This window comes from Spea bombifrons, chromosome 2 (genome assembly GCF_027358695.1).
Source record: "Spea bombifrons isolate aSpeBom1 chromosome 2, aSpeBom1.2.pri, whole genome shotgun sequence".
In the NCBI taxonomy this organism is placed as follows: Eukaryota; Metazoa; Chordata; class Amphibia; order Anura; family Pelobatidae; genus Spea; species Spea bombifrons.
This window is the reverse complement of record NC_071088.1, coordinates 92776757-92837704: the sequence shown is the minus strand read 5'-3', so window position 1 is coordinate 92837704 and position 60948 is coordinate 92776757. Positions and strand designations below refer to the sequence as shown.

The window sequence follows — 60948 nt, the reverse complement described above, 5'->3', positions numbered from 1 at the left end:
CCGGCACTCTGCATTACAAGCCGGCACCAACACCGAACAGGGAGACTCGCCGCAGAGGAGAGAGAGGGCCGCCGAGCGGGTAAGCGAAAACCACTCGGTGCCCCTCTCTCTCCTCCGCTTCAAAAAACAAAAAAAAAGCGCTTGGGGCGGCAAAGTGCCGCCCCTTCTAAAGTGCCGCCTGGGGCAATTGCCCCAGTCGGCTCCATTGTAGGGCCGGCCCTGGGTATAGGGGGTATAAGGCATTTCTGGGAGCAGAGTGGCAAGCCTGGGGGCAGGTGTGCATAACTAGGGGGGCAGGCTGGCAAATAAAAGGAAATAAAAACAAAAAATTCTCAATCATAGCTTTTATTAAATATGAAAAAATAGTTTACATGAATCAATAAAGAAATAAAAGTTTCTTACAAGAATATCATGAAGAATAATGTAATCACTGTTTTGTTCCAATGAATAAAATATAACTTTTTCATCTAAAAATGTTTGCAGTAGCAAATGTTTTGATTCCATTGATGTCTAATGTATTTCATTTATTAGGGCCTTTTAACACTTGCTTTCTGGCATTTAAATACAAGTAATGTGATAAAAACAATGTTTTATAGTTATTTGTACGGTAAATAGTGTGACTTGGGTATGTATAAGTGGTGCGTGTGGGTATAAGAGCTCGACCGCAAGATAAACTATATGGGGCTGGTCTCCAAATGTTTCTGCTCTTCATTCCCAATCCGGCCCTGACCATGGGAAAATATGGATGCAAAATTTAAATGTAGCAATATGTGCAATATCCTCACAGCCAACTAGCTCCATCACTGGAGTTTCAAGTGTTTCCATGAGACCCCAATACCATACTATCTCCCTTTCACCATTCACTGTGCTGTACAGCTGCAATATTGTTGCTTTTATCTGTTTTAACTTTTTAATTTTTTTCCCCTCAATGTATTACTTTATATTTCACAATCAAAAGCTTGCAAGCAGGGCCTTCCTTACCTAATGCGTCCACGTGCCCCAGTATGCCAATTCTAGTTTTGTGTGCTTAATAATGTTGTAAAACTACAACAAAAATACATGGATTCATGAATTTATAAATAATAATGATAATCACAAGACGTTAGAATAAAGTCACGTGTAAGTCCTCTTGCGGGGGTGTGTGCAGTGGGCGGGGCCCAATCTCCACGGCGTGCTGTGCGTGTAGTGATCGGTGGGATCCTTGCCGTTCTAATCGGAATGGTTCTGCAGGGTGGATTCTGCGCATTGGAGATTGGAAGGAAGAAGAATCATAGTGTGTGTGCGTGTGTTGCGCAATAACCCCCCCCCCCTCCCTAGCAAGCCGGTGTGGGACTCCCCTGCACAGTGTTGCTGGGAAGTGGTTAGGATCCGGCAGCTGGCATAGAAGACTTAGCCCTGTTGTCCCTGCACTGCATTGATCATGCACAGACTCGTCTATCTGCTGATCCCTTGGATCCCCTGGATACATGCTGAAGACAGCGCCATGGAGGAGATCGCCACAGAGAAAGAGGCAGAGGAGAGCCACAGGCAGGACAGCGTGAGCCTGCTGACATTTATCCTACTGCTGACTTTAACCATCCTAACCATCTGGCTATTTAAACACCGCCGGGCACGCTTCCTGCATGAGACTGGGCTGGCTATGATTTATGGTGAGAGAGCAGCGAGGGGTGTCCGTGCAGTGGGCTATAATGTGGTTATTACCCGGGGATCTTGGTGATATTAAGAATAATACACTGTGGGATACACTGGCTGTGATGTAGATATAAAACACACAGAATGCTGCAGGGGGAGTGACATGTTGTGGCATCTTGTGGTGACATGCTGAGCTTGCTATAAGGAGACACAAGAGTGTAATTCTACTCCTATTGTTAGAAGAAGGAAGTGACAGATTTTAGTCTTTTTGCTGGACAAGGTCATTTTCTGGCAGCAAGCTATTGTGTTAAGGAGTCCTAAAGGATGCTGCAGCCAGGACATTCTAGGTGCCATTGGATGATGAAGCACAGCATTGGGATCTAAAAGTTTATGTAGCATTTGGAGGCCTTATCGTATTGACTGGAAGGATTTGGGCTCCATCCTTGCGTGTAGCTGTAGTACTTGCTGAACACAATAGCAGCAATGCAAGCTGTAGGAAGAACTCATTAGCATTTGGTTTTGTCATTAGGAGATGACTTTAAAGGCAGCTCACCAATCATTTTACTTAATCAGACATATGATATCTTAATTCCTACTACTTTGGTTACTACTACAGTCTGTGGTGTAAAATACGCTGAAGGGTGTTTAATGAGGGGCTTGGATAGACTGAGTTCTGCTGTGTGTAAATACATATTTTTGCTTTTTTTCCCCCTTGTTTAAACAAATAACACCGTTATATTTACCCTTGTCATTGTACTCTGTTATTGGAGTGTGCAGAACAGCTGGTTCCACAGGTTATTGATGTGGGTCCATTGTTGTTTGGGAGGTGCAGAAGGTAGTCACTTGACTATGCTAGACGGTCATTTCCATTAGACTTCTGGCACTTAAAATATTCATCAGCTGATCTTATTTCAGATGGATTTTCCGTAGGTGTAGCCTGCCTTGAACTATACTCTCAGCCAGAGACAATAGTCTGGTCTTCCTATGTTCAGCATAATGGTGGTGTGTGTATGTATCTATCTATGTATGTATGTGTGTGTATATTCATATATAGTTGGTGAACTGCCAGGTTATCTTTTCTGGAAAATGACTGATTAATGGGAAATCCTGGCTGCTAACCGCACTCTAGATTTTCTCTTTAGGTGATTGAATGCTGTTCCTAAGATTATAAAAAAAAAACGTAAGAAGTCATCTGGTAGCTGGTAGGTTTTCCATTATTTTATATACAAAATATAATGGGCAAATATGTAGCAGCTGGTGGGTGCAAGTCTAGCACTACTGGTATGAATGGACCATCATTGGGTATGAGTTCTAAAACAGTGATTAAGGAATTCCTAGGACTTGTACAAATGTTCAGCTGTCTGCGTAACAATAATATACAAAAAAACAAAATACTGTCTGCGCTTCTCACCCTAATAAAGTTGGCAACAAATATATAAACATAATATAAATGAGAGGTTTTGGTTATATGAATTGACCAAAGCATAATTAAGCTCACCCGCCACGTCAAGGCACACTCTCAATAGGGGGAGAACCTACTCTCACCTCCTACATAGTGGGCACACAAAGCAGTTTATACTGCTACCAAAACCTTATTAATGTGTTGGGGGAGGTGCAATTAAACCGCCTCCCATTTAACCCCTGGACAGCAAGCTGCAACCAGACTGATGAGGAGCCAACAACCTCAAATATGTTCAAACAGGGAAAAGAAAAAATGTCGGTGCGCTAAGCTAGTCTCAGGCTCAAATAATACAAATGTATAATATGAGGCCTACCAAACAATGTGAGCATGCTGCAAATACAGTATGTTGGGTGTACAATGTATACAAGAAACAAAATACTCTCTGCGCTTCTCACCCTAATAAAGTTGGCAACAAATATATAAACTTAATATAAATGAGAGGTTTTGGTTATATGAATTGGCCAAAGCATAATTAAGCTCACCCGCCACGTCTAGGCACACTCTCAATAGGGTGAGAACCTGTTGAACCTGCATAACAATAGTAGGCAGTCAATGGGAAGTTTATAAGACAAATATTGCTTGTTTTAATAAAACATAGTCCAAAAAAATGGATGGCTTGCTTTGCTGATCTTATAACAAAGCAAGACATAGAGGTCTAGCATATGTTTTTAATATATCTTGTGTTGCACTGCCAATATTCAAATACTTGGGATATTATCCAGAAAAAATGGTGTGGAAACGTATAGAGGGATTCTTACCTAGGGTGGCAGGAATGAGGGAGAGACAGAGGACCTGAGGGGAAAAAAATCCAAACACAAGCTTGGCCCGGCCTAGGACCCTTACGAGTTGTAATACAAAGAGGTAGGAAAGAGGTTTAGTGGGTATGTGGCTTATAGAATGTTTCAGGAGGTTGGCTGGTAGTTAATGGCCTAAGGAATATTGCTTAATCAAAGTGAAGGAATTAATGATTGATTTGCTGGAGCCTTGTCCATGAATCCCCACGGTGACCATACTGTATTCGTGAAGAGAACAACTCCTATAATCCATTAAATGGAAAATCTATATTTTTCTATTACAGAAATGGTTTATTTGTGTCATCTGGAGTCTCAACAGACCACTAATACAACAACTTACCGTCATTTTTTTCTTCTTTCTTTCAGAGCAGGCATGTCTTATCTGTTCCTCACAGGGAGGTCTGTGTCCTGTTTAATGCCAGATTTTATTGTTAGAATCTGTTTTTAGTGACAATATCTTAAAAAATTAAATCTTATGAAATCTAGAATTACACTTCATTTATTAATTGCTATATCTGAAAGGAAATGTAATTTCCAAGCTTAATGAAGGGAACAGAAAGTAGATATGAAATGAGGTAAAAAGTCCCTGCACAGCGATAAGCAGAATTAGTCGCAAATGCACACTTTTATAATCTTTCATGCATAATAAAAATTGGCTCGCTCTCTGTGGCCTCGTAGCGTGTCATGAAATCATGTGTCTCTCCGCAATCTGTGTGAAAATGATAATGCTGAGTATTATCAAGCCTCTGCTCTACCACTGGTTTTATATTGTGCACTTTGTTCTGAATTTACATATAATCACCAAAATAGCCCTTTTCATATTCTCTGTTACATTTTAGCTCTGTGGTGTGATGCATCCGATAAAGCATAGTAATAATTGTCAGCAGCCCAGACTTAAAGGGGCTCTGGTATTAAATGTGTGACACTTGGATGTAAAGTGTATTGGGGTTTTTTTTCGCTCAGCTTGTAACATATCCTGTTGGATGCCTCAGGTCCTGTTGCAAAGTGTCCTGGTTTTTGCAGGACGGTCTCTGGTTTCACAGGACAGTGATGGCTTTTAAGCACTGTCCTGCTTTTGCTGACAGTGGGGATCATGGGACGGTTGTGGAAATTCTCTAACTTCCCAGTGAGCTGTAAAATCAATGTAGTATTGCAACTTCTACATGGCCACCTCATGACATTCCGAGGAGGCCACATAGAAGCTGAGTGCTGCAAGGTGGTTCTTCAGGTATGGTAGGCATGTGGTCCTTCTTGGCTTTAGTCTTGGTCACTCCCTGCTACTAGCTGCTCCCCCTGACACAATTGTTCCAATTCAGATCTATACCACATATGTGTCATAGTTAAACTTGAATAAAATTGAATAGTGCATCTTACACTATCAATGGAACAAAGTATATTTACTAACCCGGGAAAATGCAAGTGAACTGAATTTTCTGATTTCACTGCACTATATGAGCCAGCCCCTGATGGTTTTTCTAGTTAGACAGTGTATATGTACAGTAAAGTAAGGGTGGTGATGTTGGTTTATTAATGAACCGTTATTTTAAAGGAATAGCAATGCTAAAAAAAAAAAATTAAAATGAGCTGACCAAGTCGATTTTAGGTCAGTAGATCTCAATAATGATCCCAGCAAAACACAAGTGGCACGACAGCCTGCTAAACAACCTTTTGGATACTTGTGTGTGTGTAGCGGGCAGGATTGATGAACACTATAAACTTCCGGTAGGGAGGCGTCAAAATATCGTTCTAAAAATGTATTTATTTATTTTTGCAGATAACTGTTCCATTGAGAAACTGAAAAAATGAACTCTGACACCCAGTGGTGGTCATGTAAAGTTTCACTCCCACCCCAATTCTGATGCACTCTCCACTAGAATAAGCCATTTTGTCCAGCATGCTTTTTATTAAATAACAAACTCACACCCTACTTTACACAGAGTGATCAGAAATAATCTGAAAACTGTATGTCCCTGGAAGAAAATGGCTGAGAGTCCTTCCAGTTTATTGAAGCATGTCAGCAGCTTCTAGGAATTGAAATGCTTATTTGATCATACCATTGTGTTTTAGAATATGTTCATCATTTTTATCATTTCTATTATGTCTAGTATAACGTTGCCCAATTGTCGTCGGTTTCTTTTTCCTTTTCTTATGCAGCCGTTTCAGACCAAGGATTTTGTGGGTTATTATTAGAATTGGCTAACAAGGGTCTCCCCGTAAATTCGGATCCAAAATCGATTTTATTTCTTTTGTAGTTCTAGGAGGCTTTTGCTTATTATCCTTTGAAGCGCACTTGGAATGTTATAGCTTAGTGCTCTAGGGTTTTGCTGAACCTATGAACCGAGCAGAATACACGCCATGGGAAAGAGAGATTTAATAATGCTAAGCTGGAAAAACGGCACTGCCTGCAGCTGATTGGTCTGTAGATGTGTTATCTATGAAACAATGCGGCAAAACATGGACATGTAAATATAAATACATGCAATGGATTTATGGAATGGTGGAGAGAGAGGGAGATGTGGAATCCATTGTGCTTAAAGGGACACTCTTGTATCCCCGACAGTCACTAAAGCACCGTAAAGGGAACGTTTACTGTCCCAGGAAGCAAAGCTGGTCTGGCGGATGACATCATCGTGGCCTACAGCTGTATATGCGTGGCCACATGCAACTTTTTGTTGTTTGCCTAGCATGCCTACCCAGCCGCTGTCGGGTGAGTATGAGGTGATGTCTCCCAGATGATTGGGCCTGCCAAGTTGCTATTGCAAGAAACAATTCATGATAAAGTTGCTCCCAGCTTCTTATGTGGTCTGATGATTTGTGCCACTGATTGGCTAATAAAAGCAGCCAATCAGTGGCAGGAAAGCACTCCTATGCAATTCGAACTAAGCACCGCTCCATAGGGTTTTATGTCTGAAGGCTCCATGGTTCTACTAGGGGTCTTCATATGCATTATGACCATTGACGTGTAGTGATCTTAAGTCACGAAAATATACCCAACTACAGATATAACTAAGATATTTATCCAGGGATATATTAATGCATGTTTTTTTATTAGAAGAAGCTTTAATTTTTTTTTCTTTAAATATATTTTGTTTCCTTTGCTGTTATTAATGCACTTCAACTTTTAACACACACATGGAAGTGAACCAAAACCGAATTAAACATGTATAATTAAGATAACCAAACAACTTGGACTGCCGTGGGATAATCCAACCCTGCTTTATACCGTATATCTTTGCTTGCTTGTTTGTATGTGTATAATTATGGAATGTGTGTGTGTATGTAAATGTGTGTGTGTATGTGTAGAGTTTCATGTCTTATTCTCCTCTTCTAGAAAGCAACATTGCTATTATCTTGGTGTTAGCTGAGGGTGATGGAATTACATCGACTGTAGCCACATGATTCAGTTTTAGAGCAACAGCTTATGCGAATAAAAATGTCTACACACAAAAGGATCTGCAAATTGAGATAAACGTGCCAGTTAGCTTAAGTGCTAATACGTAACAAAACCCTTACAATGGCGAGGTAGAAAAAAATGGTGTGGAATGCAGATACTGAGAACAGGAAATTGATGGCTTCCACTTATGGTCTATAGGTGAAACTTGAAAACAATTGGAAACCTCACCAAATGTTTGCTCACCTAAATGCTTGTATTTGATTCTTTTTTACATTTCAATGTTGCGTGCCAGAATTGTTACTGAGTATACCTGTTTCAAAATATCTTCACGAAAACCAGTTGCGCTATCTCTACAGTTTGATGATTGGTCTTTTTTGTTTGTTTGTCAAATAGTAGCAAAGTTTTTGAATTCTTTCACAGGCCAATTTATCAGTGTGTCGCAGTTCTGTCTAGATAACATGAGAGAGCACAGTATTCTTTATTTTTCATGGCTGAGCAATTAACTGTACACAAGAGGTGAATAACTAGACAATATTAGATGTAATCACCATTATACAATATTTCAAACCTTCTTTAGAACTCATTAGTTTCCAGCTTTCTGAAATCTTGTAAAATCTCACACATTTTCATATCTTCATATGTTAGGAATACCGGCTATGTACTAGGCCAGGGGCGTCCAACATGCGGCCCGCGGGCCAAATTTGAGGGAATGAATCTGTGAATAGAGTATATGAGTGAGTATATGAATGAATGTGTGTGTGATAGCATGGATGTGTAAGTGCTGGAACCTAGGCATGATGGCACTGTGATTGCTGTTAGCAATCACACTCCTATCATGCCAAGTCAGCCAGTACATGCTGAAACCTAGCTAGCTGCCCCCTTGTGTATTGATGCTACCAGCAGTATGGGGTCTGCACATCACTTACAGCCACCCTGTACCAGCATGTACTGGCTGACTTGGCATGATAGGAGTGTGATTGCTAACAGCAATCACAGTCCCATCATGCCTAGGTTCCAGCATTTACTGGTTGGATGTGTAAGTGCTGGAACCTAGGCATGGTGGGACTGTGATTGCTGTTAGCAATCACACTCCTATCATGCCAAGTCAGCCAGTACATGCTGAAATCTAGCTAGCTGCCCCCCCTTGTGTATTGATGCTGCCAGCAGTATGGGGTCTGCACATCACTTACAGCCACCCTGTACCAGCATGTACTGGCTGACTTGGCATGATAGGAGTGTGATTGCTAACAGCAAGCACAGTCCCATCATGCCTAGGTACCAGCATTTACTGATTACCTGGGTATGATAGGATTGTGATTGCTGTTAACAATCACACTCCTATCATGCCAAGTCGTTTTGCTATTTTTTTTTTTTTTCAATTGTGGTGTGTTACCTACTTTTATTAAAAATGTGAGTTTTTATTATTTTTAAAGGTGGGGGGTCAGAATTTTCATTTTTGTACATCCCTAGAACTAATTTTTCTCACAGTGAAAAATGAGTGCGGCCCGCGCACGTATACAATTCTGATGAAGTGGCCCACTGCAGAAAAAACTTGGACACCCGTGTACTAAGCAATTGATATTCACTACATCACAGAATACAAAACAGGAGTTCAGAGTGATTACAAAAATTCCATTTTCAGAAGTTCAGTTGTATAAAGTGTATATTGTTTTGCAAGCAGTGTTATTAAGGTCTGTTAAGGACCTCTTGTTGAGGTCTGTTAGGAAAGCAATATGGCTGCTTCCCTTAAATTCATTACTAATCCATGTCAAAAACGTGCAAACTGAAACATAGCCAACTATGTTAAATGTCATCATTTATTTATTCACTAAAGTGCAAATGATATTGCATGTTCCTTTCATCATTTCATTTCTCTCATGTAATCAGGGACGTATATAGACCAGTCAGCGCTTCCTATGAAGACTCCAGAAATCAAAACATTATAATGTAGCAATTTTTACAAGACTCTTGAATCTGACAATATTGTCATGTTCTCTGCTTTACTATATGATACTACTAATAATAATATAATGTATTTTTATACTATTTTTTTTGTTTTTGTAACTGCTATCCAAGTACTGCATAAGAAAATTTCCGGATCATGTTCACCACCACATTGTGCTTTATAAAAGGTCTTTTAGCTTGTTAAAAGGGTGCATATACATTTTAATTTTATTTAGAAAAGTTTGTCTTGTGGAAGCTGAGATCTATGTCAGAATGTGATACAGGTGACATTATCCAATCAATTTAATTATTAATAGTGTAGTCCGTTTCTCTTCCTGAAGTTCTGTTCTTTCACTTTGTTCTTATTAAGACCACCTGATCTGATAAGAGCATTAATAATAAGGGATAGATAACTTAATGGAGACTAATAATCATTCAGATCTTGCGCATGTGCTACACAGACAACTATATATTCTAAAATAGTTTTTAAACTGGATATAAAATAGAGAGGACAATGTTAACTTAAAAATAGAATTTCAGATTATATTTTGTTTTGCAAGTCTGTGTAATGTTCATTATGTTTTTATCCTTTTTAGTAAAAAAAAATAGCCTAATTGACTGACTTATTTTAGCACACCAAGTGAACTAAAAATGAATGGAACCTGATATGTTTCCAGCAGAGTTCCTTCATTTATGTGTGTGATATCTGGCTTTTCTGGTTATGTCTCAACCCGGGACAATAAAATTGTTCCCTAGAACAAACTGCCAGAATTCCATTTCTCGTAAGAGATTACATGGCATGTTTATTTTTTGGTTTATCATAGTTACATTTCTGTTCAAAATATCTACAGTTTGTCTGTCAAAGTTGTAATTGTCTTGAAGATACCCGGTTTAAAAAATAAAGGACTACCTAACCAGGGATTTAGGCTAGCAGTCTGGGTTTTAACGAGAAGTGACCAGTGTTACTAGACTTGAATTACTAAATGTGATTAACTCTTTCTTCTTCTTCTAAAGGGCTTATCGTTGGAGTCATTTTAAGATATGGCATACCTTCTACCAGCAGCTATGAGAAAGCAGTCACTTGCTCTGAAGAAAAAAAGGCGTTTACGACACTGCTCGTCAATGTTAGCGGGAAATTCTTTGAATACACTTTGAAGGGCGAAATTAGCCCTGGGAAGATCAATAACGTGGAACAGAATGATATGCTGAGAAAAGTAAGTTAAAGCATATTTATTTGTAAACCTTTCAGGGTGAATTCAAACAGTCTAAACTCCCATTACTATTTTATTAAGATCTCGGCTGGCGCTATCCTTCAGACTAATGACATCACAGATGCATTAGTATGCCTTGCCTGTTCTATCCTGTAGAATTGGGGAGAACTAAATGTTAATTTTAATGTAATACATGCTTATTACTTTCACCTGAAAAATACATCCACCCCAAATGAGGTTTATGATATTGGTTTAGCCACTGGAGCTAATGGCTGACCTTACCCGGTGAGGTCATACTGGCTGTCAGCCGTTGGTCTGTGGCTATGATTGCCTTAACACTCACTGAATAAATTAGACGACTGAGTATTGCTGTTAATGTAGGGCTGAAACGTGGCACGTGTTTACTCAAATATCGAAACAAGATCCACCATGCATAAAAAAACGAATACAAGTGGCCACCGTTTAACTGGCTCTTTGCTTGAATTTGTGTGTTTGCGGATGTTTTGTAAACTGTAGAAAATTGCACTTTGTTCCATTATATACCGTATTGGCTCGAATATAGGCCGCACTTTTTTCCCCCACTTTAAGTTTTTAAAGTGGGGGTGCGGCCTATATTCGGGGTCTAGTGCGGGGCCCGTATCCTACTCCCCGATACGCTCAGACAGCCTCCCCTGCCAGCACTTCCCATGGGGGGGGGTGCCGGCACGGGAGGTTGTCTAAGCGTTTTACCTCTGCCCACCCCCGACTTACCGGAGCAGACTCCCGGGTGTCTTGCGGGGCCGGCGGGAGACATCTACGCAATACGCGTATGCAACTTCCGGTACCGGAAGTTGCATACGCGTATTGCGTAGATGTCCCTCGCCGGCCCCGCAAGACACCCGGGAGTCTGCTCCGGTAAGTCGGGGGTGGGCAGAGGAGGACAGTGGTAGCATATCGGGGGGGGGAGGGAGGACAGTGGCAGCGTATCTCGGGGAGGGAGGACAGTGGTAGCATATCTCGGGGAGGGAGGACAGTGGCAGCATATCTCGGGGGGGCGACAGAGTGGCAGCATGTTTTTTTGGTGCTTTTTTAAAGAAAAAAACTTTTTCTTTAAAAAAGCACCAAACTTTTAGGGTGCGGCCTATATACGGGGGCGGCCTATATCCGAGCCAATACGGTAGCTAAGTTTTGGTTTTGTTGCATACCCTCTCACATATGTCTACTTTACAGAGTGAGGCCTTATCCAACGAACACATTACATTTTACATTGCAGTAATTTTAGTGAAAAGTTTGGTGAACTGACTATTACTAAACATGAGTTTATTTGTGATTTTTAGGAAACACTTGAGCAGAGCTTATTTTGAAGGACTTGAGCTTCTAAATACTAAGGATTTTTGCTTTGCCCTTGGCAAGTGTTGTTGGGATTTGCAGAACATGTGTTACAAAGTGGACCTACTCAAAGCGTATCCAAAGAAATTCCCAGTGTAGCAGGATCTCGAACGCTTTGCAGTTAACTTATCATGTTCTTAAAATCATTGACCTCTCTCCTGTCGTATTATATCAGACATCATTCTATCCACTTTAGACTGCTCAGTGAGTTGAGACTCTGAATCAGAACAAGTTTTAACCAGCTCAGAGCCAGACCAAATATGTAACAGACTGGAGTCTTATTATTATTATTACTGTCACACAATGCCATCCTAGTATTATATTAAAGAGGTCATGGAATTGTTAAGACTCTCCAAAAAGTCGTGTAGGCAAGACAAAATATATGTATGCTACTCTAGAAATGCACATGTATAGTTTACAAGAAAGGCGGGAGTAATGTTGGTAGCAACCCCCCCCATCTACATCACAATGCCTTTATTTTCAAATGTGATATAATTTGCATTTGAGGTCATTCAACTTATGTAGCGATCTATCCAAACCATTCTATCACTCTATACAACTGCTGCAGCTTGCGGTGACTTATCATATGCAAATTATTCTTTGACAGTGTTTTTTGGATGTGGACATAAATTATGTTGTTGTTAAAGTCTACCTGTTTCCTTCAAAGATTCTGATACCTTCTGTTTGTGTTTTAGAATTGCTGTCAAAACTGAATCATTATGTAGCAGCTTATTTAAGCACCACAAAAACCCAGAGTGCAGTCATGTCCGTTTTTTTGTCTTCAAGTCCCTTTTTAAGTAAAATTCTGCAGCCTGTCGGTGCAAAACACTTCCTAGTTGCCTTGGGTAGTTTTTAGGGTGTGTAGGCAAAACAAGATTGTGGTAAGACATGGACTTACATTGTAACTAAAAAATAAATAGGAAACCAATGGGAGCTTCATTTTTTTTTTTTTTTTTTTTTTTTTTTAACCAAATGAAATAGATTTTGCATTATTATAAACGATAAATCGGGACTTTTTCCTTGTTATTATAAACCGTGGTCACGCTTAAAAAGATCTCTCTATCACGCTCTGACGGGGGAGAGTATGAATCAGTCCACAGTCTAAACATCTGCTTGATTTGCCTATATGGTATTACTGTCTTGGTTGGTTAATTAACCTTCACCTGGCTACTGACATCCTAGTTTCAATGCATAAATCAGTTTTTAGTGAAATTTGTCCGGTATCTGCCCATACAAAGGTAATTGGAGCCTCGCACCCATTATTACTGGGGTGATTCCAGTGGTGCACTAGAGTGGGGGGGGTATGTTATAGAAATCATTCACTACATAAGGAAAGCATTGTTGATTTTCAATTATTTTACAAATAACATTTCCTAATTAAAATACAGTGTGTTTACCAACCCTTGAAATTATTTTCACACTATAAATGTAATTCCCAGAGTAGACCAATAAGTGTTACAGGAGTCTTAAAATGTATCACAAGGAAGCATTTTATTCTATTGCGCTCATCAGAATATAATTACGGTACAATGCTTTGTGCATCCCAGCTGCCATTAAAATCCTCTTGCTCAGCACTTAGTCATCAAAATGTAGATTGCAGAGACACGTCTCAAGAAGGCAATTTCTACATACAAATATTCAAATTCTAAAATCCCTTGTCGTGGTAAAATATTTTTGTGACTATTAAATATGATGTACAATATGATATTTAAAAAAGTATGCTCACATAAGTTGCTTTAAATGTTATCTTTTCTTTGCCAGCTAATTATGACTTGTCCTCTAACATTTTTTTTCCCAAGGAATATTCACTGGAGATCTATATCAATTTTTGTAAATAGTAGGTTTTATATTGGTAGTAGAACAGGAATATTTCAAATATTGTGAATTTAAAAATATATTAAATAGAATAAAAATGGCTGTAGGTGCACATTGACAAAGGGGTTTGTGTACCCCGAAACGTTTGCTTCCGCCTCGTCCGTCATCACACTTATTAAATGTGTGGATTCACTTGCAACATTCCTGGAGTGCTGTGTTTTTGTTTTCTAATACAAAGAGTGCATTTTATTTTTTTTGCTTCTGCAGTGTGTGTATATAATCCTTTCTTATATACTTTACACACATTTCTGATTAGTATATGGTTTGAATTTGCGTTTTGTAATGTTGCAAGTCGTCATCAGTTATTTTTCTGTAGCTTTTTCATCCATTCATAAGTTTTACTACAAGCCTCCGTTGTATTGTTCCCTTGTGAACTAGTGCAGAGCGCCTGGATTTGACATCATATCCTACCACTCTACATAATAATAATGAAAAATATGTGCCATGGTTTGGTTTAACTGTTTTTAAATAGTTCAGGAAAATAGTAGACTTGCTTGTGAAAACTTTTTTTTTTTTTTTTTGCTGGTATTTATTTTTTTAAAGAAAAAATGTGTGGTGCTTGCTTGTCTACCTCTGATAATCATGTCTATTCTATTTCTTTGGTCTACAGTTGACCTTTGACCCCGAAGTCTTCTTCAACATCTTATTGCCACCTATTATCTTCCACGCAGGATACAGTTTGAAAAAGGTAAACCGTAATTGTAACAATTCAAACAAAGTTCTTTGGAAACTCTTTGTTTATAATGCTATAAAATAAAATTCAAGCTTTTTAAAAAATTTTTTAAAAAAATGCATATTTCAAGGAAACGTAAGTCCTTGGAATTTATTATTTTGTGCAGTTAGTTTTTGTGGACTATTGGATTGATTGTACATAGAAAGTCTGTTGGCATAGGCTGTACTGTTGCCCTGGCCATGGTATAAATTAAATACCTTTTTTATAAACAATCACTGATTTATTTAATTATTTTACATATTATTTGATTGCTGACGCCTAAACTTTACTAATCTGCCATCTGTACACCTATCCTATTACTGATAAAATCTGCTTTATTCATAATATTAAATACTCAAAGTACCGATTCGAAAAATGCATCTAAATAACACGACGTAATAAGATTCCATCTCTTTGAAAAAGACACCCGAGGGATCTTCTTTTTCTGTCCCTTCCCATTCCTGTTAATGTCTTTATAAAGTAGAGGTTACTCTATCTCGTCAGAAGCTCTTAGGCATTTTCAGTACCAATTTCTCTTCTGGAAGATTGCAGCTCCTTCTGGCTGCAGGTCGTGTGAAATTGTAGACCTGCATAGTAACTCCCTGCAGTCCATTTATTGAAATAAACTCTAATCTAATAATAATATAAAGATGTAGCTGATTGAAAAAAACATTAGCTTGTATGAATTTAGGTTAATAAACAAGTAGGGAAGTGTTCCGTGTTAAAGTATCCATAGAAAATGCCAATACTTCATAAGCAAGCTACTTTGTACAAGACACAATCGGCTACAATATTCCTATGATTCAATAATGACACATAATAATGTTCCAGTGCCATTTATAAAAGTTTTTCGACAAACTTCAGGAAATAGAGGATGCGCAAAATCATACTTTTATATACAAATACCCTGTTTTAAGTTTGTTGTCATCATAATGAAGTGTTTAATTATACCAGGAGAGAACGGATTCTAATTTCTTTGCAGGCGCCATAAAGACTTTTTTTTTTAGAAACCCTGTAGACGTTTAGTTGTTGCTGTTGTGCAGTTTCAAATAAGCTTTAATTCGTATTTTTCAGAAAATTCCCGGCATCCCTTAAAGTAGTTATAAACAAATGTGCCACCTAATCTTTCTTTCTTTGTTATTATTTGGTTCTAGTAAACTAGTAGATTGGAACCATGTCTAGAGAAGTTTTGGCAAACCGGCTTTACATTCCTTCCGGGCTATACTAAAAGTCAAATAGTTGTGGATAATTTTGTAGCCTCCTGTTGACTTGCTCTAGAACCATATTTACCTGAATCTAGATTTGACTGTTGTAAAGTCTGTTAGATTTCATGAGAATATGAGCAGTTCTAGGCCAGTATTGGTCATGTGACTATCTCTGGTAAGTGCACCTTGTCTTGATGCGTTGAGTTGATTTTTCCACTTAACTGACTAACGTAACCCAATGTTTTGTTAGGTTTGCATTGCAACTAAAAGTTAACTGTTCCAAGTTAAGTGAGGTCCAGACTAGAATAGCGAATTAGGCCCTGGAACGTTAAGACTAGTTGCTGAAAAATCAAAGACGTGTGTGTGTGTGTGTGTGTGTGTGTGTGTGTGTGTGGCCTCAGGCTTCACTTTTGCAGCATTTGTCTACACACCAAGCTAGGTGGTGGCCGTAGTAGACACTAGTCCAGGTCTGGTTAGATGATGATGATGCACAATTTATAATCAAAATACTCACGTGGTTTAGGTTGCGGTTATGATCATTAAATCGATTGTAAGATATATACATATATATTCCAGATAATATCAAGCTTGCGTTGTCCTAATCCTTGCTGCAGGAGGTTATCAGTCTGTGGAGAGCAGGCACAGTTCCCAAGTTCCTAGTCATGCAAGAACACACCGTGAAGGGCATTGCTGCATACATAAAAATGCACAGTATAGCAGTTCCTGCATGCATCTTAGTGTATCAATCCAATCTTTCTTTTGCTGATTTAGTATGTATACGTATACATACAAACACTTTATTCTAGATTTTCAAAATTAGATTACGTTGCATCCCCCATATTGTTATATATATATATATATTTTTTTTTAAAACAATTTCTTATTTTTTCTTGATGTCATTTACTGTGTTGTAGAGGCACAGCTTGATCTGTAATGTGTTGTAGTACCATTGGATCGGTTTATTAAAAGGAATGGTAATAGTGTGGCCACAGGATGTCACTGTAAGAACATTGTAGTAAGACTCATTTGCAGAGCATTCTTCTGACTATAAAAAGGGCTTAACCAGATAACCTGTACAATAATGATACAAAAACCCTTGGAATATAACTGAGCAAATATCACAATTAAAAACTGGATCTAGTGAGTTATTTGAATGCACACACAGTTTGATTTACTGCATTCCAAAAATCAAATGGACCCTTGGGGGGGGGGGCTCATTTTGCCACAATTGAAATCACGATCTCCTATACCTTAGTTTCAATAACAATGTTAATTTATATAGTCCATTAGACTCATTTAAAAAAAAAAGAATAATATTTTTTAAATAAATAAATAAATAAATAAATATATATATATATATATATATATATATATATATATATATATATATATATCAGTGGTATAGTAGTAATAGTAACTCCAGAGGCCAGGATATTCTTCAGTTAGATAGCTTTGAAATATACATCCCTGAAAATCTTGAATTGTACAGTAGGTTGAAATTAATTGCACAGTAAATTTAACATATCACTGCCATTATTATAAAGACGCAAGTGTGTATTCCATCTGCTTGAACAATTCTCTTACAAGTATTATGCTACAGCCAGATTGTATTAGTATTTCCAACTGATCAAGGATAGCCCTAAACAACTGTAGCAGCTAAATGGCCCAGCCAAATAACCAGCTGCCTATTAGGTATACATAATACCTAATATAATATATACATAATAATATGCAGTCTGTACCTGGGCAGAGCATACCGGATGCTTTTGACAGCATATCTTTGCTGACCCATGTTAATAGGGTATGAATCAGACACCACTGATGGCACTGGGTCATCAGACCTTTAAATAAACTCGTGTTGAGGGCCACAGGCCATGTGCAGTGTGTTGTATCCTTGATGAGTAACTGATTTCCAGTCTTTGTCCCTCATTTTCCTTGTTACAGAGGCATTTCTTCAGGAATATTGGATCCATTCTTGTCTACGCTTTCTTTGGTACAGCACTTTCCTGCTTCATTATAGGGTGAGTCACATACGCCGCTCGTGATGCAATGGGTGATAAATGGCAGACAGTTAAACAGCACGTCGCTTGTGCTTTGGAGATAAATGTACTGTGTCTGAGCCAAAGCCACAGACACTGTATTTATCTTTTAGATTATATGCTGTACCAGCAAACCAACATTACTCTATTATGTTTTTCTTTGCACTGACATCAAAACATTGAATTTTTTTTCATCTCAGAAATAATCATAAAATTACAACTTAACTTGCATTGAACAAGTTTTTTTTTTTAAATATACGTGCAAAGCTTTGAGGAGGTTAAATGAACTTGTAGGTATACAGCCAGCTGCTGTGGACTGCAGCTCATTACAACTTTCTGGCTACACTCTTTTTTTCTGCTGGCTGTTCATAGGTTTCAAATATAATATTCATATTTCTGATATATTGTATGTGTTAAGATGTTTAAATCTGATCATGCAATAGTATTGTTTCTTACCCCTTTATCATTTAAAGGGATAACAACTGCATTAAGCATAGAGTTGTGCATACAAAGGCTGAATAGGTTGGCATGATAAAAAAAAAAAAATGAATGTAAGATTGCGTTTGTAATTGCTGTATTCTGACACTACCTTGTATTATGGGTCAGATCGTAAGCCACGTGTTTTTTTTTTCTGCCCTCTTCCAAATAAATGTGAAACATTTATTTTGATTCCTAACAGATACCACTCATATGACAATATTCATTTATTTTTCATCACTCCCAAGGAGTACCATATTATGTCTGCGTACTGCAGTTTTCTCTGTGTCCACTCAAGAGGCAGTAAATACATGCATTATAGTGAGCACAAATATAATAATTGCATGTTGAGAATTATATGTCATTTCAAACTGTGCACCCAAATCGCTTTTATATGTGCTTTTAACATACTGTAACAAGTTTGTTCTGGACAACGGATAATCTTGTATAATCCTCCTAGAAATCTGATGTATGGAGTAGTCAAACTGATGGCACTTGTGGGACAACTGCACGGCAAGTTTTACTACACCGACTGTCTGTTCTTTGGCGCCATAATCTCTGCGACTGATCCAGGTACCTGGATACATTTTGCTGTGCATATTATGAAACAATCCAGCTGATCACTAATGCAATTAAACTATATTATTATGTTTCTTTTAAGTGACTGTCCTTGCAATATTTAATGATCTTCGAGCAGATGTGGATCTTTATGCTCTTCTGTTTGGTGAAAGTGTTCTTAATGATGCTGTGGCTATTGTGCTATCTTCGTAAGTACCTTTCTGTTGTATCATATTAAAAGCTAATATATATATATATATATATATATATATATATATATATATATATATAATGTGTGTGTGTGTGTGTGTTTTTAGACTTAAATGACTGAGAGGTTTCGTATTCTGCTACGCCTCCTTGTTCTGTGTACTAGAATTAAGTGCTGTATTTGTGCCTTTTAATATGACATATTCTGTCGGAGACAATCTAGTGTGCCTGACAGCCCAATTTTAACGTAAATTAAAGTAATATGCGAGTAATTTAATGTGCATTCTTTAGGGAAAAACACACAAACATACACACACTCTTACCATAGGTGGAAACTGTTTAACTGTGTAACTTTTACATGTGTTAACCAGAATGGAAGATTTGGGACCCGTATCCATCTGATTAAAATGTTTCCCAAAATAGTTTTTCATGATACAATCACTCCCTTTATTGCTTAAAAAAGCTAATGACAAACATATTAAATTGGGTTTCAGATTGTTTGTTTGTATATTATTTATAACAGTCAAAGGAAATGTACATCTTAATCTTTGGGATGTATGGGCTTACAACCTTGCTGCTTTGCTGATGCATGCAGTTGGCTGGATAATGTGCTCTTCTAAATTCACCAACACTCAGAAGCCTCCAAGAGCCCAGGAATAGTCCTGACGTGTCAGAACAGTTTGTTAAAGTTATATTGTGGATAGTTGCTGTGTTGCCATCCTCAATATGTATGGAAACAGCTTATAATGTGTACTGGACACCAGAGCAACAGGCCCTCACTGTAATGAGCGGATCTGTTGCATGAACTGTAGACATGTCCTAAGCCACAAGGATTTTGGCAAAGGGTCTATAGATTTAAGTGGGGTAGGTAGGTAATATGCCATGGAAATCCTAAAGAGTCATACTCTGTCTTCACCACACTGTAGTAGGAAATCAATTCTCCAATATTGTTTAAAACAGGAACCGCCTGCCTTGGCTCTCTTTGAAGCAAAGTTATTTCATGTGTTTCCCATGGACTGGCTGGAATGCACCAACACATAGGAGCTTAATACAGAGACATTCTTCAAGCTTTGGTTGTCCTTATATAAGAACGCTAGATGTAGATATTCTCTGACAAATTAAACAAGCGTTTCAAAATACCTTTTTTGGGGTACAAAGCCTTTGAGAAACAAGGGCATTGGATGATACTCGGGTCTGTGAGGAGTTACGGGCCGACAATAGATTGAGGGCCAGATAAGGAGGTGATAGAGGAAAAGAGGGGATGGAGATCTTGGGTAACTTGGTTACACAACAAGGTCTTGTTTTCTTCTTTTATTTGTGGGTATTATGGCGGTGTGCGTAGGAAGCCACTACTGACTGGGGACCCTAACTTTTGTAGTGATCTCGTACACTTTGAGCACAAACGTGGTGTGATATACAATCTAAATTTCAAACAGGTTAATTGTTATCATGCACTGCAGATTTTATATTCATTTGAAGTACTGTAGACAAGAGAACATGATGACATTATGCCAGGAGGACCTGGGCTCTTCTGCTTCTAATGAATCTTTCGTTTATTTCTCTCTATATGGTTTTTGTAAAACAAAATACTGGAACATAAAGGGATCACATAGCTATCATATGCATTAACGTGCTGATGATTGTTGGAGTGTATCTTTCATGAAATTTCAAGATTTCAGAGCGTCTCCAAAATGTAGGCACCAGGAGCCAACTTACTGAGTCACTGACACCGGGTAGCCCAACACACAAGTACACTTTGCACTTTGATATGGATTAACGTGACATAGGGAAAGGACTTTGTGTGACATGATTATTACAAACCTGTAATATTTGTTAAATCATGTTTTTTCTTTCCACAATCCCAGGTCTATTGTTGCTTACCAGCCCACAGGTGAGAGAAGCCATACATTCGACGCAGCTGCCTTTTTCAAATCTGTTGGAGTCTTTTTGGGGATTTTCAGTGGCTCGTTCGTTATGGGAGTTTGTACTGGAGTTGCAACAGCTCTGATATCCTTTTCGGTATTTGCATTTTACTACTATTTAACGAAAGGTAATCATCATAAACACTTGCATTCTCCCATCTGAGAGGGTATTTGACCTGAAATACAGTTGTGTATACTGTACAGCCTGGAGACTGCTGTAATAGACAGTCATCTGTGTTGGCAATGGTTTTCAAGTAAACTCGTATTCCTCCTTTATTCATAGAGCTTCATTAGACAGAGAATCGGGTTGGGTGATTAAAACTATTGTTTACCACAAGGCGGTATGATAGTGAGTCAGGCTGTCTGTCTTGTAGACTGGGTTAATAAAACAGAGCTAGAAGACAAGTGGCAGTTGCCTGAAAACGTTATATTACGCAAAAACTAGAACTGTGTGTTTTTTTTCACTGTTGTTTAAGGGGCGTGATTTTAGATAAAAACCTTTCCCATTTCTCAGTAACATCACTGTGAAGAGCCAGCCTCGGTTAGCACAAGTTCTTTTGAAAACACATTCTTAATGTCATACTAGTATGAAAATAATATCAAATGTGTCTCACCAGCACAGTAATTGTCTGGCAGAAGTGAATACAAGAGTAATCGTGCATGCCTTGACAAGAATGAACCAATCATACCAATCATAGTAGGTGTTTTTTTAGGGGTGGGGGACAGGCTGGGTTTATTGTGACCTTAATATATTCTGTTATAAACATTTTTTTTGAAAATATGAAGAAAATGCAAAATCAGTGTTTTCTTTAACCTGCTGGTAACGTGACTAAATTCACCAAGCTGCACTGTTTCCCATTGCTGGAAACTGCTCTGTTCTTCCTGCTGTCCTGGAGCACGTTCCTCCTGGCTGAAGCATGTGGCTTTACAGGTAAGCATATAGGTTGTTCAGTAAGCGGGCATGACAAGACACGGGAGCAGGGCCGGCCCTATAATGGGGCAGACTGGGGCAATTGCCCCAGGCGGCACTTTAGAAGGGGCGGCACTTTGCCGCCCCAAGCGCTTTTTTTTTGTTTTTTTGAAGCGGAGGAGAGAGAGAGGGGCACTGAGTGGTTTTCGCTTACCCGCTCGACGCCCCTCTCTCTCTCTCTCCTCTGCGGCGAGTCTCCCTGTTCGGTCCCGGTGCCGGTTTGTAATGCAGAGCGCCGGAAGTGACGTCAATTTCCGGCGCTCAGCATTACAAGCCGGCACCGTGGCAGAGCAGGGAGACTCGCCGCAGGACTCTTTAAAGGTAAGCACCGGGGGGGGGGTGTCGGTGAAGTTTAAAATGCCGCCCCCCGGCGTTAAGTCTTCGGCCGGCCCTGCACGGGAGGGTAATGTTCTTAATATGTTATGGAGCATTGTCCATCCGGTCTTTCTATAGATTCTATTAGCCATGTTTTAGTATATATCACCACTATTTCTTGGTTACACATGTTCTTCCTTTTATTTCCAGGGGTCGTTGCTGTGCTGTTCTGTGGAATCACGCAAGCTCATTACACACATAATAATTTATCGCCTGAGTCAAGGAACAGAACTAAACAGGTGCAAGTAACCTTCCACTAGGAAGGCATTAAAAATGGGCACTAAAGTTTCATTTAAAGCTGGGAAGTTACATGAAAAGCTAGAAGGGGCATAAGAGCTCTTCTGCTCGAAGTAACACATTTTCTCTTTGTTTCTTGTTACAGCTGTTTGAAGTTTTACACTTTCTGGCGGAGAACTTCATCTTTTCATACATGGGTCTGGCACTTTTTACCTTCCAAAAACACGTCTTTAGCCCAATCTTCATTGTCAGTGCTTTTGTATCCTTGAAAAATCCACCTTGTATGTTTTAACTGGAGGTCTAACCAAACTGTTTTTTTAATATATAGGTGAAATACATGCGGGGTATTTGTTGACATTAGTCTCTGTAGACATCAATATATTTAATGTATTTAATGTGCTATATAAATTACTATCACCCCTCCCAGTCTATGGCAATAACCCATTGTATGTCATATTTCTCATAGCAAACTATACCCTTGAACCGTAATGGGGTAAGGGAGACTTTCACCTAGCTTTGCTGTGCTGAAAAGTACATCAGGGTATAGAAAGAAGCTACGGATTATTGATCAGTAGTCACATGCAATACATTAGTCTGTGTAGCAGGATTGAGAATTAACTCAGTGGGCCTGTTATGCTGCTTCTACGCTAGTCCACTTGGCAGGCTGTGGGCGAGCAATGTAGAGTTGCGCAGCATAGCATAGATGGTATAGAAGCATAGATTGTATTGGGTGAAGTAGATCTAAGATGTTAGTCAAAATTGCATGTTTTAAGTGGCCTCTAAGACACTGCTTAATGTGTCTTATGTGATCGTATACTTTATAAGCATGCTGTTATGTCAACCATGTCACATTTCTAACAGGCAAGTGGTTTGTTTTCTGTTGAATCCTTAACTATCGTCTGTGTGCAGGTTGCTGTGTTTGTGGGCAGAGCTGCTCATATCTATCCACTGACATTTTTACTAAATTTGGGTAGAAGGCACAAGATTGGATGGAACCTTCAGCATATGTTGATGTTTTCAGGTACAGGAATGTGCATGGCAAATAAAGTACAATAATAAATGTAAATAAATACATGTTTTGTGAGGAATTCATGGATTATGGCTCTTAGACATTTTTATTTCAGGGTGTCGGCAGGGTTTTTCACTTCCAGTCTTTTACCCCATTTAACGATTGCCTTCTTATTATGAAAACCCACCCTTAGTGATTAAATTATGAAATCCATAGATTTTGAATTGTTCATGTGTGCATTTTAGATGTCCATATACCGCATGATCAATTATTACCGTCTTCAGTTCCTGAGTTCTGCCACATATGCAGTTGCCCTAACTCCTATGAAATGCGTGTACTCGCCTATGGTGTAAATCCTGCTTCCGTTGTGATGAGTTTTGCTACCAGAGCTGCTCACTGGGACTGGCTTTTTTAATGCATAGTAAAATTACTGAGCAATTGGAAATGTTTAAATATGGAACGGTGTATCTTTGGCCCGTTAAACAATTTTAACACTCCTGAGTAATAATTGTATAGGTTATATAAATAAAATGGTTTTATAAAAAGAATTTCACAGTCAAACTTACTTATAAATTACAAGGTAAATAGTAAATCTGTGCCCAGTCCTGCCGAGCTTCCAGGTGAGAATTCGTTTTTGGGGCCCTTTTTTCTGTTACATGGATGTATAATGAAAGACACACACACACCTCTAGCCGTACACATCCACACAATCTCAATCATCCACGTGCACATGTACCTTCATTAGCTGACTTTGCAAAACATTGCTGATTTTACTACATGTAACTTGCCCTGGTTTGCATCGAAGACAGACAAAAAAGATAGTTGTCATCCTGTGACTCAGCCTAAAAGAGATGGACATATAGATAATATTGTGTTTTTGAATGCTTTGTACTGGAACAAGCAGAGCTCATTATAATTTCTAACTTTTTTGATAGGCCTTCGAGGTGCTATAGCATTTGCTCTTGCCATCCGAGATACAGCTACTTATGCACATCAGATGATGTTCTCAACAACACTCCTAATAGTCTTCTTTACTGTCTGGGTAATTGGAGGAGGAACAACACCCATGTTATCCTGGCTTAATATCAGGTTAGTATTGCACTAAATCTTTGTATTTAATTGCTTTCAATGATACTTTGTTTTATCTTTGAGCAGAAATGGCTCAGAATAGACGAGATGTTTCACTTGGAGATAGGCAGTGACTTTATTTTGTAAGTTTTTTTTTTTTTTATAAGAAAAGTATGCAGCCATTATCTTTAGAGATAAAGGGGAAAAAAACAATTTGCTTTCTGATGGCCACTTCATGCAAAGTGCCTTTTCTCAGTGGGCAGTACTTAGAAATACATACATACATACATACATTCATGTATTACAAACAGAGGGTGCCATCTGTTGGCAATAGTAATTTTTTTTTACAATTGTACTTTCACATGTCCTGATTTTAAATATGTTTATTTGTGCCTTAAATTATTCATGTTTGTGTAAAAAAAAAAAAAAAAAAACCAACAAAAAAAAAACTTTTTTAAAAAATGTCAACTTTCACTTTTTAAATTGCTCAAATCATGAAGTTCATGTTATTGTACGGACAAAGGGCTGAACGGGGAATAAAAATCAGCCGTGGAATTCATTTAATACCAAACCCATATTTCATGGTGCCATTGTTGTGTACAAGCACTTATGTGGGGTCTCAGCCCTAATATTTTTTTTTAAGAATAAGTGTAGAGCTGTCCTGTCCATCTTCATACCCACCCACCTCAAAATTCGGTGTTCCCTCCTCTGAGAAAGGGTACAAGTTGGATTGGCCATATAAGATGAATTCCCCCCCCCCCCAACACACACACACACAGCTGACCCGCTCTTAGATGCCTCAGGACCTGTTACCTGGAATTGATTTTGAAAAAGTAAAATTTTGAAAAGTGAAATCCTAAAGGTTTCTTTCTCTGGTTATATCATTAATGGTCTCTTAACTTACCTCATTTGAGTACTTAGGCCAGCTCTCATGTTCCATTGCTCTCATTCCATTTCATTCTTGTGCTGTATCAGAGTTGGTGACCATAATGCATCGTTGGAAGATGTGACCCTTAGATCCTGGCAATATTTCAGGTGAAACAAATGGTTTGATTTGCAAAAAATTAACACAGCATGGTGCACAAAGCTTTCTAACCTTTCACATGCTTTTGTGTGTTTATAGCACTCCAAGCCATTAAAGTCACATGATTAATAATGCTAACCCTGTGCTTTCCTTGTCAGACTGCCTTTGATATATTTGTATTGATCCAAAATACCTACATAGACTAAAACAATCAAACAGTATTTCCCAATATGTGACTTAGGTCAGTTAAACTTGGAAACGCCAACTTTGTAAACAGTTATAGGGATCCCTCGTTCTAAAGCTTAAACGCTTTCTCCTATTCTGCAGGTTTCAAGCTGAATGTACAGAAATGCAAAATATGATGGGGCTATATAAATCAGTAAAAAAATAACAATCTGCCATCATGCTAGAAGGGTCCAAGACAAGTGGGTGTGAATGTTTCATGCAAAAACACTCCACAGGGCATGGGGAGAAGATCAATCATAAATGAATAGTCCTCTAAAAAAAAATAACAAGATACATTGTAAAGGATACTCATGTAGGTATTGATTTGGTTCCTCTTTCCAAAAAAATGTTAAAAGCACCTAGTTAGTATTTTGTAGGTTAAAAAAAAAGACAAATTAGCTTACAAGATGTTAAAAACACCATCATTACTTTTGAATTTGCCTTTTTTTTCTTTTTCCCCAATAATCTTCCATATAGATTCAATCATTTGTTTTATTTCTACTTCTATACAATGAAGAATGTGAACACCGCCATCATAGTGGCTATACATAAAAAAGCATTCATAAACACTAAAGCGATAATTTGTAGAAGTTGTTGTTTCAGCTGTGTCCATCCTCAGTGAGCTACTGCTTTAAGAGTTTGGCTGGCCCTGTATAATGTATACATCCATCGACCTTTACATGGCCAGTTAAGCCCTTTGTGGTGAAGAAACCCGCCAGTGTTGTCCCTTCAAAATTAATAGTGAAGTGAGGAATTTAAAACCACAACTCTCCTGCCAACTCTCTTTACTGAATAAAGCGCAAAGTATCTTGGCACAAAATATATTTTTACCTTTTCATTTGTAAGCTGGTTGGTAAACGTGATGGATATTAATCTGAGATATTCTCCCTTAAAATAGTAGATGACAGGTATACTTTAACAATTTGTCCATCCGTGATTACAAAGTGTTAACCTTCTTAGGACCAGTGGCGCATTATAAAGCGGTGCATTGTGTAACTAAAGGGTAGTATTTGCAAACAACCGGCTTACAGTAAAGACCACCTGACAGAGCTGAGTTGTTCTAAACTTTGGCTGGAATCCCAGGCTCTGCCCCTCCGATCCTATAAACTTCTCACTGACAGTTCAACAATAGTCACTCTGTGGCTTAGATCAAGGCTTGCTTGTCTTCCTGATGTCTTTGCAAGTGGTTTCAAATGGATTTGAAGGCAGACTCAAATAACTTTTGTCATTCTGCAGCTGCCATTCGAGAGTAATGGACTAATTCCAAATGTCCACTATCAACACAAAAGTAATAATTAGCTTTCTCACTAACTGTTCTTATTCACTCAGATTTCTATCTGTACTACAACATTTAAAGTGGAACTGTCGGCTCATTTTATATATTTTTTTTCAAATCATGTAACACGTTAAATATACCGATGGTGACATAAGTGACACATTGAGTGGAAAGAAATCTTGGGTTAAAAAAAAAAATATTAAAGGAAGTGTATATGCAAACACACAGAGAGGAACCTTCAGCACACAGTAGACTGCCATCCCCTTAGAAAATTGCCAGTGCAACATATACACTTGTTTTTAGTACTGTTTTCAGGTCCCATCAAAAGCTTTCTAATAAAGCCACAATTTGAAAAATAACATTTCAAATGCATCAAGGCCGTGTACAAATAACAGAACAATTTCTATATGTTTACATTTTGGTTAGTATTATTTCACAGAAGTGCCGGATGTTGCTAGCCATGAGCCAGACGCCTGATATCAATAGTGGGTTTAGAGGTTTTTGGTAACTTTGTAGGGGTCCGGAATCTTAGAAAACATGACTTCTTCTGAGACTCCTGTTTAGCTGTGAAGAGAGACAAACTGATTTTTTTTCTGTAGAACATAAAAATATATTTTCTTATTAATAAGCATTTTTCGGTATCACACAGCTTTTATATTAGCTCTAATATGGTAGGACTTGCTTGAAGCCAACAAAAACAGAGAATTTTTGAAGGCTCTAGGGCCTAGCGTTTGTTGCAATGATCATAGAGAAACCAAGCCTGTTATCCTCTCCACATTTCCTAGGTCGTGTTTAATTTAATCTTTTTTTTTTCTATTGAAATAGCTGATTTCAAATAAGAAATGTAAATCAATAATCCTGTTCTAGGTGCAATGTTTACCACTTGCACTGGAATAAATTTGGGATGCATTTAATAACTACATAAATAGTAAGATTTATAGCGCCTTGTTCCAGTAATTGTACAGCGCTTCCGAATATATAAAGAATTTATAAAGCAATTAATAATTAATGTCAATAGTTCAGTTGAAATAGTTCCCCTGCTGAAATGGGGTGTGAATGCATGTAAACGGTCCAATATCTGTACCTCTGTATATGTAGGTTATGTGCAATAAGATAAATAAGAGTTAACATGGCTTTACTTTGTGTGCTAGAGTTGGAGTTGATCCAGATCAAGACCCACCTCAGACTAATGACAGCTTTCAAGTACTGCATGGGGTAAGCAACTAAAACATATTTTTTGTGAAACATTATTCCATACGTATACTGCGACCTTTGAATGCTTAATAAGTCCATGTTGCCTTTTTTATTTAGGAGGGACCCGATTCTGTAACAGGAAGCAGGACAAAACAGGAGAGCGCCTGGATTTTTAGGCTATGGTACAGCTTTGACCATAAGTATCCTTTTTGCATTATAGGGAACACTGTATTTACCCAAATATAGCATAACTTCAAAAGGAAGTCATCTAGAATTTGTCAGCAGATAATAGCCATTCAGCCCAAGTAGCTTTTCTTTTAAATTGGTATTATGTACTGATTTTATAGTTTATCTATTTGTTTGATGTTGACTTCAAGACATCAATTTTCCTCTCTAAGTGTAATGGTATGGTCCAGTAAACCCTAAATCCCTTACCCTTAGGCTTCCCTGGGAAAGATAATGTCTCTGAGCTTTATCTTAAGAAAAGGCAAAATATGTCATAGTTCTAAGGATTATGAGGATAGAATATTCTGTCTTCATTCTTGCAGAAATATTGTTGGAATGCCCTTGGGTTTACTTCTGAGACTGCCCAAGAAAAGCAGAATTTTTAGGACAGTTTGGTAGATGATGTGATGCAGAGAATAAAGCACCTTTAACTCAAGTGGATTCAAACTGTAAAGTAAACCTGGCTACATTATAAGAAAGAGGCAAAGTATGAACCAATTTAGCATTGTTAAATACTCAGCAGAAGATGATTAAGTAGGTTTTTTTTCTTAAAAGGAAGGGCATATTCATATAAAGATAAGACAGATAGTGGGCATTATTTACCTGTATAAAAAATGATTGCATAGCTACCTGTATGATCCAGGGCTGAAGCTAGTTTTGTACATGAGACATAGCCTTTTTTTTTTTTTTTTTTTTTTTTTACCTTTGGGCACTTGCAATGTACTGTAAACTCCTGTTTTGTAAAGTAAGTGTTGTTGACATATGTAGACTTTTCTTTAACTTTAAAACCAGCTACCTTAAGCCGATGCTCACACACACTGGCCCGCTGTTAACCACAACATTGCCCAGTTGGTGTGGGCTGGTGGCCAGGTGTTTCACAAGCCCGCAGGTTTATGATGTAAGTATACAATTCCACATCACTGTTACTCTTTGCACTGTAAGTTTGTAACGTTTTTTGATTTTAAAACTTCCTTACATTACATCTGTATCTGACCCTCTAGTTTTAGATTATGACCTCCTGTTCTAAAATGTCTTGTCCTTTGAAATAAACTTCTGACCTGTACTTTGTTAAATCCCTTTTAGTATTTAAATATTTTTATCATATCACCTGTGACCCATTGTCAATGAAATTAAAATACCATCCATGTAATACAACATATATAATGTATTAGTTATAGACTGAATTGGGTTACACCAGTGTATATATTCCTCCCTCCATACTTATAGGTGGCACTACACTACTAGCCTACAGAACATCCATTTCATAGCTGTTAAGAAACGATCAGTAAAACCAGACTGCTGCAAAATGAAACCCGACTACCTGGGTAGCCACATTGGCTATAACTAAATATGCAAAACAAAGCAAGAATTCAGTGCATATCCAGGGACTACCATTCAAAAAACACTTATCCAAGGCATAAATATTGGGGGATTCCGTCACACTATATGGCCATATATTGCTTCTCCTGCTACTACGTCAATGTATCCTAAGTTTTCATGGCTATATTGCTCATCAAAGAGCTGAATCAGTGGCACTGCTCAGCATTTTAACCCAATGAGTCTCTCATGCAATTTGAAGCCTTCTCTGGACACCATTATTGAGGCTCCTGTGCTGCTCAACCCTAAGGTTTGGCTTGGTGCACCCCCCTTTCTGTATAATTCTTGTGCTGTGCATATTGGCAGGTTAATTAATGGTGTCTAGAGAAGGCTTTAAAGTCCTTGAGAAATTCTCTTTGGGTTAAAATGCAAAGCAGTTTAACTGATTCTGCTCCTTGGTAAGCAATAGAACCATGAAAGATTAGATAGGACTCGCCAAAATTAGGGTAGTTTGACGTAGTGGTGGGCTAGGCAATGTATGGCCATATATTGTGATGGGATCCCTAATATTTATGCCAGAGGTGCTTCAGGAATGGTATGCGCTGAATTCTTGCTGTACTTATTGGTCGTTATTATTCTAGCAGTAACCCGGGAATCTCAATGTGTATGCCTTTTATGCTTTTAGGTTGTGCGCTCCCCTTTCTGTATATTTTATAACAAAATCTGCCCTCTAATACTGTGTTGTCAGTTTATTTTCTGTAAAAACTACATGTGATGGTTTGTTTTCAGAAAGTTATGATTCACTTCTCTAAAGCATGCAAAATAACTACATTGGGTGCGAACACCTGTTTTCTTCTTTTTGTAGAATCCAGAGCCACTGAGAGAAGAAGATGCAGACTTCATCCTTAATGATGCTGATCTCACACTGACTTATGGAGACACCACAATCACTGCCAATGGTTCTTCAGGCTCACACACAGCCACCACAAGCCTTGATGGCAGGAGAACAAAAAGTAGTTCAGAAGAAGCTCTGGAACGTGAGCTTGGAGGAGACTGTGAGATAACAAACAGGGGAACCCGACTGGTGTTCCCCCTTGAAGATAACCCATGATCCACAGTGTAGGCGACAGTGAAGGAAAGAAGACCAGTGTCTCAAGAATGGGGCCAGGAGCATCTCAGGGCCCAGTGTGCTGAAGAGTTAGGTGTGCAGGTTCATGCACTGAATATGTGACAATTCTTATGGTACTGAACATGGGAATTACTGAGACCATGGAAACATTTCCAATCGCACACTGCAACATTTAGACGTTTGTAGTTGCAATGCGTGGCTAACACAGACAGTTACCTAGAGCCCTTCCCATGCTTGTTCCTCTGTGACCCTAACGATATAGACTTGAAACCTGCTCCTAACATATACCTGTGTAGTTAACAACCTTTGTTTTTAGGTCATTGTGACTGATATACCTTCAAACTATATGCAGCCTTTTTGTCGCTAGTAGGGACAGTAAAAGTTGTTTTGGGAAGTGCCTGTCTTTTAGTAACGAAAAGGGGGCAACCGAGCAATTTCTCCAATTGCACATCTCCCAAAAATGTGTATGCATTATTTTTTAACCATATAAAATGAGTGTATAAGCACTGAACTGCATGGAAGATGGGTTACCTAAGTATTATCATTTTTAATTATTATTTTGTTTAAGTTGCAACAAGGTGTGTTTCAGCATGACTGAGAAATGTATATATTGTTGAGTGAAAAGATCAAAAGTGCTACATAAAGAAAAAAGGGATTGCAAACTGGGTTAGTTAAAATTCACCTAACTATTATGCTGTCTCTGACTCCACTTATATGCAAATCATCATCCTTACACTGCATTTTAATCCACATTACGATGGACTGTTATCAAACCACTAACATTACCTACACAACTATTAAAAATCCACGTGTTACATTAAGGTGGATATCTAACACCAAGCCTTACTACTTTTAACTGTTCTGCTTTCTGCACCAGTCATGAAATCTAATACAAGTGATTTAAAAATATATATATTGGTACATAGCAGCAGTTTAGGAAGAGACAGTTGTATGCTGGTAAAAAAAATAAATAAAAAAAATGCTCTATGCCCCAGACACAGGCAATGAGAGTAAAATATTATTAATGAAACTAATAGGTTTAAAACAATATTAAAACCAGAAGTAATACAACAATTTTAAAATAAAAGCCCAGAGTTCTTAATACTCAGATGGTGTGTAAAGAAGGTCCTAATCACAAATTAAGGATAGTGCCTAAAGTATACTATGCATAGTGACTTTCTATACACCTGACTAGTGAAATAGTTTATGGCCCGTGAAAATTTAGGAGATATGCACTAAAGCCATGTGTATCGGACTTAAAAACGGCCTTATTTAATGGAAGTTTTAGAGGATCATACTTAACTTTGTTTAAAACAGAATATGTATATTCTTTACATAGTCTTGTATATTGCAGGAACTGACGGAGGGTGATCCAGACATTTTATTATCGAATTTTAATGTATTTCAAATGCCCCCATCTTTTCTAGGCTTGTATAGCATTTTTTGGGATAAGCAACTTTACTCAGCTAGTGTTGGCATACTACCACAGGGTCATATGAGATAGGACCTACTCTGAAGCGGTGAGATTTGTTCAGAGTGGGCAGTTGGGGTGGACCTTGGAGCAACAAACAGTCCTTGAGACCTTGCATTTAGAAGTGAAAACTCCCAGATAAACTGATCACTCTGGAGTCATGCTGGAGAAGTACTGGCTGTTTTCACTTGTAAAAATCCAAGTGATTACAAATGATAATGCACTTTAAACTTACTGCTTCATGTTGAGTATATTACGCAGTGCCCGAGCTGCGTTACTTTACATAGATATAAAAGGGAAAACTATCATGAACTTTTTTGCCATGTTTTTAATACCAATTTAAATATTATATCTGTTTCATACATATTTCTAGGCAGTATCATCCACGAGAGGCTAGTCGGGGACACTGGTATGAACACATTCTCCACGCTATGAATATAATATATCCACTACCTAATGCTTTTTTCTATCTTTGTTTTTGTGTTTTACTTGGGTTACAACATGTAGCCATATAATGTGTAAGTAGCATTTAGACCACGACTGGATCTTTTCTGTACTACTTTTATTCAGTCTGTTTGGGTGAGTATTTAATGGACATGACTGCATATTCTTTCCGATAAAAACTTACCAAAGAAGACCGTTTTAAGAACGTCTACTGGGAAAGCACATTTTAACCCCTTAAGGACAATGGGCGGTCCCTAAACCCATTGAAAACAATGCATTTTGAGCCTGTACATGTACGGGCTTTGTCATTAAGGGGTTAAAGAACCAATTGCTTTTGTTACCCTTCCGTAATGACAATATCCGAACATGTAGCCTAAAACATAAGTATTATAGGGTCTCAAATTTTGAAGACCAAAACAGGTTCATGGGAGAATGGCGCTCCTGCCCTACGTTAGCTCATGTGTGGAAATTACTATGTTCTGCACTTTGTAACCATCTCCATGGCTGAACTCTTGTAACTTGAATTATACTTAAGTGGTATTGTGTAATATTTCTTGCAGGAAATAACCTTGTGAGATGTGCAATTGCAGTCTGCAAATATGTCTATGAATAAAATATTTAAAGTAATTATTTGTTGTGGCCATTTTTATCTTCACAGCACAGGCACCTTTTTGAATATTGTTAGCCCTTTATTGGGATCTGTTTGAGTAATGCTTACGTCATCGGTTCATACCACTTCCTGCTTGCATGGTTGGGAGCTCTTCTCTGCCTGCACTGATCTCCCAGCCTTGATTAACCTATTGAGTATGTATTCCAGACAATACAAGCATTTGAAGGGTTAAAGCTGATGCCATAAGCATTTTCCACAGGAAATAATGCATTTATTGTATGAAATTCCATATGTGAAGGTTATCATACAGCTGCTGGTTAATTGGATATTTTGTCCTGCCATGAGGCCATTTATAGAAAAAAAAATTACTCCTCTGGATTTGCATCAGTGGGTAGAAGTCTCCCAGAATGGACAGTGTCCAAATGAAAAACTATTCGGGTTTATTGACTTAAGGGATAGTTGTGAGAGCAGTTGTAGTCTCAAGTTCTCAACCCATTCACTATTCATTATTAAGGGCCAACACTAGTTTCTTCATACTGATCTGGCCCTTAATAATGTATAATTCAGTAGGTCAGGAGACTGAACATATCTCCATGTTTAACAATAGATTATATTCCTGCAATAGAAGCTTACTGAGGAAGGGTCTTCATAATGTATAGTGAAAAATAGAATTTGATGGCAGATAAGAACCTTTACGCCCATCAAGTCCATTTTTTTCTGATGTAAAGACTCTGACCTTAATTCTCACTGACTGATCCATGCATTATACAAGGCCAGCCACCATCTTCCTGCAGTAATAGCTTACTGGGCTTGTCAAGGTGAAGCCAATAGCTGAATAGTTAAATCAATAGTGAGCTGAAATGCAAATCTCAATTTAGTGAATAGACCTCACTGTCCTGTCCATCTACAGTCAGGCTGTTCTTACATATTACTTACACATGTTAAATGTGTGTCCATATTTCCCTCTTCGTCCTTCAGTTACTAAACATATCTGATATACAAAATATGCATGATACATCCATTTAAACCAAAAGTCACTTATAATAGCAAACACCGTATACAGTATGTGCTAGCCAAATCTTCATTTCCCATTTTAAACAAAACATTTTCTTTTAAAAAAGGATTTAATTTAACCATTTGCTAAAATGCAGGGGTAGACACCAACATTGCTCATGGTGGACATTTACTGGGGTCTGTGGTGGACAATTTAATGATGCTCTATGGCCCTTCACAAACCTTGCCACGGACACTGGCGTCCTTCAAGTGACATCTGCTAATAAACTTAGGGGTACAATTGCTGTTGCGGAAACTGCGTCCATTGAAATCAAAGGGAATGATAAATGTGTATGTGTGCAGACATGATGGTGGGAATATCACTGGTCTCTCGTGACTAGCCTCATGCTTTTTGTCTGACGTCACGTACGGAGTGAACAACACTCCCCGCTCTAAGCATACCCAATGCAAGCAAATTATTTGTCCATAATGTTAAACAAAATTCACTCATAGGCAGCTTACAGAATATAGGTTTGTTCAAACAATGCATTCCGTATTAAGCAATTTTGCATGAAAAAGAGGAATTATATCAAAGGAAGTATATGTAACACCAACTTTAAAACACAATTGAAACTCGCAATTTTAGTATCATAAATTTGCAGACCTCCCAAGTTCTCCATCAGTAAACAGGTTGTCCTCGTCAATTCATTTACCATTATTCAGAAATTGGCTTTCACTAAGCAGAAGGAGTTGATGGAGCAGAACTGAAGTACCATGATTATGGTACAAGATAATGGTTACAAGGGAGGCATTGATGTAGTAAAGGCCCTCACAGTTTAATGTTACATAAGACACCTGGGTTTTTTTGTTTATTGGTGAAACATCATGAACCCTTAGCTGAGAACATTGCCGAGCTTTTGTAGCTCCGTTGGAATTTGAGAGTTTGGAAACTAGAACGAATAAGCAGATATAAAAAAAAAAAGTACTTCAGTTAAACGGGGCGTATAATATGCCTGTATTGTCTCTGAACACAAAACCACCAAATTTACTATTCATTAATAGGCACCAAGAATTAAATCTACACATAACTAAAGCTGGATACAATAGGGAGTGTATTAACACAGCATGTCTATTGTGAAGTCATTGTAGAAACGGAGAATAAAGACATGTTAATTGCTCGGATCTAATGGGACATGACGCCCTATTTAACCTGAAACATATATCTAACAATAATAAAGTGAATACTATGTATGTGCTACTTAGTCTGTTTATATCCATTAGAAGAAGAGCTCGCTGAGGTCCCAAAAGCTTATGTAACTTTATATCTTCTATGTTGGCCCAATAAAATGCATCAGTTTCATCTAATTAATACCAGATACTGATCATCTACAATAGAACTGGTGCTTATTATATGAGGGATAGCTGATCTCATTTGTATAATCTAGACTAGTGTAGATTATATATGAAAATTGTTTCAGAAGGGCACACAGCCCATAATGTGATTTGGTGGACTCCATCTGTTTAGAGTGTCCATTGCTTTTGTAGTCAAACTGTAAAACCTCAGCCTTGCCTTGGAGATTGCACTTTTTGTAAATAAAAATCAATCCTTGAGCATTGAGAATACATTGCATATGGCCTCACCAGTGTGGTTTTCTACACTGTAAGTAGTTGGTAGACTCATGTGTCCATTTTGTGCTGCTCTGAAGATGAGCACCTTCAGGTGGCTCTTCGGATATACGGGCAGGTGGCCCTGTCTCGGCTACTTGCCAGACCTCCCAATGCAGGTGGTCCTGATTTGTACACCTGAAATGTAGGGTTGTGCGCATGCACAGTGTCGCAGACACCAGCCAATGCTATTAGGGCTGCAGGATTACTGTCTTAAATCCCTCTGAGCTGCCGAGCTCTACATTTGTCCTGAAAAATGGGACAGAGGTAGAGCTCGACGGGACAGCGAGATAGAGGAGGAAAATCAGGGCTTTCCTGCAGAAAGCAGAAGCATGCAAAGACTGAAACTCCGGCTAATAAAAGTCAAGGGAGCAATGGATTTCACTGAACAAGCAGAACTTTACCAGCATTGCAATAAACACCTCAGTGTGCCATTGGAGGGGGTCACCCAAAACATCACATGACAGATGTAGCTTCGACTCACGGGCCAGGCTTGGCTCATTTGCTCAATTAAATAAAACACCAACACACAAGATGGGTTTGAAAAGGCCACAGCCGTTTTATTTAACAGTCATTGTCCTGTAAAACCTGAAATAATAAACATAGATGCGTTAACAGAGACAATGACGTAACCAAAACCAACCTAGCTTGCCAAGTTATCCAGGTACCATACCACACACCAATTTTGGGAGGGGACATACCAGGATGCCCCAACCCGGACCTGAGGTTCCGAGCACCACTCCTTGCAAGGAACCTCCCACCGGTTATGACCACCAATGATCATACCACCACATTAACCCCTTGGATACCTGGCAAGCTACCGCCCACGACTGTGACTAATGCAGCAACATCATACCACACACCAATTTGGGAGGGGACATACCAGGATGCCCCAACCCGGACCTGAGGTTCCGAGCACCACTCCTTGCAAGGAACCTCCCACCGGTTATGACCACCAAGGATCATACCACCACATTAACCCCTTAGATACCTGGCAAGCTACCGCCCACAACTGTGACTAATGCAGCAACACTACTCCACAAACTCAACCACATAAGGGGAGGGAGGGTGGGACAAACACCACCAGGTAAGGTTAAACAAAATGGATCCTTACCCCTGTGATCACCAAACTTAAATATCCTCCTACCAAAACTCCTCCCCTAAAATCCACAATTCCTGCCTTAGCCTAGCCCTGCTCAGCACTCTGTCAGGGCCCACTCTAGTCCATTCTGGCCCCCGTGGGCTTCATGACAGATGTAGCTTCGACTCACGGGCCAGGCTTGGCTCATTTGCTCAATTAAATAAAACACCAACACACAAGATGGGTTTGAAAAGGCCACAGCCGTTTTATTTAACAGTCATTGTCCTGTAAAACCTGAAATAATAAACATAGATGCGTTAACAGAGACAATGACGTAACCAAAACCAACCTAGCTTGCCAAGTTATCCAGGTACCATACCACACACCAATTTTGGGAGGGGACATACCAGGATGCCCCAACCCGGACCTGAGGTTCCGAGCACCACTCCTTGCAAGGAACCTCCCACCGGTTATGACCACCAATGATCATACCACCACATTAACCCCTTGGATACCTGGCAAGCTACCGCCATGAGCCCATCCCTTGACACCTCAAGCCGGATGGGCTCCCCCCACAAAAGAAAGCTTGGCCCGTTCAAAACCCACCGCCACTCACAGAATCAAGAAATCTGCGCCAAATGTCTACAAAAACCTATCCAGCACCACAAACCAGCCCATCCACCTTTGCTGCCTCTGGACAAAGCACACCAGCAGCGTAACCATGACGCCCAGGCAATGCTCAATACCCCTCTAACTCACGTAAGGTGCTAACAACAGGCACGGCACCTGTACAAACCAAATCAACCGTCTCACGGTGACCAACCCTCACATCAGCAACATAAATGAACAAACTCATAACTGAACAAGTTTTGTAATGTTGAGCCACCAAGGTCCAACAACCCACACCTAAATTTCCATCCCACAAGCACCAAACCCTCTGGGAAACCCAGCTGCACAAACGCTATGCCCAACTGCGGCCCCCACCGACGGGCTCAGTTCTCCAACCACAGTTCCGCCACATCCCCAAAACTAGTGAATGCCGAAAGGTGACCCCCACAAACCGGCACCCCCCCAGCAAGAAGAAGAACAAAAACAATCTTACACATAACCAAAATTGTATAATGGCAACCAAACCACCACCAAAAACTCCATCACCAAGCACCAAAACCCCTTGGAGACACAGCTGCAAACTGCTATACCTAACTGCGGTCCCCGTCGGGGTCATTACTCTTGAGAATGGCTGATAACCTGCCTACCAAAAGAGTCCCGAAGAAAAAACCCACAGAGGGGAGAAGCAACCCGAGCCCCACCCCGACCACCAGCCTCAAACACCATTTGCATGGTGAGGCGGCCAAGCAGACCGAGCCAACATCCATCCTGATGTACCCTGAAGAACACAATCCGCTCATATAACCCCCAAAAGCCCATCCACATGGCATCATAGGGCACAGTAGACAAACCAAACCTGCCCACCAAGACATCTGCACCAGCACTATAGCACAGCAACGTCCAAAGCAAAATTAGACAGTGAAACCTCATTAACCGCCTCCCACAAATCCCAATGGGGGGGGGGTAGGAACACCCACCACTTGATCCCACATCCACAAACTAAGGAGCGCATCACCCAGCCCTAACCCATAGACCTGGGAAGGGGTCGCCCCTGCCAGGAACCACCTGAACATGGCTACGTGGGCCACCCACTGAATATACTGCCACCACAAACAATCCCACCAATGCCAATATTTGTGACCTTGGGAGTCCACTATACTGCCAGGCAAGGCAAGCCCCCGAATGGTGTACCCCCAACTCCATCTGCCGAGGCCACTTCCAATGAAGCAAGAACAAGAATCAGCGATACTGCTATGCAACACCCGAACGAAAACATCCACCACCAAGCACAAAACATCCACCAAAGCCACCAACCATAAGAACCAAAATGCCCTTCCTCCGATATAGCTCCATCAAAAACACCCTACCAATACCCCTGCCAACTCCCCAAAACAGGGCCAACACTAAGTGGAACGGTTCAAAGAAAACAAGGAGAGGGCGAATATATCCCAGACCTCAGGCCATACTAACATGAACCAATGGCCCCCTGGACAACCCCGTCACCAATTGTCCCAAACACTGCCCCGCAGCCTGTGGAGCAAGAGCTCACTGACCAGCAAGGCAGCTCTCAGCACCTGCTGCACCCCACACATAGTTACCCGAATCAGAGCCCTCCAGCTCCCGAAAAGCCAAACCGAATCAAGACCAGGGAAATTTAACAAACACTATGCACCAGCAAGTTTCCAATCGCTCAGAGTAAGTGCACGAAAAACCGAAGGAACCCAGAAAAGACATTGAACACCACCACCCCTCCCCAAAGATGGTGACCTCTCAGACGTACCAGAAGCAGATCAAAATCAGACAGCGGCACCCAAAACAGGAGACTCGCCCCGCAGCCCCACTAAATCACCTTGGGCCATGTGGTACATACCCCAGCCCGCTTGAAGTCTTCGGACAAACCGTAGACCCCATGGCCCCGGGAAATGCTGACAGGCACTCTTCCTGCAAAGCGAATCAACCATCCCAACAGAATCAGCTTCAAACCCCATGACGAAACCCTTTGGTCCCCCACCGCTATCCCCCAGGCACCAACAAAACAGCTCTCTCTATGGCGACCCCACCAAAAACATTACCCCCATACAACAAACCTGACAAACAGATCGGATCCCTAGTCAGGAGACTCCCTCCAATACATCTCACCCCAGTCATGCCGAACCCCAGTACCGAAAGTTTCAGAAAAACCGCGGTACCGTAGCCCCCTTTCCTTAACCTCGTCCCATCCATGCTTCCCAGAGGAAGCCAGAAACAATTTCCCTCATGCCTCTTGTCCCCCTCCTCCATCTTAACATGACCCCCAGGCTAACCGGGGACACCGTTCAGGAGACATAAAACACCTCAGAAAAAACAACCATCAACATCGCCTTACTGCTGCAACCCTTCAACGATGCAATTTGTCACATCAACAGATAACCCTTACCCCCACACCCTCAAAACCCCAGCATGACCCTACGTGATTGCAAGCGACCTGGACAAATGCAGCTTCACACCACAACAAAGCAAGGGTTCCCTGTGTAAAGCTGCCTGTGCAACCCACTCAAGAAGCAGCTACAGGAGGGGGCAATAAAGGGGGGGGGACACAAACATTTCCAACACACCGTAACATATAAAAACTTAGAAAGTGACAGCAGATAATAACCATTAGGCCCATCCAGTCTGCCCAATCTCTGAGTACTTTCCTTAGTACCTGCCCTTATCCTATATCTAACTCTGTCCTATGCCTATCCCATGCCTGGCCAAACGTTTGCACCATATTAGCATCTGCCACTTCTGCTGGAAGGCTATGCCATGCATCCACTACTCTTTTCAGTAAGTAATATTTCCTGATGTTACCTTTAAGCCATGGCCCCTCTAGCTTATGACTATGTCCTCTTGCAGTGGTAGTACTTACTTTAAAAGAAAATCTCTCCCTTTAACTTGCTGATTCCCCTTAAGCATTTAAACGTTTCTATCATATCCCCCCTGTCACGTCTGTCTACCAGGTTTCACCTCCCTCCAACCACCGATTAGACTGACAGCTCTCAAGAGCCATGCTTTCCCCCTGCAGTGGTCCGTCAGTAACCGTGACCTAAAACCATTCCACTGCCTCCAAATAAAACATTGCTACGGAACCTGCCAGAACCACACAAACAAATGCAATGCAACCTGCAAAGAATCTCAAGCCCAGCACATCTATAAACTTCCCAGGAAACTCCCCACTATACACTCCATAGATACCACACTACAGCCCCTGAAAACATCTCAGCATCAACCCACACATGTGCACCCGATGGAAATAACACGCAAAAAAGAAACCTTAATAATGGACCCCATGGCCGTCCCGTACAGCAAGGTCGTATGATCCTGTGCCGCCGCAGAGAAACACCGCAGGAGTGGCAGCACCAAAACCACCTCCTTGGTGTGCAGATTCCCACCAGCTCATCCCATCCTGATGGATGCATCAATTAGGGTGTGCCTGCGTGTGTGTCTGTGAGAGGGATGGGGCGCTGCAGCCGGAAAACCCCCCATATGCCACTTCAGGATGGAGATTGGAAAAAAGAGGGGCCTCCCCAGCCCCCCTGCTCCACAGCCAAAACCTCCTGCCCCACGGCAGCTGCCCCAGGTAACTGCCTAGGCCTCACGCCGGTGTCTCCCTACCTTGACATCTGCACAGGCCGCAGTGCAGGCTGCACCCGGCCGTCCTGCCAGCTGCTCTGCCTCCCTGGATGACTCCTGGAGGACCCACATCTGGGGAAACACTGCGGTAGGCCTCAGAGGCCTATACCACGCCGAACCACCTCCTGCAACTGTTGACTCCTTGCACTCTGCGCCCCCTTTGCCATCTGGGGAGCGGCCAACAGCCACAGGACACCCAGCTGGGCCATCTGAAATCACTGCCTTCCCATGGGCCCTTCTGGTCCGCTGTGATGGAACGCTGCGAGGGCCGAAGCCTCCTCCATGCCGTTGCACTGCACACCAGTATGCCTCTGAAGGCCTGCAAATGGGTTGCTTTGACTCCCAGGCCCCGTCCTGGGCTATCTGCGTCGTCCTCCTCAGGTCTGCCTCCGCTCCTATGCTCCAACGCTGCTGCAGTCCTCCATGCCAGCCTTCAGGAACAGTCCAGCTGGATCCAGCATGCGGCCTAGTCGCTCCTGCAGCCACAAGGTCCAACAGCTGCTGCAGAACCTCAAATCCATACAGACACCTGCAGGGGACGAGAAGAGGGGAGAGAGAAAAAAGGGGGGGAACAAAGAAAGAACAGACAGGCACACAAAAAAGAGCCCCAGATAAAAAGGAAAAGACTCAGACACAAAAAACACAGAAACAAGACAGACCCAAACACAAAATGACACAAAAAAAAAAAAGACAGGACAGGACCCAAGAGAGAAACAGACAGCAAAGAAACACAAAAGAAACAGAAGCAAGAAACAGCCAAGAATACAAGAGAGACAACAAGAGATAGACAGGGAAAGACAAACACCACCAGGTAAGGTTAAACAAAATGGATCCTTACCCCTGTGATCACCAAACTTAAATATCCTCCTACCAAAACTCCTCCCCTAAAATCCACAATTCCTGCCTTAGCCTAGCCCTGCTCAGCACTCTGTCAGGGCCCACTCTAGTCCATTCTGGCCCCCGTGGGCTTCATGACTGACATCAATGGCAGCCTCCTGGCAGTTTATTGGAACATAATGAAATACTGTAAAGCAATGTTTTACTCATTGCAAAATTTAATTACCGTATACAGTACTATATATAATGTTCAAGGATTTTGTTATTTTTTTCTCATTATCAGAAGGCACATAAGTCTAGTATAAATTTAGAAACAGATGTTTTTTTTTTTTTCTCCACGCGTATAGAATAAGTAATGCGAGAACCGCAAAACAATTGCCTGGATATTAATGTATATCATTATTGTTTGCAATTACCATAGAAACATAGCAGAGACATAAAAGAGAGCTAAATCTATCATTGCGTTTGTCGTCTCCTGTGTGCAAGCGACCGGAAAATAAAAACATGCTGAGTCTAATTGTTCTTCTGAGAACAGATTTACTTTGCACAGCGGGAAGCTTCCTGAGTTTTGTAAGGGGAGCTGGGGAAGAGAAGCAGGAGAAGCTTCAGATATGCTGGGAATCCGTTGTTCGACTTAAGCTACGGTTACAACAAGAACACAGAGGATCCCATTCATGTATCAATGTATTAATGTATTAGCCATAATCAAAATAAATGGCCATCTTCTATAGTCTGCATTTAATTCTTGTTCGGGGATCACCAGCTAAAGCCACTTTAGCGTTTAAACTCCTGGTTATAAGAAGACAGTTACGTCCTGGGGTTTAGTAAATAATGCCTATTTATCTCCCATGTTTACATAACATAAGAATTCTTTAGAATCATCAGGATCGCTATCAGAAAGCAATCGCCGTTCGGCATTGTTACACCGATACCGACTCAATGATTTAGGAAGTGAGAGGCGTACGGAGAAGCCTTGCAGTTTCAGCTCCACCTCCAGGGCGTGGCTTCAAGGAATCCGAGTGAAGTGTGAGAAGACAAACAAAAACCCAGAAGCAAGAGCAGATTAGCAAAGGCTTGCCTTGGATTGCATGTGCTTAGGAAATATTAGCCTGCAGGCACCTAATGTTCAGCTTCTGTGCCCCCGGGCTATAGAGCAGGATGAGAAGAATGCATGGCACACACAGAAAGACTGGATTACCTTTGGATATATTCATAGTTTACCAACTGCAGTCACTGCAGAGGAAGTGAGTACACAAGTGGTGGAGAATTAAAGATCCGGAGATGAATGTACTGGGTTAGGACATGAAGCGTTTGCAGCTTTGGCTGTCAAGGAGACATCAACTCCCATCTGAGCAGGATGAAGAGGAGGAGGGTGAGAAAGAGGTCTTTGCTTCTGGTTTTGGTGTATGTGACATTACTTCTTCTGCTCCTGTCCATGCTCATGCATAATGATTGGTGGACTGTGAATAGCAAACATTCTGGACATGAGAGTAAAGTAAGCAGGGAAAGGTCTCTGCCTCGGCTATTCCCCAAATTGGATTCCTCAATATGGGAGACAGAACCAGAGGAGGAGGGAAGTCCAGCTCCTGGTTCCCCACCACCTCGTACACATGTCTATGTACACGCCACCTGGCGCAGTGGGTCATCATTCCTTGGGGAACTCTTTAACCAGCACCCTAATGTATTCTATCTATATGAGCCTGCCTGGCACATGTGGCAGTCACTGTACCCAGGAGATGCAGAAAGCCTGCAGGGGGCACTGAGAGACCTTCTAAGCTCTCTATTTCGCTGTGACTTCTCAGTTCTTAAGCTTTACAGCGGGGAAAACCTAACTACCTCAGGACTTTTTGGTGGGAGAAGCAACAAGGTCATCTGCAGCGCCCCATTCTGCAATCATGAAAGGGAGTACTCTGCCTTTTCATCCACTGCTGGGGGGGCCAGAGACAAAGTGGGTCTTGTAGAACCAGGAGATTGTGAGAAAAAATGCCCAGCCCGCAGCCTTAAGGATTTGGAGAGGGAATGTCGACGATACCCGGTTGTAGTGATTAAGGATGTACGGTTGATGGAAGTGTCTGTGTTGCGGCCACTCCTGAAAGACCCAGAACTTAATTTGAAAATCATACAGCTATTTCGTGATCCACGGGCTGTGCACAACTCACGGCTTCGTTCCAAGAGATCACTGCTGCGGGAGAGCTTGCAAGTTTTGCGAAGTCGCTTACGAGTAGGAGACCCAGCAATCAAGGCCCAGCAGCAACAACAGCTGCACCGAGGGGGAGCAGATTACCTGTTAGGTGGGGCTCTGGAAGTGATCTGCCAGGCCTGGCTGAGAGACCTGTTGCTCCTTCGTGGTTCTGGTCCTGTGTGGCTCCGCAAGCGTTATCTTAGACTGCGCTACGAAGACCTAGTCCTAAGACCACAGGAAGAGCTGGGTCATCTTCTCCGCTTTGTTGGTCTGCCGTCCATGGCTGAACTGGATGACTTTGTCGTGAACATGACCAGGGGGTCGAGTTACTCCTCTGACAGGCCTTTCCTTGTGTCAGCAAGGGATGCCCGAGAAGCGGTGAACGCTTGGCGGGAGAGACTGAGCAGAGATCAGGTGCGCAGAGTCGAGGAAGCCTGTGGGGAAGCTATGTCAGTGCTGTCCTATAGGCCAGATATGGAGTAGAAAATAACTTAGGCCCCTGCATTGGTTGGACAGAATCCAAAATGCCTTATTGCTGAGTATATACCATGCACCAATACATCAAGTTCAAGCCAGGATATATATGTATGAAAGGAGCTCCATTAAAGAGGAATTGGCGGTCAGAAGTTGATGTACTACAACTAATCCTTGGAGATAATGACAGTTGTAGTCTAAGAACGGCTGCATGCTAGCAAAAGTACATTACAAAAGCTTAAACCAAATGGCTCCTTGGATGAATCTGCAAGGACGGACTGGAAAGCTAAATACCAGATTAACGAATTTCAGCACATGTATTACTTGCTTTTGTGCTGAAAAGTTTATTTAAATTTATTAAATGAATTTTGAAAATATATTTTGCTTACAACGGAAAGTAAAATAGCGATTGCCAATTATTTGTCTTAATTGTGGATGTTGCTATCATGTGTTGTTCAACAGAACCTTGTGGTTTCCTTATAGATACTTGTTTAGAAGAAGGAAATGGGTTTGCCACCACAATAGTAAGAATAATAACAAATAAACTAATTATGCTGGCTTGGCTATATGAGATATTAGACTGTTCCTTTAAAGTAGCTGACACTGCCCCAGACTTTCAGAAATTCTAAATGTCTTTAAGACTTTAAGAAGATATATTTGGCTATAGGCTAAATTGCAAATATCATGACTTCAGAGACGTTTTTTTTGTTTTGTTTTTTTTTTTATGAAATGAGGCCTTTTATACCAGTTTACAGGGTAGTGCTAGTCAGACATTGAGGGACTTAATTGTTATTGCATATAAATGTGTTACCAATTTATATGCAAAAGGAGGCGCTACAAGTTGACATGCAAAGGCTTGTCTCTTTGGAATGCATTGTTAATGTAAAAGAATGTGGATGACGAGATGTCACCTGTAATCACCTGTAATGAAAAACATTTACTGCTTCTGCACTAAAATCACTGTTCCCCTACAGAATGCAATTAATTTAACCTAAAAGGAAGCTGGATACTGTAATTTGAATCATAAAATCCGAATTTCAACAAACTTGCTAACAGAGTCTACAGGATTTTTGAGCTATTTGTACTGTAGCCATGCCAGAACCTGTCCAAAATATATTAAATATATATGGTAGCCAATAGTCCCAAATTTCCAATATAGTCCTAAAAGCGGGGGGTTTATGTCCATTAGATTGGCACTGCTGGCCGCTATGCGTGATCTGTTTCTTTACACATTATTGTGATACATGCATGCCTTCCAAAAAAGAGTTTCTGATCCATTAGTTTGTTTCCTGCCCTTTTGTTTTGGATGAAAGTCAGAGTTTTTTTTTTCTTCTTCAGAAAATTAAAATGTGTAGGAAGTCGTAGGTGTCTAATGGAAACTATTAGCATAAGTGTCTCTGGCAGGTGTATCCTGGAGCATAATAGTTAATCATTCAGCAAACAATGCAGTGTATTCTCTGCCCAGGTTGTGGATTTTAATTGTTGGGTTCAGCTTGGTCTCTGCTGCAAAAATCAGATTTCAAGAAATTAACTGGTTTCCACAGTGAAAGCTGCCGGGGATTTCAAAATTATCTATTTTGTTTTAAAAATGTATAATGACTAGTTCTGTTGGTAAAGGCTGATGCAATTTAATCATAATAATACTTGGTAGACTGTTTCTAGCGGTAGATTTAGTTCAGGTTTTGTCTCAGAGTTCACAGTTCCCCTTTAAATGAAGATATGAAAAGTAGTAGTGAACTGCAGTAGAACAAATGTACAGACTAGATGGGCAAAGGGTTTCTTATCTGCCCTAAATTCTATGTTTCTATGTAACTGTTGCATTGAAATATTCTATGTTTGCAAAGCTAGTAACTTATTTGTGATTACGCTGTAAACAGTGAGATCCCACTGTGTGATATTATTTTCCCTTAAAGAAAGTGAACCATGATCTCAAGTGGACATCGTTTTAGAAGCGCCTCAAAAGTCTCATAGAGAGAATGCTAACATGGGATACATACAGTATGTGGCGGCTGTCATGTGCAAAAAGAAGATGGTAGACTAGATGGGGCGACTGGTTCTTATCTGTCATTACATTACATATTTCATTAAAACTAAGTAACAACAAACATACATTGAGTAAAGAGAAGCTTATTGAACAATAAATGGTGGAACATCTGGATATTAGACCAGGGAGGCAAAGTGAGGGACTGTCTTGGAAGTCTCGGTCAATGTAAGATATAACTGTATATGCCATAAAAAGGCACTTAGCTATTAAATGAGTAATCAATGGTGCAAGGTTCACAAGTTCCCCTTTGAAAACCTCATAAATACATTTACAGATATGTTAAAGGGAAGAGATAACTTATTGCTAGCCACTCTATTGTAATGCCCTGGCATGTTACCCACACTAACACTGGCACAATATAGCCATTTCCTGACTGTATAAATTATTCACATTAGATTTTCGTACATGGCATGGGGTATGTGGGGAAAATATTTTTTTTTCAGGAAGCAGGGGCCTGTAGGCGGCAGTATCACGTACATATTCTTCGAGCCAAAGTTCAAGGATCCTAGAAAATAAAAAATCACCCTAATATCCTTTCTTGTATATCAGGCCATGAAGTACTGTAAACGACAGGACTAGAATCCTGTTTTTTATGTCATTTGAAGGTAGGATCTTACCACTTTATTTTCTGTTAAATTGTAGCAAGACAAGCTTCTATTGTTCAAGAAGAGCCTGTTACTTGAAGGTCACCTCACTGATTATACTACACATTATGCAGGGCTAGCTCATGTCTTCTTAAAGAAGCAACTTACAGGGCTTGGCCATTTATAATGCATAGTGAAATAATGTTTTTCCTACAATTACTGCTCTACTGATTAAATCTGTTTTATTCAATTAAACAAAAGGCAGAGAGTTGTAACACAGCTGAGGAGTTTCTATTAAAGTGTCTATCTTTCTTAAACGGGGGGGGGGTAAATCATCTAACAGTGCAAATTCAATTAGATTAGCATGATTTAGGATTGCATAGCCAGGCACTACCGGCAACAGAATGAAGATGACAAACATCATTTAATTTTTGTCTCATATAATTTCTTAAGATGTTTTAAGTGCAGAAGAGCATATTTCCTAGAGGAGGCATCCTATTATCAGTCAGTTAAAGGTGGGGAGTAGGAATGCATACTTCAAGGTATTTAAAAATAATTTGCTATTTAAAATTAAAGTTTAGGGTTATTAAATTGGTCATCCTGGGAGAGAGAGAGAGATTCTGGGCCTTACATTTTGTTTCATTGATCTTAAAATCTGGTATCAATTATTAATTAGGTATCGAGGTAGGTCGATGGAGAGAATTAGGAATAGGTCTATCACAACTGTGTGTCTAGGTGGCCTTGTATAGTTCTATCAAGTGGTCTTGGTGAGTGTTATTGATTATTAGGAAACTGGGAGAGACTATTACCATTATGTAAACAGAAGGTAAGAGCTGGGTATATATGTGGAGCTGTTCCAATGAGAGAAGGGTCCTTACGCTACCAAGGGTGACCAAGCCTTTCATTGACTGATCACTTGTGCCAGTAGCCTTTTAGTCCAGAAAAAAAAATGTTTAGACTGTACATTCTGACTCTTAGGAAAAGAGGCCTTGCAAATTAGATAAATGCGAGTCACTACTTTGTCGGTTTGCCAGATATTCAACTCTAAATTGTCTGGTTGTTTTCTTTTAAGTAATTAGTCAGAGCCTCTTCTTATTTAAGGGCCAGGACTGACAGCAACAGCAGATATGGTTTGAGTCTCCAGCGTGCTCTATGTGTCTGTAGGGCAAATTCATGTATGTTCATGTCTTTGACAGCATGGCCTGACCAGGTTATAACAGAGATTTTGGATGGCATCTGGAGATCTGTATTTTAGAAAGCTATAATCTACCCTACAATAGGAGGCATGTGGATGTATAGTTTTGCGGGTTTTAGAGTCCTCCACATGTCTATTAGTCCCTTTGTCTTGTTGGAACAGAAGGTTCGCACTTTCGTTAACGACTCAGGATTGTTCCCACTATCAGCAGGTAATCGGCTATACCAGTACAAACTGCAGGTGGCTTCTTAAACAAAATTGTAACAATTGATTAGTGGTTGTGACGGGACAACCCGTACCCCGACTGGTTACACCTGCCAAAACCCTTTCAGCGCTGGGTAGGTCTAGCGCCGATGAGATGGAGTGGGACTGTAGATCCAATGGAGCTGCGCTAACACCGTGGCTAGCCGAAGCCCAACTACACAGTGTTGCTATTGTCCTAAAAAGGACAATAAATTATCATAGCAGCCCACCCCAAGCATCAGACAGCACTAATGTTGAGGTGACAACAGGAACAGTTTATTAAGACAACACACAGCCTTATATACTGAACTCAGATAAGGAGCATAATCACATCAACCAAACAATACCCTGCCCAGACAGCCCAGTGCCTCCGTGTATTTCTATGGCCAACAATAACCACCCGACAAAGTCACTTTTTTGAGGTGATCCCGAGGGAGCGGCATCAATCTGGGGTAACAATAGAAAACTCAGGGTCATAGGATGTTATGTTCCAAAAAGTGGCGTGATCCGACGTCAGGACCCTGAGCGACTGCGTTGGGAACTTCCCAGGGAATAATTCGCGCGGTAGCCGGGCCAGAGTTCCATAGCCGGGTCTGGGTAAAACCCGGTCCTAAAGATTAGTGATAAAACTGGGCCCAAATGAGCTCCCTCTCCGTAACCACCTCCGATTGTTGCCCACCACGAGCACAGTATAACTGAAAAAGAGCGACGTGGTGGGACGACGGGCGTCCGTGGTGACACAGTCTGAATTGTGTGGGGTCCTAGCCGCCGTACAGTTATTTTCCGTCAGGTGCATGGTACAGAAAATGATGATCCACTGGGTTTTTAACATCCGGGTATGATTGTACTCCTAGTGGACATTGAAGAAACAGGGGGAAACAACTATGAACGGATAAACAGCCCTAGTTTTGTGACATTAGTGTTATTGAAAACTGATAAATACATAGGCAATCCCTTGTCCAAATTTCTGGGTATGTGAAAATATTTAAACTTTGTGTCCAGAAAATTATGTCTGCCCCTAAACTGATATAGTTATGTAGTCTTAAACCGCTTTATGGGGTATTCTTCACACACTTGACACTGTATGTGACTAGTAGTATGAGAAGTCACAGAAAACATATATGTATCTTGCCTAGCTGGCTGGGATCCAGACCCTCAATACGCCGGCTGCTGATTTTATATCACATCTTCAACCTTCAGTGGCAATTTCAGTTTTGTTTCATTTGTTATTAAACCTAATAAGTCAGAGTAAGCATGCTGAAGAGGCGTACAAGACCTCACAAATTATGATTGTGATTGCAAAAACTACAGTAAATATGAAAAGAAAAAAAAAAACCATTGGTAACAATAAGCAAATAAACTGATAACCCCGAACTAACAACATCCAAAGTGCATAAGATATCTGTGTTATTATTATCTTTTATATATATATAGCTCCAACAATTTACGCAGTGCTTATTACAATACATATATTCAAGGGGTGTGACAAGACTAGAATTGACAGACTAAGACAAACCGATACATTAGGTGAAGAGGCTCGGCTCGTAAGTGTACAATGGGGTACAAAGGACAAACATACCGTAATTTTTAACATAAACCCATGTAATCAAGCACATCACAATTACAATACATTGAGGGAGTGCAGCCCTACACCAGGAGTGCTGAAGTAATCAAAGTTTGCCAACAAAATTAGTGGATTAGTATAAATTGTTTCATTGTCCAGCAGTAGAAATATAAAGATTTGTATTGGGGCAGGAGAGTACACCTCAGAGATTGTTGGATGCTACAGATGATGGACTTTGTACTTTGTACAAAAATTTAGCTGAATAATAATTCAATGTAAGGAAGACAATAAGTTAAAGTGCTCACCCCCCCACACCAAAAAAAAAAAAGAAAAGCCGCTCATGCATCTGTTGTTGCATATAACCTATGAAAATGGATCAGAGTGCTGACTGACCAATTCTTAAAATGCAGCAATACATATTTCGCTGAAACCCTGTATATAGGAGATTGATTACCCATGAACAAGGTGTACCATGAAAAAGGGAAGGGGATGGTTTCCTTGTAAGAATTGTAGAGAAAACCATTGAATGTATTGGAATGTTTGTAGAAGTATGTGTTGCCATGAGTTATCTAAAGTATCTGTTTACAGCTTACAGTGGAATGTCGCAAGAGCCAAATCTAGTGCTGGAGGCACGACATTGATTCATTGGGAAACGATCACTTTTTTAGTTGTAGCAGAGATAAGGTCATAAGAGAAGTCTGGGAGGCAAGATAGAAGATAGGCTGAAAGGTCTGGAGAGGAAACATGGATTAGGGTGTCCTTTGCATACGGTCAAGGAAAAAATTATTTGATCCCCTGCTGATTTTGTACGTTTGCCCACTGACAAAGACATGATCAGTATATAGTTTTAATGGTAGGTTTATTTGAACAGAGAAACAAAACAATCCAGAATAACGCATTTCAAATAAGTTAAAAATTGATTTGCATTTTACTCAGTGAAAAAAGTATTTGATCTAGTATCAATCAGCAAGATGTCTGGCTCCCATGTGTCTTTTATACAGGTAACAAGCTGAGATTAGGAGCACTCTCTTAAAAGGACCTGTATAAAAGAACCTGTCCACAGAAGCAATCAATCAGATTCCAAACTGCCCATCATGGCCAAGACCAAAAAAGCTGTCCATGGATGTCAGGGACAAGATTTTAGACCTACACAAGGCTGGAATGGGCTATAAAACCATCGCCAAGCAGCTTGGTGAGAAGGTGACAACAGTTGGTGCGATTATTCGTGAATGGAAGAAACACAAAATAACTGTCAATTCTGAAGTTTGCCAATGAACAACTGAATGATTTAGAGGAGAACTGGATGAAAGTGTTGTCGTCAGATGAAACCAAAATCGAGCTATTTGGCATTAACTCAACTCTCCATGTTTGGAGGAGGAGGAATGCTGCCTATGACCCCAAGAACACCATCCCCACCTTCAAACATTGAGGTGGAAACATTATGCTTTGGGGGTATTTTTCTGCTAAGGGGACAGGACAACTTCATCACATAAAAGGGACGATGGATGAGGCCATGTACCATTAAATCTTGTTTGAGAACCTCCTTCCCTCAGCCAGGGCATTGAAAAAGGTTTGTGGATGGGTATTCCAGCATGACAATGACCCAAAACACACAGCCGAGGCAACAATGGAGTGGCTCAAGAATAAGCACATTAAGGTCCTGGAGTGGCCTAGCCAGTCTCCAGACCTTAATCCCATAGAAAATCTGTGGCGGGAGCTGAAGGTTCGGTTGCCTTGAAAACGTTAATGACTTGGAGAGGATCTGCAAAGAGTAGTGGGACAAAATCCCTCCTGAGATTTGTGTAAACTTGGTGGCCAACTACAAGAAACGTCTTACCTCTGTGATTGCCAACAAGAATTTTGTTTGGAAAGGGGTCAAAAACTTATTTCACTGAGTAAAATGCAAATCAATTTATAACTTATTTGAAATGCATTGTTCTGTATTTTTTTGTTGTTGTTATTCAAATAAACCCACCATTAAAATTATAGACTGATCATGTCTTTGTCAGTGGGCAAACAGACAAAATCAGCAGGGGATCAAATATTTATTTCCTTCACTGTATATGTAGTACAGGAAACCAAAGTAAGATATTAATGGTTCAAAGGAAGATGTCTAGATGGAGAATTGTAGGGGTCCTAGGACTGAACCCTGAGGAAAACCAACTCACTCCATCTAAACAACCACCACAAACCTGCTGAAATACCTGTGACCTTAACACTCTACAGCTAACAAACACACGTCTGCCTCTCTTAAAGTGGGAGGTGCTGGGGATAAAACAGACTGCAGATTGCTGGGGATAAAACAGACATTTAGGGTTGTGGAAGACAGAGAATATTAGCGAGACAAAATAAATTCAGAGAGATGGAGAGGAGAAGTACGTGGATTTGTAATGTGCATAGTTCTCAGGTAAACGGGATTTCTTCCACAAATGATCAGCTATATGTAAACACATTTGGAGGGTTTGTGTGGAATGCCACGGCTGAGGTCAGAGATGTGTGTTTGTGTGTGTGTGGGGGGGGTGCACTGTCACAGGAGCAACTTTATCAAGGACAGAGTCTAGTGTGTGGTTGAACTGAGCTTTGGCAACATCAGGGCAGTTGGAGGTAGAGATGGTTGAAAGGAGAGGCAGAAGTATGTTAGCTGTAGATGGTTAAGGTCACAGAAATATGGGTTAGTGTGGTCATTTAGGTGGAGGAGGTGTGGGAGGCATGGCAAGGTTGACTGTTAGGAGGCTGTGGTCCGACAGTGAGAAGTGTGTGTAGAGAACTGAGAGATCATAGGAAGGTGAGAGGACAGCAGGTTGCTTTGGTGGCCATCGCATTGGATAGGATTGGTGGTCCATTGTGAGATACCAGAGGAGGTCAGGGATAATAATTTAGCAGCAGCAGCAGAGGAGGCTGGATCGTCAATAGGTATATTGAAGTCCCCCAGGATTAGTGTAGGGATGGAGGAGGAGGGACTGTGAGAGAGCGCTGAACATGGTGCTGAAAATACAGGACATACTATTAAATCATGGGTCCTCAACAGTGGCAATTGTAGAACATAATAGTAGTTAGAACTCTGAAAACAATCTGTGATAAGGCCACTGCAGAAACAGCAACTCCAATGATTTTTCAGGATGTTTATTTACAAAACAAACAGTAGTTTTTGACAACCAGGGTACTCTTTTACATTTAGACATAAATCAAACCAAAAAGCAAACAAAAACCTACTCCTTAGGAGGCTGACTAAACAGAGGTATTTCCTCTGTTTAGTCAGTACTGGCCAGTTAAGCTAGCTCCATAGAAGCAGGAAAAAGTGCACTTCCCATACGCTGACTCATGTACCTGCCCTCAATGACCCTGTCACATAACATATACAAAAGAAAAATATGATGTCTGCATTTATTCCCTATTTTCTGGGTGGCAGCGAGACATGAAAAATAACCAAAGTTAAAACCAAAGAAGAAATTACCAGCACTCAAAACCAAACCTAGAAATGTATACTTTCAATAAACAAGACTTTTTCCAACTATCCAGTTATCGCAAATGTTTGATTGCAGTTGTTAGTGCCAAGGTAGGCACAACCAGTTATAAGATTTAGAGGGCAATTACTTTTTCACATGGGTGATATAGATTTAACTTCAATAATTGAAATGATCATTGAAAGTTGTATTTTGTGTTTGCTATATTAAAATCAGTTGGGTGATCTAAAACATTTAAATGTGACAAATAACTAAAAATAGAAGAAATTGGGAAGAGGAGATATACCTTTTCAGAGCACTGCATCCTTATGGAGATGGAGGACTCAAGAAGTCATGTCATAATTACCGCTGTCTTTTTGCTATTAATGGCTGTAGCTGTAACCCACCATTCTGCTTGCAATTTCTGCCATGCTGTTATATTGCGGACCTCCCTTTAATGCCTGAAAAATAATTGTCCTAAAGAAGGTATTGTTGCCAGCATGACAATACCCCTAATACCGTAATTTGCCCTTAAAGTGCATTACATTTATGAAAACATAACTGTCGCTGATGCATTTAGGAAAGGCAGGTATGGACAAGCTGGTTGTATTTTTGATAAGCGAGTAGGTGTAATTCCAAAACTGGCTCACTCACGGACATGTGCACTACATGTGTAGCCATGAGCCATCCCCACCACATTCCTTCCAGCACAACCTAGATGTCCATGGGAAAATACTGGGAGCCATGTCCCACTGGTATAAAAATGTCCCAAGAAGTTTTTTTTTACGTTAAATAGTGTTATTATATTTCACAGATCTGTTCAATGGGTAAACATGAGATAAGAAGTTTGAAATTGGTTGAAGAGCGGGAGAAAGCGGCAGAGCTAGAGGAAACTGAGTTCCATTATATCTGTGTCAAGGGTCTCTTTCCCATTTGGGCATGACTGGGAGCTTAGGTGGTAGAGTGAGCATAAAGTTATAACAGGGTGCTAGGGCCCCTTGCATCTTGCTCGTGTGCATGCCACTATTTCTAAATCAGATTACTTTTATGTTAGCAATACTTAAAAAAAAATGTAAATACCTGTTGTGATCTCATAGCACAGTCTGCTGATGCTTCACAGTACAGGCTGAACCAGTGAAATCTCACATTACAGAGGAGGGTTTTTTGGAGCTTTTGACCCACTATAGGAGTGCAGAATTGTTGGCTAGATGGCATTCTAGGATTCACTTGAATGAGCAGGAGTAGTTTCTAGCCTGCACTGATGAGATCAAAAAAACATTTTAGTAGGTGAAAGGCTTAGGCTCAGGTACTTCCAAATGCAAATGCAAATAAGGGATCCTGTGTAACATAGGTAAGGAATCAAAACATGACATACAGTTTTCTCTAATAAATTGTTTAGCTCGTCTCACACAGACCATATACAGAACAGTCATCAATCATAAACAGTTTTTTTTATTTCTAAGCTTTAGTTAATATAATTTATATAATTTATGTTACATTCTACTGCCTGAGACTGTATTTCATTCAAAAAGCCAGAATTTGAAGGCTAGGTCTTAAGCTTGCAATGCCTTTGGAACAGGGCACCTGTTCTCTATGAGGTCTCCCTGCCTGGCGAGGTGATGGCTAAGACCTTTATTTGTGTGGCTAATATGCATGTATATACTATATTTAGAATTATACCCATAAGTAATAGCAGTGTAATGTTATTAAAAACTCAACTAGATCCAGGCTTGTCTAGTGGATGTAGATGAGGGTTTAATAATGCCTGCTATTATCTATTTTCTATAGATAGATTGATGTTTACAAATCAAACAATAAAAAAAGGACAACAGATCCATCCAGATATTGTAAGTGTAAAATATCAGCTTAGCCGTTCTTGCAGGACCCTGATGTATAATGTATTGTTAAACAGAAAAGATGTTCCACATGACCTAAGCTTGTCTATAGTTTACTTTTCAGTGTATAAATCAATATATATATGTCAGCGATCCCTGGCAAAGAGAGCCATAATGTTCATTTTCGTTTTTTTCACAAAATTTTACCATGTTACATGCAACTGCAGAGAAACCCACCAAAATGCATTGGCTGGGCCTATATAATATATATTTCACCCACTTCACTACCATATAAATGTACAGGTTCATTCACAAACGGTGTGGCAAGACTAAATTGTATCTTACGACCGATAACGCTGATACACTGTTGAATAAGGAACGCTTGATTTCAGGTAGGTGACACTGCTGACACCCACTGGAAGGTCTCTGGGGGACAGGAGAGACTCAGCAGGAATATATATATATATATTTTTTTTTATATTATTCTTTTTTTAAATATTAGAATAGTAAAAACTAGCACAATTATTTCTTGAATGTATCTATGGTTATAAACAAAACCATTTTCCCCCCAGGAAAAAAAGGGGGTGCATAATTTGAGTATATCGAACACGGAAAAAGAGAATCTTTATTAACCTAACCTGTGATAGAAATGGAACTGAAGGGTACTAACAAATGGTATGGAAAGGGTTAAACAGAGATTTCCTCAAATTCTCCTTAAAGATTTATTGTTCATTACACAGGGTCATTCTGGAGCTTCTAACTTGCTGGCGTTGCTCTTCATAAAGACTTGTCAAGTGAGAGAGTTAAAACCACAACTCTCCCTTTATTGAATAAACCCCAGTTTTTGCAGTTTATCTCTTTATTTGTTTTCTATAGCACCATCATATTCCGTAGCGCTATACAATGGGTAATTCTTGTGACCTGGAACACCAATACCAAAATATCTGTGCTTCTAGAAAAGACACAAGCAGAAAGAGAGCAGAGGTTGGCCCTCAAAGGGACTTCTCTCTTTACAGAGAGACACTTGGGGTATAGAATGGCCACTTATTTCCTTGTGAACCCCGGAAAAGTTCCAAACTCGCGTTTCCCTCACAGCTTTAAAGTCTCCCTCCACGATATAGGCGCTAATGTCGTTCCCCTTACCGCCTCCCATAACTTCAGCAACCACGCCACCCTATCATAGTGAATACCCTTTGAAACGTTATCATGCACAACACACATCACCAACACGCACATTTACGCGCAAGCGAAGTGACGCCCTCCACAGCGACACCAAACGCACACTACGGACCAACAGAGGGAAACGTATCAACACCAGGCGCCGGTAGGTGTCGTCATAACTCTTAGGCAACTTACTGGCATTTGCCTTTATCTAACATGGCGGATGTTTTTTCATCGCCTTCCGCCTTTTTGTTAACCATTTAGCAGAAAGTACGCGGGGAAATGGCGATAGGCCCAGCGGCGTCTGTCAGTGTGGGGAGGCGGGGCTGAGCGATGTGACGGTTGCTCATAGTGAATGGTAGGGAGTGTGGGATCATGGCGCATTGGACCCGCTTCGAGAGAGAGCAGGAGGCGGATATCAAAAGCCTGATTTCGTGTATGAGCGGTTTGGAGGACGAGCAGGACAATAATTTCCAGCTGGCTTTGCAGTTTGCGTGGTCCAACTTTAGGTCTGAATGTATTGCCCCCCCCATCCGCTTGTTGTCATTTATTGTTATTGTCAAAGGAATGGCAAGGAGGCTAAAATGTCCCATCTTGTTATATGTTTTATTCTGTGCTGACTGTAGTTGGTTTTAATGAGGGTTTAATATGTTATGGTGAAGTACAATGTTATAATGCTATGGAGAGGTAAGACACAGAGAGTTTTTGAGTAATAAGGTGAGGTGAACGTTTCCATCTCACTGAAGCGAAGATTCTTTCACAGGATCTTTATTCTGAGATATTACAGTAATATTCAGCTTCCTAGCAAATCATCTCCATCCTTTTATTTCTGGCCCATTTGAAAACAACTAATTAATATATACAGTAGGAGGAAACTCGGATATCACGCTAGATGTTATATTAAGGCCAACCCTACTTAATTATTTCATTTTATTAAATGGTATGGTTATGTTTTATGGTTGAAGGTATAATAAAAGTATATAGCATAAAGTAAACTGGGGTCTTCCTTTTATTTTTGTTAAATTAACTTGATATTGTATACACTTTTGTCACGATATTCTACTCAATAACCAGAATCTAATTTATACAAAATAGAATTATTTTGTAACAAACTGTATGAAAGGTTGGAATGTTTATATACCCTTATAGTCTGATAATACAGTCATCCTAACTGTAAAAATCTTAAATCATATAATAGTGGTAGTAAAAGAAAAATTGCATTCAATCATTTTCTGCATGTAGTATAGGATGCCAAGTATGTTTTTTTCCTTACATTTATTTTAACATTTTATTAAATACGTTTATTTCCAGATTCCATCAGTATCTGGATGTGAACAGCCGCCATGTGGATAGGACTTTGGAAGGGTAATCATTTTTATTTTAGCACTTAACGACATATTTAGCATTTCAATGTTTTTACGTCTATGCTTTCCATGTTTTCAGCATATACGAAAAGCTAGTGATCCATTCTGACCTCGCCAAAGCAGAAAGCTGGAAGAGACTAACAGACGAGTTCCTGGTACTACCTCTCCCAAACACAGAGGGATCAAAGGTGGGGACGTGCTGTTGACTTACAAATAGGCCAAATGAAATAATAAAAACACAACTTTTATCAGTTATTCCTTAAAAACTAACCACAATGCTGTAAAAAAGAAAAAAAATCAAAATTATCAAGGTTTTTTCGATTTGTAGGTGCTCTTCCAGCACACCTTGTCTAAAACACACCTTTATACTAGCATCTACGATCTAGTGCCGATACTAAGTGTGTATTATTTCCAAAGAATAGGAGAGGGGCATCTTGTACGTACGCATGTACTAACTGTTCCCACTGGCAAAATAAGTAGTAAAAGCATATTTGTGATTGTGGCTCAGCCTACTACTCTGCCTACTGTTTCAGTAAACTTATTATGCAATATGAAGAGCTTTTATTCCCTGGCATGTTTCTCCTGAAGGGTTGAGCTGTCCCCTGAAGAAAGGTGACTCAAGTAATATCATAGACTGTGCGTTAACCGGGGCCAGTCAAGTTCTTCTCACAAGAGATGCTGCCTGGGTTTACACTTTCATAACCTAAATTGAAGTTGAAACTACATCAGTCTTGCCAGCTCCCTCTTTAGTGAATAAAAGCAATTGTTTTACAAGCTGGGTTTGACACATGTCAAAGCTAATTGAAGAAATAATAACCTTTTACAAGTTTTTAAGGATGTGTTGGGGAAACACAAGTCCCAGCACAAGATAATGCTGCATTCGGTGCAAGTGGCTCTGACAGTGTTCTCCTTTTTCTTTTTTTTCTTATATTTTAGACTGATGCTCATTATGCAATTTTAGCCCTTCTACTTTCCCTGTCAGATTCACCATGCAATAATAAATATGTGGAAAAACCAAGACAAAAACAAGCAGGTAATCAATGTTGCAAATACTTTTGCCATTTGCACGGACCCGTTTAGTAGGCTTACTACGTCGCGCATAGGCCGTTGGTGTTTCACAGTATAAATCAAACCGTGGTGCTTTGTTCTTCCCGTCTCATGAAGAACGGTTGTGATAACAGTCAATGCTTTGTAAAAGGGGGCTATATATATATATATATATATATATATATATATATATATATATATATATATATATATATATATATATAATTTATCTAAATATATTTTTTCTTTTTTATTTAAGCATGAAATGCAATTATGCAGTAAATGTTTGATGGGAAGTAGTGTTTATTCGGTTGTGTTCCGCAGTGTTTGCAGTCATGTGATAATTTGAGTGATTTTCTTTGCATAAACACCATGTTGGGTTGATTCTTTTGGCACGTCTAATTAAGTTAGTCCTTCCTTACACTTTCCCCTCTGTCTGATTAAGACTGAAATATTCTGTTGCTTATTACAAGGCAGTATGCTAAGGAATCACAAAAAAAGTTGTATGGGTTGTTGTGGATGTTACTTTAGAGAATATCGTTATTGCAGATTTTTGTAAACTAACAAAATTCTCCATTGTAGAAGAAGAAGAGAAATTTGATTGGGGGAAATACCTGAGGGAAGGTGAAGATTTTGGTCCGTGTCCTGAAGGAGACACACCAGTAAGTTTTTTTAATAAAAAGGTGTTCCGTATACAGTTACGCTTTACATTTACAGAGTTGCATTTTATTATTTAATTTTTTGACATTGACTCTTTTTTTCCGCTTCTTACTAGCACTGTAAATTATTTTTATAGGAGTTATCTGATGCCGGTGAGGAAGACGGTGATCAGGAGCCTCTTAGCAGGGAAGACTCAGGAATCCAGGTTGATAGGACACCACTAGAAGATGCTGAGAAGAAAGCTGCTCCTCCTGTAGTTTCCTGGAAAGGTATGAAAATGGAGCTGTGTTTATCCATTCCATTGAGCTTCTTGTCTGTCTGTGGTTGATGTTCTATATGACAATTGTGTTGGTCGTGGTGTTCGTTTAGTAATGTGTTTTGATAAACTGTTTAAAACGTTTTTTTCACATTTATTGTTTTGCAGTACAGATCATTTAAATTGAACTTGTTTCTCTTATTCAGTGGGCGAACCAGATGCACGGACCTGGCTGGAACAGCATGTAGTACATCAATACTGGACATCCAGGACACACAGATTCTCTCACAGTTCACACTTGCATTCTAACCTGGCAGCTGTCTGGTAAGAAACTATGTAGACACATTGGCATTATAAAGTGAACGGCATTTCAAACTTGTTTTGGAAATCAATAATTTATATATTTGACGATGCTGTAGTTATTTTTACAATACAATTGAGGGAGCAGTTTCTAATTTAACTGTTAGAAACTGCTCTTTCAAGGCCCTAAACATGTCAGCTTGCAGACACTGATCCGATCACCGACAGTTATTCAGTAGAGGAAATCTTAAGAAGTAGTAGAAATGTGTTCTTCACTCCCAGAACATTATATTATTTATTATTATCAGTAGCGTACCTAGCGGGGTGCGGGGGGGGGCGGTCCGCACCGGGTGCCGCTCATCAGGGGGGTGCCAACTTGCCGGCAC

The 60948-nt window shown here is 40.0% G+C and overlaps 3 protein-coding genes across 5 annotated transcripts in view; all 3 read left to right on the top strand.

Annotated features, from left to right (window-relative positions):
- The first annotated feature begins 1180 nt into the window (after positions 1 to 1180).
- On the top strand, positions 1181 to 31360 carry SLC9A7 (solute carrier family 9 member A7). Of its 2 annotated transcripts, XM_053455191.1 has the most exons (17): positions 1181 to 1649; positions 10241 to 10440; positions 14291 to 14368; positions 17542 to 17618; positions 18574 to 18686; positions 18775 to 18880; positions 20744 to 20885; positions 21626 to 21731; positions 22296 to 22384; positions 22528 to 22641; positions 23292 to 23403; positions 24327 to 24480; positions 25435 to 25494; positions 28136 to 28199; positions 28296 to 28378; positions 29196 to 29301; positions 30586 to 31360. In XM_053455191.1, the coding sequence occupies exons 1-17, from the start codon at positions 1421 to 1423 to the stop codon at positions 30829 to 30831; spliced, it is 2079 nt and encodes a 692-aa protein (XP_053311166.1). In that variant the 5' UTR covers positions 1181 to 1420; the 3' UTR covers positions 30832 to 31360. The 2 variants fall into 2 exon arrangements, with proteins under 2 accessions (XP_053311166.1, XP_053311167.1); XM_053455192.1 differs by lacking the exon at positions 25435 to 25494.
- Positions 31361 to 43248: 11888 nt separating this feature from the next.
- On the top strand, positions 43249 to 44875 carry CHST7 (carbohydrate sulfotransferase 7). The gene has a single exon (XM_053455992.1). The coding sequence runs from the start codon at positions 43568 to 43570 to the stop codon at positions 44873 to 44875; it is 1308 nt and encodes a 435-aa protein (XP_053311967.1). The 5' UTR covers positions 43249 to 43567.
- A 12223-nt stretch (positions 44876 to 57098) lies between these two features.
- Positions 57099 to 60948, top strand: part of TUBGCP5 (tubulin gamma complex associated protein 5) — a 16395-nt gene continuing 12545 nt past the window's right edge. Inside the window, exons 1-7 of one of the 2 annotated variants that reach the window (XM_053455189.1) lie at positions 57099 to 57444; positions 58247 to 58300; positions 58379 to 58487; positions 59236 to 59332; positions 59929 to 60008; positions 60143 to 60275; positions 60469 to 60586. In XM_053455189.1, the coding sequence (XP_053311164.1) occupies positions 57311 to 57444; positions 58247 to 58300; positions 58379 to 58487; positions 59236 to 59332; positions 59929 to 60008; positions 60143 to 60275; positions 60469 to 60586 (725 nt within the window). In that variant the 5' untranslated portion in view covers positions 57099 to 57310. The remainder of the gene's footprint in view (positions 57445 to 58246; positions 58301 to 58378; positions 58488 to 59235; positions 59333 to 59928; positions 60009 to 60142; positions 60276 to 60468; positions 60587 to 60948) is intronic. The other variant, XM_053455188.1, reaches the window with a different exon arrangement.

Coding starts and splice junctions, on each gene's coding strand:
- SLC9A7 (XM_053455191.1), top strand. CDS start 1,421: ATGCACAGACTCGTCTATCTGCTGATCCCTTGGATCCCCTGGATACAT. Junction 17,619..18,573: donor CTTTCCTGCTTCATTATAGG/GTGAGTCACATA, acceptor TAATCCTCCTAG/AAATCTGATGTATGGAGTAG. Junction 18,881..20,743: donor GTGGCTATTGTGCTATCTTC/GTAAGTACCTTT, acceptor CCACAATCCCAG/GTCTATTGTTGCTTACCAGC.
- CHST7 (XM_053455992.1), top strand. CDS start 43,568: ATGAAGAGGAGGAGGGTGAGAAAGAGGTCTTTGCTTCTGGTTTTGGTG.